The 70,150-nt window shown below is 38.5% G+C and overlaps 7 protein-coding genes across 10 annotated transcripts; 3 read left to right on the forward strand and 4 right to left on the reverse strand.

The window, feature by feature from the left end:
* Positions 1-597: 597 nt before the first annotated feature.
* On the forward strand, positions 598-2,686 carry LOC116255522 (transcription factor bHLH87-like). The gene is made up of 2 exons (XM_031631375.2): positions 598-1,135; positions 1,297-2,686. The coding sequence occupies exon 2, from the start codon at positions 1,314-1,316 to the stop codon at positions 2,535-2,537; it is 1,224 nt and encodes a 407-aa protein (XP_031487235.1). The 5' UTR covers positions 598-1,135; positions 1,297-1,313; the 3' UTR covers positions 2,538-2,686.
* Positions 2,687-12,943: 10,257 nt separating this feature from the next.
* LOC116255658 (protein HEADING DATE 3B-like) lies at positions 12,944-20,768 on the forward strand. Its single transcript, XM_031631549.2, has 4 exons — positions 12,944-13,440; positions 14,290-15,326; positions 19,388-19,439; positions 19,519-20,768. Exons 1-4 carry the CDS (start codon positions 13,213-13,215, stop codon positions 20,566-20,568), a joined length of 2,367 nt encoding a protein of 788 aa, XP_031487409.1. The 5' UTR covers positions 12,944-13,212; the 3' UTR covers positions 20,569-20,768.
* Positions 20,769-22,773: 2,005 nt separating this feature from the next.
* LOC116255659 (serine acetyltransferase 5-like) lies at positions 22,774-24,051 on the forward strand. The gene has a single exon (XM_031631550.2). The coding sequence runs from the start codon at positions 22,818-22,820 to the stop codon at positions 23,736-23,738; it is 921 nt and encodes a 306-aa protein (XP_031487410.1). The 5' UTR covers positions 22,774-22,817; the 3' UTR covers positions 23,739-24,051.
* Positions 24,052-27,123: 3,072 nt separating this feature from the next.
* Positions 27,124-35,134, reverse strand: LOC116256788 (DEAD-box ATP-dependent RNA helicase 10). 3 transcript variants are annotated; one of them, XM_031633274.2, is made up of 15 exons: positions 34,973-35,134; positions 34,841-34,897; positions 34,118-34,259; positions 33,629-33,761; positions 33,138-33,207; positions 32,673-32,735; positions 32,136-32,210; positions 31,752-31,871; positions 30,098-30,139; positions 29,936-30,010; positions 29,637-29,783; positions 29,411-29,548; positions 28,083-28,194; positions 27,904-27,992; positions 27,124-27,518 (listed from the first exon to the last, which is right to left on the reverse strand). In XM_031633274.2, exons 3-15 carry the CDS (start codon positions 34,248-34,250, stop codon positions 27,408-27,410), a joined length of 1,308 nt encoding a protein of 435 aa, XP_031489134.1. In that variant the 5' UTR covers positions 34,251-34,259; positions 34,841-34,897; positions 34,973-35,134; the 3' UTR covers positions 27,124-27,407. The 3 variants fall into 3 exon arrangements, with proteins under 3 accessions (XP_031489134.1, XP_031489133.1, XP_049934440.1); XM_031633273.2 differs by lacking the exon at positions 34,841-34,897 and having other exon boundaries at positions 34,973-35,105; XM_050078483.1 differs by lacking the exon at positions 34,973-35,134 and having other exon boundaries at positions 34,825-34,861.
* A 9,599-nt stretch (positions 35,135-44,733) lies between these two features.
* LOC116255513 (protein FATTY ACID EXPORT 1, chloroplastic) lies at positions 44,734-53,581 on the reverse strand. 2 transcript variants are annotated; one of them, XM_031631363.2, is made up of 10 exons: positions 53,387-53,581; positions 52,880-53,215; positions 49,684-49,777; positions 48,888-49,048; positions 48,225-48,375; positions 47,117-47,284; positions 45,717-45,763; positions 45,608-45,648; positions 45,421-45,527; positions 44,734-45,031 (listed from the first exon to the last, which is right to left on the reverse strand). In XM_031631363.2, exons 1-9 carry the CDS (start codon positions 53,564-53,566, stop codon positions 45,434-45,436), a joined length of 1,272 nt encoding a protein of 423 aa, XP_031487223.2. In that variant the 5' UTR covers positions 53,567-53,581; the 3' UTR covers positions 44,734-45,031; positions 45,421-45,433. The 2 variants fall into 2 exon arrangements, with proteins under 2 accessions (XP_031487223.2, XP_049934097.1); XM_050078140.1 differs by lacking the exons at positions 52,880-53,215; positions 53,387-53,581 and adding an exon at positions 49,906-50,059.
* A 1,336-nt stretch (positions 53,582-54,917) lies between these two features.
* Positions 54,918-57,474, reverse strand: LOC116255944 (uncharacterized). The gene is made up of 7 exons (XM_031632037.1): positions 57,346-57,474; positions 57,139-57,225; positions 56,459-56,677; positions 55,876-56,043; positions 55,679-55,732; positions 55,458-55,601; positions 54,918-55,298 (listed from the first exon to the last, which is right to left on the reverse strand). The coding sequence occupies exons 1-7, from the start codon at positions 57,472-57,474 to the stop codon at positions 54,918-54,920; spliced, it is 1,182 nt and encodes a 393-aa protein (XP_031487897.1).
* A 4,452-nt stretch (positions 57,475-61,926) lies between these two features.
* On the reverse strand, positions 61,927-63,980 carry LOC116255945 (uncharacterized). Its single transcript, XM_031632038.1, has 7 exons — positions 63,852-63,980; positions 63,675-63,761; positions 63,254-63,469; positions 62,864-63,031; positions 62,667-62,720; positions 62,436-62,579; positions 61,927-62,307 (listed from the first exon to the last, which is right to left on the reverse strand). Exons 1-7 carry the CDS (start codon positions 63,978-63,980, stop codon positions 61,927-61,929), a joined length of 1,179 nt encoding a protein of 392 aa, XP_031487898.1.
* Between the last annotated feature and the right edge of the window lie 6,170 nt (positions 63,981-70,150).

Here is a 70,150-nt window from a genome sequence, read left to right on the forward strand (position 1 = left end):
GATGGAAATGACAGAGAGCTGAAGCAGTTTCAGCTTTTACATTTAATTTTATCACCTGTTCATTGCAAAGATTAGATATATATTCGTGGGCCATCACTCCAGTACAATCAATGTCTATTTACTGCATTTTTAAAGTCACAGGTAGGCAACGTTCTTATTACAGTGCCTCGACAGATGGTTAATCGTAAAATGAAAGTTGTAGTACTACATAGGCCCCGACAATGGCGGATATATGTACCTTCATATTATTATTAGATGATGATAGTAAAACTGAAGTGGCAGTCTAAAAATTACGAGGAAGTAACTTTTACAGTAACCTCCCTTGTGACTGTAACATGGCAGAGCGCATGGAATGGCGGAAACAACCAAAAGAGGTGCAGGCTTTTTCCCAGATTATTCAAATGCCGCTCATGCCCTTCATCTGTACCTCCCTCTTTTCTCTGGTTTACCAAAATGTACTTTATTCAAGTAACTGCTTTTTTCTCCTTTTTCCTCCGTTAGCATTCAATGTTCTGGTAATCTTTTCTTTGTTCTATTTTACTTGAGAAGCATGAGTTTTCTCAATATCAAGTTCGCATCTTCTAAAAAAGTTCACTCTGTTCGCTTTTTTCTTGGCATGCTTATCGTTACACAGAGAGCGAGCGAGCGAGAGAGAGAGAGAGAGAGAGAGAGAGAGAGAGAGAGAGAGAGAGAGAGATCTAATGGTGAAAATGGTAGCTTCTTTTTCTTGAGTTTTTCCGCTACTCGAGTGGTTGTATCTGTCACTTCTGGTTCAAAAACCTTGGGATCCTTCACTGCTGTCCTGTACTACATCTAAGGACAAACAGTGGTTTTGGGAAACTGACTTACAGCAAATGAATCCATGAGCGCTTATACGAAGGAGAGGTGCAACCAAAATCCAGTACCATCTAGGCACAGTACATTGGTATCTTCCACTCAGTTCTCATTTCTCCATCTCTTCCACTTCATTTAGCTATATATAGCTTCAGTTAAACCCTCGTCAGAAGAATGAAGACCAGTCATCTCCCTGATAAAGATGAAGACCAACCATTAGAAACCTGCATTCTCCCGTGAGTCGATTGCGGTCGGAACATTCAGGATGCTGCAAATTCCTCGGGCTTTAATGCTAAGAGAGGTTCTTTCTTTTACTTTCCTCCTTCCACCCTGTTGCACAAAAAGTTTTTCTACTAATGCTTCAATCGTCCAGTTTTTTGTCTTTCTTCTTCTGGATGCTTTTTTGTTTGCCTCTCATGGGTTCAAACCCCATGCTTTTGTTGGAAATCCATGATATTGCAGGTCGTCTTGAGAACAGTATGGAGGAACTGATGCAGGGGGCAAACCATTCAGGCTCCGGACAGGATCATTTCAATTTGGCAATGGAAGGACTGGTGTGGGAGGGTCCATCTGCAGCTGCAACCCTGTTAAATGCCCTGGGCCTGCCTCCTGCCTTCTGGAGCTCTACGATGGAGAATTCTCGTGAATTCCTGACGGCGTCAGATTCTGTTGCCGGTGATTATCGACCACATGTGGATGTCACCAATAATTCAATGGATTCTGGTGGTGTAGAAGAAAGAATGGTAGATGGAAATGCAGACTTAGCCACCAAATTCGTTTATAATGCAGGATCTAGCTTCAGCATGAGCAACAGAAATCAGGAGGAAGAGCTGAGATTACCACCAAATGTCGGTTGCTTAAGTAGGGCTTCAATTCTTCAAGAACAACCTTTTGATCCTCCCGTTCTGCCCGACCCTCTGAATTGCTTGATCTCTTCGACCAACAGCACCTTGAATGCATCTGTGGAGGATGATGGTATTTCTCTTCAAATTGAGATCATGGATCCGGAAAATTCGGTAATCACGTCCAACATGAAGGGTTCTTGGACTGTAAGCTGGAGCGGCGTCGCCGGTGGGGGCGGTGGTGCAATTTCGTCCGAGTCTACCGAGCAGGACGAGGCAGCTTCTCAATCGTCATGCCACCAAACCAAGAAGAGGAAATCCCCGGAAGGATCTACTTGCTGTTTCAGCCTCGGAGGCGAAAACTACCTTTCTTTCGACGCACTTGGATCGAATTTTCCCGCGGACAGCGGCGGTAGCGGCGGATTCAAGCTCGTCACTGCGAATCCATTAGAACAAAAGAAACCAAAACCAGAGAAGCTTGAGAAATCAAGAAGCATCGACTTCATGAACTCAAATGCTCTCATGATGGGGCCTGATACAGAAACGATTGCTGCCATGAAGGAAATGATATACAGAGCAGCAGCATTAAGGCCGATCAGTGCAGCCACGGAAAACATCGAGAAGCCCAAGAGGAAAAACGTCAGGATCTCAACAGATCCACAGACGGTGGCAGCAAGGCAGAGGAGGGAGAGGATCAGCGACAGAATTAGGATTCTGCAGAGGTTGGTTCCCGGAGGCACCAAGATGGACACTGCAACTATGCTTGACGAAGCTGCAAACTATCTTAGATTTCTCAAGTCCCAAGTATCTGCGCTTCAATCCCTTGGGAGTGCCACAACCAGCATCAATTATCATCAATGACCCATCACCAACAACATTCACCATCCAAGGACCCATAATGCATCTGTACGAAACATAATCGTGGATGTTCTTCAGCGGAAAGAGGGTCTATAATTGCATTCATTATTACTAAGATTGTGAACAGTTAGAAGTGACTTTTTCCTTTTCTACTTGGTCTGCTTCCGCTGCCATTGATGGTACCTGCCATTCTCTATACAGTTCTACTCATCTTTCATCAACTTCAAAATTTTGATTAATCACTGCTCAAAAAGATCTTCTTCACTTCTGTAACTACCTTCATAATCGTACAGTGGCCGCTAATAGTTAATTTGCCGTGTCGATAACTGGAGTTACTGTTTGCTGCCTTCTTCTGCTTCCCTCATCTGTTTCATGGGAAACGTTTGACTGTGCCTTAAACTTTAGTTCACATCTCTTTCCTAAGAAGGCATGGAGGAGGAAAATTCTATGCTAACGTATAAGAAAATAATATTTACCAATATGAACAACATAGGCAACCCCAGAAACATATTCGCGGAGTTATTATCAGTTTATCACGACCAAATTTGGTTTCAGAAACGAATACTTTCTGGGAAACTTCCTACATCTGGTAGCGTTTCTTGGGGCCATGAGATTCTCCAGATAAAATCATGACATGTTCCAAAAACGCGCTTACCTTCGGGACGGCGGTCTTCAATGTTTGGATGTTATTTTAAGAAGCAAATGCAGCAACCGCCATTCTTGACCTTTTCTTAAAAATGGAGAACTGCTCTTGGGGAAGAAGACTCGATCACGCTGATTTAACCCTGCGGGTGCCTGATCTCTAAACAGTTCAAAACTTTGAAGCAAAAGCTCTTTGAAGAACTCCAAAAATCATTGCTTAAGCAAATCATGAAGCTGTGACCAAGTCTTCACGTCCAGCAGCTGATTGGTTAAGTTCCTCCTCAATTATGGCAGCTTCTTGGGTTCATGACATGATCTTGAGCTAAAAAAACAAAGAATTCAAGAAAAAACTAATACCAAAAGACGAAGATTGAAATTGGGTATTGATAGTTTTCAACCACACCACCCAATCTAAAAGATTTTTTTACTTTGATTTCATGTTTATATGATGATAAAAAACATGCTAATTTGAAGTACAAATGGTCCACGGGCATATATTTTTCTGGTGCAATCTCTTTATCGGTTCGTGTACTTTTCCCTTTTTCCTTTTTCTTTTCAATTTTCTGTAAATTCTGCTTCACTTTTACGGCAACTTTGTGAAGGGTGAGGTGCAAATTTTTAAAGCAGAGACATTCCCTTCGTACTTTGCAAATCGCACTACATGGGGCCGAGAGTCCGCTGTCTCTCACTACCCAAACCAGGCGTGCCCTTTCACGCTTAATTCTTTCTCCGACTATGATTTGGGAGCCAAGCATTTGTGGTTTCCAAATTAAGGAGTTCAACTCTTTGGTATGCCTAGTTCAATTTTGAAAAATTTTGCCATTAATTAAATTATTATGATGCGATGTTGATTTATGATGACTTTAGCAACGATTTATAGTTTTTTTAACTATAAATTTGAAATTTATCCATTTGACAACTATTTAGACATATGGGAGTATTGTGCAGTATCTCTCTCTCTCTCTCTCTCTCTCTCTCTCTCTCTCTATATATATATATATATATATATATATATATATATATATATATATATATATATATATATATATATAAAATGAGTGTGATGCTTCTGGTTATCTAAAGTTTCTCAGCCATTTAATCAAAACTATATTGATAATTGAAAGGAAAGCAAAAACAAAAAAATGTGAATTAATATTAAATGATTAAACTACTTATCATTTTTTTTGTTTTTTTTATGTTTTATCACATTGAATGAGAAGGTCCTACTTAAATAGTTTGCTAACTATATATATATATATATATATATTTTGACTATCTATAATCACCCAACCATTTAACCAGAACCGTTCATAGTTAAGAGAAAAAGTTTAAAAAAAAGATGAGAATTAATGTTAGAAGACGAAAATATTCATAATTATTTTTCTTCTTGTTTTTCTCTTAAACTATAGAGTGACTCTCAACAATCATATTACCTTCAATATATATATAATTCAATATATATATATATAGAGAGAGAGAGAAAGAGAGAGAGAGATTATATGAAAGGAGAGACATCTAACATTATGGTTGATAGGTTTAAAAGTTCATAGAGGGACCACCGAGTATATACGTGTCACATGTCATGAAAAAGAAAAATTTATTTCAGTGTTTCTTCTCTTGGATTTTTAAAGGTAATTCTCACAAAGTTTTTCACTCCCTTTGCATTTTTTTCCTTTTCTTTTTTACATTATAGCTTGTTATTATACACTTGGCATCAGAGGTGGAGCCAGCTAGGTTTCAATTTCCCCAAGCGACAATGCATTAAATAAAATTTTTAAATTTTTTTACAGGGATTAATTATACTTTTGCCAAAAAATTCTACATCGCGGAAGCTAAAATTTTTAAATATTTAAAAATTATTTTTCAAAACATAGGGGGACCATGGTCTCTGCTGGACCGCTGGTCCTCGAGTCACCCTGTTTAGCATTGATTCAACTTTGTAGATAAATAATTCAAGTTTCAAGGGTGCCACATGTCAATTTTAAATATTTTTATTTTTAAACATTTAATTATTTTTATTTTTTTTATTTTTTTTTCAAAAATGGGATTTTAATATTTTTTTTTGCCAATTGATGAATCAGCCAATTTACTGAAATTTGGTAATGGGTATAAAATTAAAAAAGAAGGGATGGGTTCGACGTTAGAATGCCATTGACTCTTGAAACAAGTTAAAAGCTTAGTCAAACTGAACACATGCCAGGAATCAGGAGCATTATTTTATTGAAAAAAAAAGTACTTTTGAACTTAAAACGACAACAAAGAAAACTATAAACTTTTCACTGTTTCGTTTTTTTTTTCTTTGGTGCTTTTTGACAAACAAGAAAAGCATTTTAAAATGTAAACTCTCATGCATCCTAAAACTAAAGTACTTTTGTATGGACAATAAAAATAACAGTCAACCATGAGAATCGAATTGACGATCTAGTTCTACCAACAACCAACTTACAATCCCTAAATATATTTAGATGCCTTAACTTCATATTTTTCTAGTTTTGATGTGGTTATCTTGTCCTCAGGTAGGGCAGAGCCACATGGGCTCTAGTCCATACATATAAATTTTAAAAAATTTTATTTGTTTTTATATAAAAAGTTTAAAAAATAATATTTTAACTTATGTCAAAATTTAGAAACTTTAATCCGACCCTTCTCATGAAATTTTTTAGGCTTTGCTTCTGTCCACAAGACAAGCTTTTTATTCTCTTACAAAAAGTTTTAGCCTACCCACTTGATTGATCAGGCTCAACTCATCAATCATCAATGAGTTTTACATGTCCCAAAAAAAAAAGAGCTTAGTGGAGGGTCTGGATACTAATTGAAATAATTTGGATCTGATATCTGATTAAACTGCTTCAAAAAAAAAAACAAAAAACAAATATATAAACAGTTTAGCATTCGGATTTGGATTTAAAAAATGACATCTAATTGGATTTGAGTTCAAATTTCACTTTAAATAAATATTCGATGGAATTTGGATATAGATGTCGATCTATATTCAATTTCAACCAAATATCTCACATTTACTATCCATACATTTCGAAAGTTGGTCCTTAACATATCATAATGTGGTTTGGATTTGATTGTGTATTTAATAGTTGGATTCAGATTCGGATGTGAAACTAAAAGACAGATTCAGATCTAACATAGACTTTTCATTGTTCATATTTGAATCGAATTGCAAATTGGAATATGTGAACATCCAAAATATACATGGTTCGAATCTAATCCATTGACATCCTTGAGCTTTCGAGCTTTATCACCAAAAAAAAACTTGAGAATATGTAGATAAAAAAAAAAAAGTTGGTTTTCGAAATTATGGTTCTCAGCCCTTTCTGATGGGAAAACAATTTCCCGCTTTTTATTTTTCCTTCTTTTGTTCCATCTCAAGATTCTCAACTTGTTTCTTTTGCAGGCATAAGTAGTTAGAATTCTTTTCTAAATTTGGAAGACTTTTCTCCTTTCTTTTGTTTGGAAGGAACATGACCATATCTCTTTTTTGGCTCCATGTGGTGAAGCAGCCTTCTTAGAGCCTAAATTTCAGGATATGATGTCCAATAAAACTTTAATAACAATGAAACTGCTTTTGTTCTTTAGTTGAATACCTCCTCTTATTTTCTAAAAATGGGAGATGATTGCATCTCTTCCTGGTTGGACATGAGCTTGGAACATCACTCAAAGGGGCTTTCTCTTTTTTGGGGTTGCGACAAAGGAAGACATTTTCCGACCGAGAAAACGGTGCCACCGGGTCATAATTTGAGGGTGGGCGAACTTGTGGGATTTGTATTGTTCCTTAATCGTGGGTTAATTAGTGATGTTTACAAGTAATCTTGCCCCCTCCACATGGATTGCGACAGAGGAAAACATTTTCCGACCAAAAACGGTGCCGCCAGGTCATAATTTGAGGGTGGGTGAACTTGTGAGATTTGTATTATTCCTTAATGGTGGGTTAATTTGTGATGTTTACAAGTAACCTTGCCCCCTCCACATGGATTGTGACAGAGGAAAACATTTTCCGACCAAAAACAGCGCCACCAGGTCATAATTTGAAGGTGGGTGAACTTGTGGAATTTGTATTGTTCCTTAATGGTGGGTTAATTCGTGATGTTTACAAGTAATATTGCCCCCTCAACACGGATTAAGACAAAGGAAACATTTTTCGATGGAAGACGACACCGCCAGGTCATAATTTGAGAATAGGCGAACTTGTGAGATTTGTATTGTTCCTTAATGGCAGGTTAATTCGTGATGTTTACAAGTAATGTTGCCCCTCAACATGGATTACGACAAAGGAAAACACTTTCCGACAGAAAACGGCACCGGGTATAATTTGAGGGTGGGTAAACTTGTGGGATTTGTATAGTTCCTTAATGGCGGGTTAATTCAGAATGTTTACAAGTAATCTTGCCCCCTCAACATGGATTGCGACAAAGGGAAACTTTTTCCAATGGAAAACGGCGCCGCCAGGTCTTAATTTGAGGGTGGGTGAACTTGTGGGATTTGTATTGTTCCTTAATGGTGGGTTAATTCGTGATGTTTACAAGTAAATCTTGCCCCCTTCAAAATGGATTGTTTTTGTTCCATCATATTTCTTAATAAGCAGTGGCGGAACTAAAAATTTTTGGCCAAAAAGCACTAATACAAGGTAATCAAATTTTGGACGCTCCGAAATACTTTAGACCCTTTAGATATATTGTAACATGGTTGAAGAGTGCCAATATATAAACAAGCAAAGAGTTATGACACACTAATATGTAAATAAGTAATTTGTGCATGTCTGTGTGGGCAATTGCCCACCTAAACAACCTTTCATGATAAAAATGATGTAAATATCTTATTTGTTGCCAACATCTAACATCTTGGACGAAAACGTCTGATACATTCACCTTCCCTGTTACAATCTTGGGGGTCTAACAAAAAGTTTTCAGAAAATAATTTATTCTTAATTTAGTTTGATGGGGACTTTCTCTTGACACCCTCCATGGTTTTTTGAATCAGAAGTGTATGTGTAACGTGTCTCAAGTAGCACTTTTCTCCTTTGCCAGTCAAACACGGTGTTTAGTTACTGGCATTTACAATGGTGTATTAAGTGCGGTTCCCATCTTGAAATAAGAGAGTCCGCGTAACATCAGCCACGCCTTGTAACAACCAAGACAAACATTCAAACTCTATTAAGTTGCCTTCATACTTGGAGAGCACAATTTTGTGGATCTGAATCCGAGCCTTAACTTTAGATCCAACAGTTGCATGGGTTCAGTCTGGATTTGCAGTTGGATGAGCCAATAAATATGATCTGTAGGTCTAGATTCGGTATCTAACTGAATTGCATAAAAAAAGTAGGATATGAGACAAATCTTGTCATCTGATTAAGGATTCAAATCGAATTCAAATATAAGAAATGACATTTTCAGATTCAAATTTAAGTAAACATTAACTTGGTTTGTATATAGATCTGGATCAGACATGGTTTTAAATAAATATCTTATACACAATGACTATAATATGGTTTAGATTCGGCTTAAGAACTGGATTCAGATGTTAGTCTAAAAAATTGAATTCCGAACATATTCAGACTTGAATTTGAAACTTTGGATTTTGGATATAGTATAGATTTTTCTCCGTCAGAGTTAGAATGTAAATTCGAATATGAATGTACAGATATCCCCGAAAAAGGAGACAATGGTGAAATATATATCAGATTCGAATTCGATCTTGGCATCTCTACCCATTCATAATGGAAAGATGTAAATTATGAGCACTGATCATTCGCACTAAACTAAGAATCCATTGGGAGCAATGGTGAAACCCCTTAGGCATAACTTCAAGTAAATGACCAAAATGCCCTTAAAATAAAAAGGAGATAAAAGGAGGAAGGTAAGGCGGCACAAATGCCCCTCACATGACCATGTGGCCGCCATGTGAGGGGTAGCTCAGCGGTCGGCTCCTGTTTCTACTGTATGGTTTTTGGGTTTAGGGTTTACGGGTTTTAAGTATGTCAAAATTATTCTAATCGAATTTAAATGTGCTAAGTAGTGTTGAACGAATTAAATTAGTCCTATGGCATTTTGAATAAGGGAACAATTCATCGGGACAAATGGCCACCTGCATCTCATTCCAGCATCCCCTAAATTCTGGGATGCAAATTAAGGTTCAGATCAAGGGCAGATAAGTATATTAGTGGTTGGGTTGGAGTCATTTTCTATAAAACCAAGATGACAAGGTCCTCATACCAGATCCAACCAATCATACCATAATCTCTCCCCCCCACCCTCTCTCTTTTTCTCTCTCTCTCTCTAACCACTTGTTTTGGTCTTGTCATTTCATAGAGCAGCAGTGGAGATAGAGATTTTTTATTAAAGGCCACTACTATTATAAATTTTGAATTTTAAGTGAATATATATATATATATGTAATAATGGTGTATGTATTATAATGGTCGTGTTTCAAAAATATGATACGATATACCACCTGCACCGTATAGTTATGATACAGGCACCATTCCGTACGATACAGTTACAATACATTATGATACAATTGTGATACCTCAAAAGACAGTTATCATATATTACGATACGTTAATTTTTTATTGATTTTTTATAATTTTTATAATTTTTTTTATTTTTTGATTATTCTTTTAAAAAAATATGATATAATTATTATGCATTACGACGGTTTACGATATAACGTATCTTAAAGCCAGACCAATACGGGTTATGATACACTTTTTACAACATTGATATATAAGCTTGTTTAAACAATTGCCTACACCAACCTATAGGTCGAGAAAGTACATCAAAAAGTGTGGACATATCAAAAGAATCATAGGGAAAGAGACTCAATTTGATCATGTTGGTTTTCAAAAGATGCTTGTTTGTTATCAAATGGTGGATGTGCACAACTGCTTTCCTTTTCTTCTCACCCGTGGGGTTCAGGACTCCTTTAAGATCATGAGAATTGAAGTAATGGCCGAACTTTCTTCCCCCCTTGGAACCAACTTAGTCGAATATGATAGTTTCCAATGTTTATTAAACATGCAAGGCTAATGGAATCACAAATTTGATACGAAGAGGGCACCGGTTTTATTATCCATGCAAGATCCCTGGAGAGAGATAGAGAGAGAAAGGTCCATGATCCAATCCTGGAGAGAAAGAAAGATTCAACTCAGATACAAAGAGAGAGAGGTCCATGATCCAATCCATGAAAGATCAAGGGAGATGATGCAACTTATAACCACAAGATGGAGTGCAGCTCACTACCTAGGCTAGCGACGGCGACGGCGACGGCGAGGGGCTGAGGATCCTTTTCCGGCCTTTCAGTTGCTTATGGCACACAAGTTGCAGCTTCTTGGTGCGGTTGACGGGCAGGTTCAGGAAGTACTGCAGCCGGTGCAGGCAAAAGCGAGGGAGATCAAGCAGGCTCCGGCAGGCCGTCCTGCTCGGCACCTTCCCTTTCTCGGCGAACTGATAGTACTCCGAGGCATGGAAGCTCAGATTCTCCACACAGTCGACCACCGGCCTGAAATGCCGAGGGAAACGCTCCAAATCAGGCTCCTGGATCCTCGGCCCATCCCATGGCCACGGGAAACCCCACGCCCATGCTTGGGCCTGCTGCGCCAGCACCAGTGGAGCCAACACCAACCACGCCAACACCGCTGCCCGGCTGCTGCCCTTCATCTTCTCCATGCAAGTTACTTTCTCCAGACTCCCTGTGTACATACATATATGTAGGCTTTGGGCTGTGCCGTTCATATGCAGGAGCTACAACGTAAACTGATCTTCAGAATTATGGAGGTAAAGCTTTCATGGTGTCAAATGGTGCGTTTAGTTCTTGCAGGTTTCAATTGAGAACGTGAAACCAAGCCGATTCATTGAATATGGCATTTACATTCCAATTAGTTTAACGGCAAAAGGTCTAGTGTCAGTTTCAAGATTTCATTAAAAGTATTCATAAGTTGTTGTTAAAAGTGCCAGGAACTGTCCTCGATTGCGTTCTAGTAATAAATTTTTAATTTTTAATCATCTAACAAATTATATATATATATATATATAAAAAGCCTTGCCCCAAGAAAACAAACAATAAAACGGAACATGCATATAAGAAAATTAACTTTTTCATATGATAGGTGTTCGTTTCCAGTTTAGTTTCATGCTTTTTTGTGAGATTCAATTTGATATTGTGCTAATTGATGCTCATATTTATCGGCAGTTTGAGGTCAACCATGAATTCGCTAAATGGACATGAATCGACTGTTTCATCTCAGACTTCGCTAATATGCAAGGTAACAATAATGTAAAACATTTCTTTTGTTGAAAAGACGCCATTGGCGGCATGAAGAACATTTTGTTATTGTTTTATGAATCTTACTAAATATATTAATGAACTACTTGTCCAAGTATATCCTGAATTTGTTCCAATATTTGTAGCAGATTCATAAAAAAAAGTTACAAGCAAAAATGCTTCGATAATGATATACCATAGAAAAGTTGGTTGATAAAGAGTTCAAGCTTCTTTTATATATGTTAACTTGAACATAAACTATTCCTTTTTAAATCTAGGGGCAGTCGGTCCGCCCACTTGATTTGATAGGTTAATTTTGTGACATTTACATTTGAAAAAGTTCAAATATTTTAACATTATTCCATACATTCTTTTATTCAAAACTAAGTAAAATAAAATCCGAACCGAAAGCTGCTGAAAAACCCTTTGATTTGAGCGTATTTCTATATAAATGAAGGAAGAGGGGAAGAAAAAAAACTAACTTCAATTCAATGACTAGAGCATTTGATAATAAAGTTAATAAGTTTTTGAATCAAACCAGCTAAACTTGCCAATTCGGCAAAACATATATTCATTAAAAAACATAAATGAAAAAATGTAAAAGAAGTGACTAAAAAATTATTCATATTTGAAAAATAATAAAAAATGACACGTGACGCTTCTATATCAGCCGCTAAATCAAATTGGTTCCCTGCTAATTCCATTAAAATCGAGGCCAATTTTTATAACATTAATAACAATTTGGGGAGACCTAGCATCTCCTAAGAAATATCAGAGCTCGCAAATTATTTTTTAAAATAATTTCAAAATAAAACATCACCATCACGGCAGGAGTAGAGCCATGGGATCACCTATTTATTTTTTAAATTTTGTATTTAAATTTAAATTTTTTTATTTATATAAAGATTTGAAAAATTATATTTTTGGTCTTTGTTAAATATTCAAAATATAAAAAAAAACCTTAAATAGAGTTTCGTCTTAAAGTTTTTTGTCATAAAAAAATTGAAATGATTTGTATGAAAACCAAAATTAAGAGTACGTAGATCTATATAAAAATCTTCTGCGGTTGAATAGAATCTTGGAGTATTATGACTAAAAAGACTGTAAGGAATACAGTCTATGGTCAGGAAAATAAAAAACAATTATTATATATATATATATATTTATATACTCTTTCTCTTTCTAAAAACTGGGGGCCGCAACCCTCTGTCTTAGGATCACTTTTTTTTTTTTAAGTAGGGCACGTTACAAAGAACACCTAACTCTTGCGATCCTCTCTCTAGATGAGTTCACCAATGGGGACTGAGATTTAGGAGACAATCGTTTCCCTCTCGAGGGGCCGTTGATCATGGAGATCGGACGCTGCTGCTTCGGTATCTATCTCTTTCTCTCTCTAAATCCACCTGCCAACGTAGGTGGCGGGAAGGGAGGCCCCAGCTTGCACGCTTTTTGAGCGACGTGTAAGGGATGAGTTTCCAACTTGGCATTTGCGAAACCGCCTTCACCCAAATCCCTTGTGCCCTTCTCTCTCTCTTTCTATCTTTCCGAGTTCCCTTACTGGTCGCTCCTCCCTTCTTTCTCTCTCTCTCCTCCCCCTTAGATATTATGCCTCTTTTTTCTCTCACTTAGATATTCTCTCTCTCTCTCTCTCCCTCTCCACCACATCCTCCGTTGCCTTTTGGGCAGTGAGCTTCTCCAGAGATGGGTTGTGTTGTTTGGATTCCTCTGGTGTAGAAGAAGAAGAAGAAGAAGAAGAAGAAGAAGAATGAAGGGTGGGAAAGAAGACGGGGAGAAATTAATGGGTCCTCTCTTCCCTCGTCTGCACGTCAATGACACTGCGGATAAGGGAGGGCCGAGGGCTCCCCCCAGGAACAAAATGGCTCTCTACGAGCAGCTCAGCATCCCCTCCCAGAGGTACGGCTCATCCGCCTCATCGGCGCCCGTCCCTCTTCACAACAACGGGGCTCTGTTCTCTCCTGCGGCCTCCAGCCAGGTGAATCGCATCCTTAAGCAACCCACGTCTTTCCATTTCGGTTGGTCCTTTCTTATGATGCTTTGTTCTGATGGAAACCTCATGGTGTCTCTTTCTTCTGCTAAAGCTGAAGTTGGTTGGTGGTGGGATTCGTACCTTTTGGGATATAACCATCGCGAATTTTGGGGAAACGCGAATATTTGAGAAAATTTGACCTCCAGACTTCGTTTTTCTTATCGTGGTGAAATTTTATGATGGTATAGCGTTGTTCGGTCAGTTTGCTCATTAGGAGTTTTGGGGAAAGTATGCGTGATGTTAATACTTTCATGGTTCGCCTATTGTTGCAAATTGGTGCGGTAGCTATTTTATTTATAGGAATTTAAGGGGCAATTAGGCATACTTTTAACCTTCTTGTATGTTTGGTTGTTCTAATTCTGTGAGGTGGAATGTGTTATCACCTATTTTTATTTCTTTAATTATTTTTATGGAGAACGTGGAAAAATTTGTTCATATTTATCAATATCTGTCACCATGGTTGCTTTTGCTGCTCATGTATCATTAATTTAGAATTGGAGTAAACCATGGTCATATTATGCTGTGTGTCTGTTTTCAATAATTTTCCTCCTGAGAGCTTAGTCAATTGCTTAATTATGAGGATGATCTGATGGCAATAATGCTCAGTTTAGGAAATCTGATGAAATAATGAGAAGCCCCTTAATCAGTTGATAGGAACATTTTGGTTATCCCCATGTATGCATAGTCTATTTCCATGATTCACTTTGAGGACTTTTCAGATACTCTCTTGTTTTTCTGCCTTTGTAGTTTTGATCTTGATGCTTTCCATAACATCTGGTTTTGGCATCTTTGCAGGGCTGTGGTCATGATAGGACTCTTTTTCAATCATTTTATGCCCAAAAAGCACCATCCTATTCAACAGACAAGGTTAACTCACGCTCTTCTGATGGAGTAAGTGGTAATGCAGCGTCTGTCAGTTTGGAACCAAAGTTTGTGAAGAACATGAGCTTTAAGGCATCAAATGTTGGCCGTGCATCCTCCGCAGTGGAACACACTTCATTTCACCGGCATGATGCCTCCAACAAAAGGGACTTAGGTGGGAGAAAAGACAGAGATGATGATGATTTCATGGTTCCCACATTAGCTGACCCTGGGACTGTAACTAAGGAGAAAGTGGATCTGACTCTTCCTCCTGCATATTCAGGTCATTGCGCTGCTACTGAAAGCAGCAATCCTCCAAAGCACATAGCTAATAGTTGCAGTTGTGCAACGGAAATGCAGAAATCTGAAGATAAATCTGGAAAAAAATCAAATAACTTGAGCAAAAAGTTAATATCTTCTGGCGATCCTGCTGATTATGCAAACTGTCCAGCTGAAGGGAAACAAAATGGATCTGGGCTTGCTGTACATTCCATTGAGAAGATTGCATCAACTCCACTTGCAGAAGTAATACTTTCAGAACGGCCTAGATATGTGAAATGCTCACTTAGTCGAGACCGTCTATGTGGTCCTTCAAATGGTGTAGGATCAATGTGTAATGAACCAGGCTCTTGTCCAGACTCTAGGTGTGAACGACCATTGGGTGACAATGGTTGCAGTAATGAAGCCTCAACCAAGGCCAGAAGCAAGACTGATATTGATATGTCTGAAAGAGGAGGCTTCTTGAAGATAAGAAATGAACACCCATCTAGTGAATCACCTGCTAATAGCAATGAAAGTCCTAGTGAAAATAAAACAAGTGGTAAAGTGCAACCAGGTGATAAAGATAGAAATGATGATGCATCTGAAACATCCATGCTGGACACAGTGTCAGGCCTGGAAATATCTCCTGATGACATTGTAGGGGTCATCGGTCCAAAGCAATTCTGGAAAGCAAGAAGAGCAATGGTAAAGTGAGTATCCATCTTCTACCAACTTGCAGTTTCAGTTGAATCTGACTACAGTCTCAACCTCTGGCTCATTTTCAAAGTATCTGAATTAATTAAATTATTTTTTTTTGACACATCGGTAGAGCTAACTTTTCTATAAACAGTTGCTTTCACATGTATGAGGGTCTCAAGTTCATGCATGTAGATGGCTTTCCAGAGTCTAAACGTGAAAATTTTATCTTGAGTGATTTGGTGTTATCCTAAAGACTTAAACATGTCCTACCACACAAATATCAAAAAATTTCAAAAGGGTCGGTCATGCAACCTTGTACACTATTCTGCTATTTATGTGGTATTCATGCTTATCTCAGTTTCTATCTGTTACGGTTTCATCAAATTTCTGGAAATCATTGTTTCTTGTATATAAACTTATGACTACAATTAGTGCATGAGCTGGTATACTGATTTGCTCTTTTCCTGTAGTTACCTTGTGTTCATGTTGTTAATGGATTTGATGATCACAATGTCCATAATTTGCCTTGTGGGCTTCTTAGTGGATCCTTCTCTGAGTTGTATCATATTATATGATCTAGTCAGACTGGAGAATGTATCTATCAACCTTATCTACCATGACCCTTCAGACCAGTTAGGTTGAGTAAGTGATACAGTCTGATGTAATTGGAAGCGATACACTTTCCTTTGTAGCACTTAAATGAGCTTATTTTCATTTGTTCAAATCTAATCCTGGCTGCTGGACCAATAATATTAGTTATGTGTGTGTGTGTGTGTGTGTGTGTGTGTGTGCATGCATATCTGCAAATGCATGTTGTTGTGTATTTGTGGTTCTTAGACCCCAAATCTTCATTACACGATTGCATTATAATATCCTGGTTTTTGGCTTTTTTGAAAATGATAATACATCCTATTATGTTCTGACTTGGTCCAATCTTGAATCCAGTTTTTGGTCTTCTTGCTAAGGTAGACAGCCTTGTACGCTCTTCATTTACAATGTCTCGCAGTAATCCTTGACTAATATGGAAAAACCTGCCTACTACTACCGGTCATGTTCAGCTGTATTTATCACTTAAAACTTAAAAGTATCTATTTGTCATTGTAAAGGATCAAGTACATCTGTAACAATTAATTATTTCAAAGTCTGCTGCCACTATGCTAAAGTGTGTGGGTTGGTAATGTTCTTCTTGGTCCTAATGGAACAGAATGCAGCCTATGGGTATTAACGTTTGAAGTTTTTCTCTCAATAAACGTAGGTGACTCCATGTATTAAAATGATCCCCAGATGCCTTTCAAATGAAGGCACCCATTATAGCGCATTCTTTCTGTTTCCTTTTGTTGTTTGTGGATAAATCTTCTTTATAAGTCCTGTTGGATCCTTGGCGGACTAAAGCCATGTACTTAGGAAATCAAGCTACATGAATTGTTTAGTGCTGGGTTGGTTGATAGGCAACACAAGAATGTGAAGGGAAGCTGCTTTGCAAGAGCAAATGAAATGCGTAATGTAGGTATTGAGTGGTGTAAGGCTACTTCACTGCAAAAGGATATACTAAAAAAGAAGATGGGTTAGATTCAATAAAATATTGAGCCAGGTTATATGCATAGAGCAATATGGATGGTTTGATCTCTTTTTGACACTCTTAGCAAGTTTTCCAGTTATATGTCAAGAATGTATGCCTGCATAGATTTCATGAAGGGGGTTCCTGTGGACTATCTTTTTAGCTGTCCTAAACTGCCACATACAGTCTTGATCATAGAGAAGGCATGCCAAACTGGGATCTAATGATTTGGCTTGAGATTTTGGCCAGATTCTTCATTTGTTTATATTTCTCCTTGAAAGGCTAAGTGCATATTAGTGTCCAACGGTTGTAATACCCCAAGAACAGCTACTTTCTTGTTTTTGTAGGCAAGATGTCTAGAATTGGAAGTTCAGAAAGTCGGTTATAGGTTCCCAATGAAGGATTTTGGTATGTCAGTTCTACAGGAACATCAGTCGCTCCTCATTTATTACTTTATATGGTGCCAAATGAATTCTCTGGAGTCAGTTTTTGTTCCTTCAATAATAATGCTGGAAGGTGGCCATTCTATATCATGTTACTTACTTGTAGTGTTTATTTTCTTTTCTCTTGCTCTTTCTTCCTGGGGCAAGCAATTTTTTGAGATGGAAATTTAGTTACAGACTGGTTGCTGCATCTATTTAGGCAGGTATATCTATCTGGAATTAATCCATCATTGAGCATCAATGTGCAGTCAAGATGAGCTTGAGGAGAAGAAAGTTGCTTCTGCATGGACAAGAAATAATAAAAAAAAAAGCGAAAAAAAGTCGGGTAGAGTCAAGAATGAGGTTGAGGAGTAAAAAGTTGCTTTTGCATGGACAAGAAATTAAAAGAGGAAAAGGAAATAAGATTGAGTAGGTAAGAAAATTATTCTTCTGCCATTGAAATATTAAGTGATGAATATGTGATGAATGATGAACAACAATATTAAGTGTCACGAGACTCTGCTGAAGGCTGTGGGAGTGCAAAATAGGTTATGCAACTGTTACGGTCTCATTGGGGTCAATGATCTATTGCTAGTAGAGCCTGATTAGGTGACAGGAAGCGGTTCTTATTGAGGAATGGAGAACTAGCTGGTGAGAGACGCACAACGAGTACTATGAGTTCCATGGTTAGAAGCGTAGGTTTTGGATTTTGATGCCAGCATCATTTGCAAGAAATATGGGGCCTGATATCTGGATTCTTTCCTTTAACTGGATCATCCACAAGTTCATTCTACTGAAAAAGCTTTAAATATAGGTGTTGTATGGTTCTGTATTAGTTGAGAATTACTGTCTTTGAGATTAATGGCTGAACTTCTGCAGCTGAATTTTTCTGTATCCTTGTACGAAAGGTGAGGTACATGGAAGACAATTACTTTTCCAGATCAGAAACTAAAGTAGTGGATGGCTTGTTAGCGCTAAAGATGATCTAAAAGTTCATCCTAGATGTACCATCTACCTTGGATGGAGCAGGAGCACTTCTATGTAGATTTGTATGTTTTCCTTGTCAGTAGGCTGCTGTGGCTTGTTATTCCCTTATTGCACATAAGAGGGGTTCTCTGTAGTGCTCTATCAGGATTTTTTGATTTGTTTGTTTTATTTGTGGTGTTGTTCTTATAAGTGAAGCTTCCCTATTGCATGCTTTTGGTTTGACTGTTTAGGACAGGTAAGGGATGTTCCACAGGAACCCCTTCATGAAAATCTGTGCAGGCAAACGTTCTTGGCATATAATAGGAAAAGTTTGCTATAAGTGTTAACAAGTGATCAAACTATAACCTGGCTCAAGATTTCATTGAACCCCATTTTCTTTTTGAGTAGAGCCTTTTCCAATGGATTAGCCTTACACCACTCAATATCTACATTAAGCCTTTCATTTGCTGTTCAGTTTTTTGAAGATTTCTTTTTTAATTTCTTTTGTGGTTCTTACAAACGAAGATCTGGTAAACAAGCTTCCCAATTGCATTTCGTTGAAAGGCTTTTGGTTTGACTACACCCTTTAACACAGTGATTAGAGTTGGTCTATTCCTTGCGTAAAGGCGGATTGAAGGAAAATAGAACACAAATTGAATGAAAGAAAATAAAGGCAAGGGAATTAACAAAGGAAAATTAGGACAATAATTCTTGATCTCTTCAATAATGTCTTGAAAGAACTCACATGCCCTTAAATAGGGCTTGTAAACAATTTGGATCTTTTGGATCCAAGACGGACCAAATAGAAGGTCCAGCCACAATGAAAACAACTAAAATAATTCCAAAATGAATCTATCTAAAGATCAACTCCACTCATATCAGCTCTTCGTCACCTTTTAAGCAGCACTTGCTAACTTCTCTGTTGTAATGCCATGTGAAACTTGTTTCTTGTGTGCTTCCAGCTTTTGTGGAACAGACGAACTTTCCCATAATTCTGTCTGATATTTATACTCTGTGAACATCTTTTTGGTTTCCTGTGTTATTAACCTTTTGATCTTCCTTTGGTGGTGGGACAGTAACTACCAACTGCAGACCTGATCTAATCTGTTTCCATATTCTGTGACAGCCAACAGAGGCTCTTTTCTGTTCAAGTGTTTGAATTGCATAGGTTAATAAAGGTCAATTTCTTAACCTTCCTTCCCATTTTCTTTTTTTGTTGGAAACGACATCATCCCTAGCTACATTTTCTATGAGCAGGTTCAGAAATTATTTGCTGGGTCTCCACACTTGTTACTGGAGGATGAATTGTACTTGACAATTCCATCAAAAAAGGCAGCAGATAGTAAAATTCTTTCTGATTTGAATTCAAAACCACAACCACCAATTGTCAAACAGAACGAAGTGCCTCCAGAAGTTAGCGAGACTGCCAAGTTTCCAACTGCAGGGAAACCAGTTTCATCTGTTGGTGATGGCATTACGAAAAAAGAACTTACTAATCAAGCATCGAGCAATGGACATTGTAATGGTCCGCAGGACCCAGCGGCTGCTGATGGCAGAAATACAGCTTGGTGCTTTCCTCCAATGGGTACTCAGTGGCTAGTCCCTGTTATGTCTCCTTCGGAGGGGCTTATCTACAAGCCTATTGCAGGCCCATGTCCTCCTGCTGGTGGACTTATGTCTCCGGTTTATAGTACTTGTACCCCTTTAGGTCTTCCTGTCATCGGTGACTTAAATAATTCGGCTTATGTGCTCCCACCGTCCCAACAGGGTGGCATTGCAATTTTACCACCAGGTGCACAAGGCTACTTTCCACCATACGGCGTTGATGTTGTTAACCCAATGCTTTCTGGTAGGATGCCTTGTGAACAAGCTAATGCCCCCCCTGGTAACCTGTCACATAGTCAAGCCGAGCAGTCCTCAGCTGCAGAGGCTAACATGAACATGCATTCTCGAGGCTCCTGCAACATGTCCAGCCGAAAGGGCGATGCATTCTCCTGTCACAATGTAAAATTCCAGGCCCGCAAGGAGAGCGAATTCCAAGGGAGTTCTGCAAGCACTCCAAGCATCCGTTTTGAGAAGATGAAGGAGGCAGCAGGTCAGGCATCTGAGGGACGGGATTCTGTACAGCTTCTTCCCCAAACTCCAGCGGCAGTGGACAATCTGGATAGGAGGGGACATGCAGAGAGTGGCGAGCATCATAGTAGAGTGATCAAAGTCGTGCCACATAATCCTTTGACCGCATCAGAGTCTGCAGCAAGAATATTTCGGTCAATTCAGAAGGAGCGGCAACGGTATGACTCGTTGTAACAATTAGCATTTCTTAAAGGGTAAACTGTTTTGTTATTTCGTCGAAGTCTCAAACCTATCCTTTCGCAGGATCCTGTCAATACTTGTAAGCTAGTGTAATATTGTGTGTAATTGTTTTGTTTGCCTTGGCATAAATTATGTAACTGGATGTTTGTCATAAGATATACAGATGGAAAGCATTTCTGTGGTACTGAATCAAATTTTGGGAGTGCAGGAATTAGATAGAAAATTGGGTTTTATCAAGGCATGCCAGCAAGAAGCCTATTCTCTTGATCTACGTTTGTTGCTTCTTGCTAAACGTTTTGCAAATTTGTGCTAGTTATTTGTGATACTTGCTTTTGTTCAGCATGTTACATGGGCCTGGACAAGGAATGGGCTCTGTGAATACTTGGATCAAGCCTTATGAAAATCATTATTTGTTGGCATATCCACTTTTATCAGTGTGGCAGTGGCAAAGGGCTAAGCCTTGAGACGAGGTAGCAAAGGACTGAGACTTGAGACAAGGTCATCACAACTCCAGTAGCAATGGACTGAGCCTAGACACAAGGTCATCACAACTCCCTTGCAATCTTCTCTGTGGATGCAGCCGACAATTGTGGAATCCTGCCGGAGGATTGTGCTTTGGGCTGACAACTTAACTGAGATATCCGGAGAACGGCTGCTGGGGATTCAGCCCCCCTTCATTTACTAAGACAAAAAAAACGGGGAGATATTTACATGACAAAAAACAGGGACCACCAGATGTGATCATTGCAAAAGGTTCCTGGAAAGGGTTCCAACCTTCGAGCAGCTGGCTCCAAAATTTACATCCATTAAGACCTTCAGTTACTGAAAGCGGATCATGGACCTCAGGCGTAGGCCACCCGCATCTCACCTAGGTCACGAAGGAGCACTGAACCCCGAGGGTAGAGGTGCGGGGCTTCAGTCTCATGGAGGTATATCTCCTCTGGTACTGGCAAGAATGATGATCCTTCTACTTTGCCTAAGAGGTATATCTCCATATGAAATGTGGAAGCAGTTCTTCCAACATTTAAGTAACGTCTTACTCTTATATTTTCTGCTGCTCCACCATAGCAAGCCCTCAGATATTGTGGCTGGCTGAAAGTTCTGAAGCCCAAAAGCTGAGACAACTTTCCCCCAAATATGTTCAACTTTGCTTCAGCTGAAGGTCAGGTGGGAAAGTTTCCCCCCTGCCAGTCTCACATAAGTAGCATTGCTAAGCCAACCGATACCCTATGCTTTGCATTCTGGCATCAATGGATAGGCGACCTTCCATAAACTCCCTCCAAACTGAGATCTCAGAATCCAAACCAAATACTGTAGATTTTGCATGATCAGAAACACAAAAAATGAAGCCTCTCTTGGTGTCTTCGACCAAAAAATTATGTTCTTTTGAAGTCTCATTCATAAATATTTTATCACCAATAATAAATCTTTGTCGTACATTGGGTATCAACAACTTACAGCTGTAGTATGAGTTGACAAAACAAACGAGAAAAATGAAAAAAAATAACGAAATTCAGTATATAAAGTACATATCTCAAACAATTTATGTTCTAGAAAGATGGATTCAGGCTCCCAAGTTGTAACTTCTAGCAAAACAGTTTTTGCTTAAGCCAAACTTGCAGCTGTCACCTTATAAATGATTCGGAGATGAGCATCTCTTGCTAAAAATGTGCTTCTTGAGCAATAGTAAAATGGACGGCTCATCCAACACCAAAACTAAAAACCACGCGTTCAAAATTCTTTGTTGGAAAAATCACTTTCATTAGTAACATTGTTGTAAGAAAGAAAACTCATGCTATATATATATATATATAATGGAATCGAAATCAGCAAACTGCTAGCTGTTGTGGGAGGGCTAAACGCTTTGCAGTTTGCACTGTCACTAAAGGTCTTTTAACCATAAGAGCATTACCAACAGTTTACTATAGTTTTACCGACAGGTTAAAAATTTTTAACCATTCAAAAACATCACGCAGTCCGGCAGCGACAGCATTTTTTTTCTTTTTGTTGCCGATCTAAGAAAGATCAAAGACTGATATTGTTTCTCGTTCTAGTATTTACCCTTCTCTCTCTCTCTCTCTCTCTCTCTCTCTCTCTTTCTCTCTCTCTCTCTCTCTCTCTCTCTATATATATATATATATATATATATATATATATATATATATATATATATATATATATATATATATGGTTGTCCAGTCAGAAACATTTCTACGTTTCCAAAGAGAGACAGGTTGAGGGTAATGATGCATCCGGAAGAAGAAGCATCTTCCTTGATGTCAAACAGGTTATCTAACAACCGCCTTCCGTCTGCCGAAGCCGATGATGCGGTGAACAGGTCGGAGGAGACATGGCTGTGGGAACAAGTGAAGCAGGAGACCAAGCAGGACGCGCAAGCAGAGCCTGCCGTGGCCAGCTTCCTCTTCTCCACCGTCCTCTCCCACCCATCACTCATGCACTGTCTTGCCTTCCACCTGGGCAACAAGCTCTCATCCTCCACCTTACTCCCCACTCTCCTGTACAACCTCTTCTTCGAGTCCTTCACCAACGCCGACGTCCGGCGTGCCGTCGTCGCAGACCTCAAGGCCGTCCGTCTCCGCGACCCCTCCTGCCGCTCCTACTCCCACTGCCTCCTCTACTACAAGGGCTTCCTCGCTCTCCAAGCTCACCGCGTCACGCGCCGCCTTTGGCTCCAGGACCGCCCTTCTCTCGCGCTCTCCCTCCAGTCCCGAATTTCCGACGTCTTCGCCGTGGACATACACCCCGGTGCCTGCATCGGCTCGGGAGTGCTACTCGATCACGCCACCGGAATCGTAATCGGAGAAACTACCGTCATCGGAAACAATGTGTCACTGCTGCACCATGTCACGCTTGGCGGGACCGGTAAGCAGGCTGGTGACAGGCATCCGAAGGTTGGCGACGGAGTCCTGATCGGTGCGGCAGCCACCCTAGTCGGAAATGTCAAGATCGGAGAGGGGGCCAAGATCGGCCCTGGCTCGGTGGTGCTGACCGACGTGCCGGCCTGGACTACTGCAATCGGGAACCCGGCTAGGGTGGTCGGAGGAAAAGGAAACCCGGTCGCGCACAGTGATGCTCCTGGGGAGAGCATGGATCACACTTCCTTCGTTGTCCAATGGTCAGAGTCCAGAGACCAGGTGATCTAAAACATGATCAGTTCTTTCATGGTGCTGTTCTCGTAAGTCTTGGTCGATCGACCGGTGCTTGCTGGAGGTTTTCTTATTTTCAAAGTTTCCTTTGATCCGAAAAAAGGAAAATCATGAACTTGGTAGCGATTCAAGTGATGCCAGAAGCAGAATACTTAAATCTGGTTTGTGTTTTGGTTCCTTCTTTTAGTCTAACTTCCTCAATCCAGAGGAAGCAGACAGGTTATGATTTTGCTGTTTCTGTTGTGTAAACATAATCAATTGTCGTGATGACACAGAAGATATGTTAATGATAATGACATGTTTTCTCTGACGTCTGATGTGATGTTTGTACAATTATGGGTGAGCAAAACTTCGTGGTAAACCACTTTGTTAATGTCATCAAGTTGGAGATGTCATGAGTTTTAAATCACATACGAGCTTGCATTCCTTTTGATAAAGCAAAATCATTCTTGTACTGGTGAAGTTATGCGCATTTCAACTATGTTAGGTGCCTATGAAAAACTTTAGTAATTTCAATTATTTTCTTATCACCAGCGTTATGGCAATGAAAGTGCAAGAAAATTGCTTGGTGTAGGCACTGGTAGGTTGAAACGTTTCAGGGCTTTATATTTATAAAGTTGGAGAATGGATGGAAAAGTGAGGTAATTTGAGTTGCTGGAAGTCGTATCAATTAAATAATATATCTTTCAAATTTAATTAATTGCGCATTGCACCTATACTGATCATGGTACTGGATTTAAAAGACATTTTATCTTATAATAACGGTAACCTGTGATTATCACCAAGTAATAGGATCTTATGAGCTCTTGAAACCCATCAGTTCATGTGCCCTTCCATGAGTCTGAATCCTTATCCCTGATGGGGAACAGAAACCTCATGGGATGTTACACAAGCTGCTAGGTGAGCCAGGTAGTTTTCTGCAAATTAGAACTCGGTTGTTTTTTTTGTTTTAGGTTTCTAGCTAGAGTCCATTCAGCTAATGGGGTTCTATCTGGATCTCTGTGATCTGTATGAGGAATAAATCCAAAAGTTAAAATTCTTAACCATCTATCAGGTTTCAATCGACCTTCTTTCTCGTTTCAGCTAATGATCTAATTTAATGTTAAAATTCTAATGCTCTAGGTCCTTAGCAATATTGCATGTTCAGGCTCAATACTAGTAAAGTGCTAAGGCGTCCCACGTCACAACAAGAACAACAAGTTCTCTTTTCCTAAAAATATTAGCACCTTTTGTTGGATTGTGGAGTCCGATCCCAATTTGATGGGCTGCCCACTGTTTTATATCCAAATACTGTGGTTTGGGTATCCAGAGGTATTGTTGTATTTCACCGCTATTACCCTATTGCGTAAGGCTTTTGTAGTTAAAGGTGAACCCTCTCTCGATATATATATATATATATATACTTTTGGAACAGTGAAGCTAGTGTACCATGTGGTGGATGTAGGACTAAGTCTTTTGAACCACATAAATCTTTTTGTTTTATGGGGTTTATTTTCTACTCCTCACTCTAGAGAGTGTTAGGAGTCCTGTTCTTTTCAACTTCTACCGGAACATCATCCTTCTAAATAGTGGTAGATCCAAAAATTTTGGCAAGCAGGCACAAAACTCTCTCTCTCTCAGTCTCTCTCTCTCTCACACACACACACACATACACAAACAATTATATAAACAAGTTGGTGCACGGCACACTACTCGTTAAATTGGCAGCCAATAATTTCGTAGCTTTCTGGAGAAACTTCAAGAGATTACATTGCAATTTCCCCAAGTTGTGTGATATCGACGTTTGAACTTTTATTTTCTTTAATGATTAAAGAAACAAGATGGGAACCCGCAACTACTGCATCATTTGCACGGGAAACAAAAAGAAATTCTACGATGGTGAACTCCTGACCTGAAGTCCACTCAGCAGGGATGTCCGTTTTGGGATTAGGTGAACCCTATTATGCCACTGAACAATTTTCATTGAGCAAAAAAACATTGCAGAACGTACTAGCACTCATGGTTGTCTCGACCAGAAACTTGGGGGTTTTCCTTCCTCTTCTTTCAATTTTATAGGTACAGATAGTATGACGGATAACCACGCAATTAGTTCCTAATCAATCTGAAGATGAAATATAGTACTGATGTATATGGCACCATTATGAAGAACATATATGTTAGTATTATGATAAACAGTTTGATAGCTTCATATTTATTATCCTTTTTCCATTTTAAGGCGTCCCGGAGAGGGAGTTGTAGACTAGCTAATCCCGTGAATTCAATCTGCAGCCATGGTGTCTGAAATTATAGAAATCCAACAAAATTGATGTGGTTTGATAAAGATTCAGGTTCTTCAACTTTAAATTTTTTAAAGTTCATTAAAACTTGGAGGGTCATGAAATTCAAACCACGCATCGAATTTCGACAAATTTGTTTTTCGAACCTAGTTATTTGAGCCTTTCAAGTTCATTTGCAGAGCCAAATTTCAAACGAAGGAAAAAAATCTGGCCAAAGTGTTGGGCACCAAATGGCAAAAAAGAATAGAGGGATGATTTCATTCGTATATATGGAAATTAGGTCCTGATAATTCTCATTAAATGTTTAAGCTATTATAATTCAGTTTCCTTATATATATATATATATATATATATATATATATATATATATATATATATATATATATATATATATTTGTTAATTGAAGATCATACTTTCTTATAAAGAATGAAATTATGGCTAATCTCTTGATGCATCATAAACCTTGTTTCGCTGCTTACGCCTTAAAAGTGATGTGACTCAAAACCATATCAACACGCGTCGCCTGTTCAATAAACTGTGCAGATTACATCTATCAAATTCTGACCATATGGTCATGCAACTGAATGTTTGCAACAGAGTGCACACATGGAGAATGTCATCTTCTTGTCTCTCGACAGTAGTTACTCGGTCTTGAAATTGATGAACCTCCATGACAAAAAAGTTCCTCAGTCTTGGAAATTGGTGGACCTCCATGACAAAAAAGTTCCTCAGTCTTGGAAATTGGTGAACCTCCATGACGAAAAAAACTTCGGCAAAGGCCAGCTACACCGGCGACATTAGTCGTATTAACACTGAATGCATTTAAAAAAAGATCTCTAGGATTCTTCATGACGTACACAGTACCAGTTGCTTTAGTTTCAAGTGCCATTTGAATTTTTTAGACATCAAACTTATTATCGCTGCACTAGGTTGAGGGGCAGGAGTCAACTAACTTGGAAACTTATTTTTCAAGTTGGTGCAGAAAAGACGTGACACTTGGTAGCTACTCAATGCTCTCAGTATAGCATGTAACTTGTTTGGAAATTGCTTTATGGCTACAATAGAATTGAAGCTTCTTACAGTTTCAAGTTTTAACTAATCAAAAGGAACATAAAGCAAAAGGCAAATTACATAAGTTGTTTGTTGCAATCATTCCCCTCGTTTACACATTAGAGTTGGCCTTGTTTTTGCTACATCGATAATTCACCAAGTAGGTAAAAATGATATCCTGGGAACCATGTTGCCCGCTTCGCAACTTGGTTTACAGTTTAGACAGAAAAAGTTGGTGCAATCACCTAATTAAATCGATCCTTCAATTTACATCTGAAGGTAAAGTAACTCTTTCTTTCTCTACAACTTCCCGTGCTAGATCAAAAAATACTGCAGCTGTCACCTTCTCTTTGATTTTGCAGATTTCTTCAAAGAAGCGAGATGTCTGTCTTCTTCATCATCATCATCACCCCCGCTTCTTCTCCTCTTTCCAGCTGTTTCTTTAATTTTCTGCACCATCCAGAAGATATAAAATTCCGATGCTGCTGAAAGAATGCTATTCCAGTTGATACTGTTTAGAGAAGCAACCATTGCAATGCAACTTGCTAAAAATGATCCAAAAAAGAGAAGAACATTTCATTGCTTTATTCAATCTAAAATATTGAAGAGCTATTTGATCTGAATACTGAGCTGCGTAACCATTCGTGGGAAGACAAGACCACTAGGAAGTGGAGCTTTGATTATGTTGAACCTTGGAGTCCAGACTGACAACAAAGTGTTGCAATACCAACTTATTGATGTCGACAACAGAGCAGTTAATAAGAATGAACCTTATTCATGACAAAGGATGTGGTTACTGAAAGGTAAAAGCTTTAGAAAATAACACAAAAAATACCATCTGAGAAATTCGTTTGGCCTCTGAAACACGTTCTAGTAGTAGCAACACTTCTTCTTCTTCAGCAGCATACTCAGGCAGTTTCTTGCCTAAAAGAGACAAGAAGTAACAAACTAAGAATAACAATGGCAGGAGGGAATCATATTGAACTTTTCTAATCTTCGTTACTGCTTAAGTACCAATTAGCTTTTCTATCTGCAGATACCATTCCACTTCATACTGGTCTACTAGCGAAATGGCAATTCCAGTTCTACCTGCACGAGCGGTTCTGCCTACTCGATGAATATAATCCTGGACATTCAACTCATATTGTCAGTAAGTGAACATATAAAATGACTAGAGGCAGAAGCACATAAAGACTACAACCGATTGAAGCATCAGAAAAATAGGTACAACTAAATATCATCTATAACAAAAAATTATGAGCAGAAAGAACTTATCCTTGATTCTTTAAAAACTATACAAAATAATCAGAAAATAAGCAGTCCGATGCATGCAAGAAAGGGATTTGCTTGCATATGCTAGAATAGTTGGTGAAGACACAGCAACACAAATTGCTTGGAACTTTTTTTTTTAAGAACGCAAACATCTAGACGTCACAAATTTACATAAATGAAAGAAAATTTGACAGTTTAACTAATAAGTAATAAGCTACTAATTAAGAAATAGTAAGACTATAGAGTTTCAACACCGGAAAAACAAAAGAACATAGAAAGGAAAGTATAGAAGGTTTTGTTAGAGTCTAGGCAAAGGGAAAAGTATATGAGAGCCAGAAGGACAAGTAGGAAATAGGGAAAAGTACAACTGCGCTTAGCACCATAAGCTCCACCCTCCTTTGCGTATGAAAACTTTGGTACTTCTTCTAGTCAGCAGTATATCAGGTATCCAAACTATCCATGATATGGTTACACTCCATATCATTTAAAACCTACGTTATAGAAGAAATGTACAAAAGAAATCACTTGTACATCATAAAATTGGCATTTCAAGAATTAGTCAGCCAAAAATCAAGGGGTATCTGCCTGCAAGTGCAGAATCAGTTCTCAATGTGAGAGGCAAAAGTTAGATTCAGTCATGAAGTCTGCATATTTCACATTTCAATCACTTTCACACCATATCAACATCTCTGAAAACAAAGGCCAGGGAAAAAATTCCACCCATCAGGAAGCATGAAGCCCTCAGCCTTGTTGAAAATCACTCAGTCAGCTAGAACTTAGTAGGCGAGAAATAGCACCATCCTTCCGTAATAAAGTCGGGCCTTTCAGAACACAAGAATCAGAAGGACGAACAACTAGTAACTCATGATCTATATATTTTGCCTTACCAAATGGCATTATCATCTTTTTATCCCAACAAATAGGTTCTTCTCATCATATTATATAATTATAATTGTTCCTACTTCAAGAGATAGAAAGGAAAAAATGAACATGGAAATAATTGAACATGAATGAAATCAAGGGGACATGCGGCACCATAAAAAAGATGTTGAGTCATCGACCAAGCTAACCTTAGAATTAGATGGGATGTTATAATTGATCACCATATCAACTGAAGGAATATCAAGTCCTCGGCTTGCAACATCTGTGCAAATGAGGATGTTACATTCTCCTGCTTTAAATTTGTTCAGAGCTCCCAACCTTTTTGGCTGCCAAAGATTTCAGATGCTGATGTTATAAGAAAATAAGAGCCCTATCTATCATGAAGATAATTTCCAGGCATTAGACAAAACCAACCTGGCTCATCTGTCCACTGATAGGGATAGCCTTCAGTCCAAGGTTGCGCAGGATCAAGGACAGCAGTCGAGTTGATTCACAAGTACGAGTGAAAACCATTGATGTGCTGCCAGTCATCTCAGTAAGAATATATACAAGATACGCATCCTGGTGCAAAGATTATTTTGACAAGATAACGAGAACAAGTTTAGTTTGCTTCACAAATCAAGATAGTATAAAAAAGAGATCACTGGGCACTACAAATTATCCATAAGAATGCTCCAATCACATAGTGAAACAAAAGAGAAAAGTCGAGAAACCTTGTATTTTGCAGGTACTAAGCGGTATTGTTGTTTAAGGGTATCGACAGTAGAATACTTGGAAGATGCTTCAACCTAAAGCAAAGAGTTGGGCAAACAATTAAGAACAAACAACAGTGTGGAAATCAATATTCCAAACATTGAGATAAGATGGATTCTTACCTTTACAGGGTTCTTCAGGCATGCTCTCTGGAGCTTGCCCACCTAAATGATCCAATACAAGTTGTTCAGAAAAACAATTACCTCAGAAAAGAAAAACAGAATCTGCAGTATTTCCCATTATTACATGCACATTTACTTTTCTCAATCAGTCATCATAAGAAAGAGCAAAAACAGCCTTACGCAAGCCAGGCCTGCAAACAACTTAGACACTCTATGAACATGGAAGGTCCAACATAAAATTATATTATTTGTTAAGGGCAAAAAAAAAGCACTTGTTGCAGGTCTTCATGCTTGAATTCATGTCAAATACACATCAGAAAGATGACATCAATCATTGACATTAATCACCATAAGATCAATATATAATTTTACCTCATGTAACAAAGCCTGTTTGATAACTAGGAAAAAGTTTTGCATTTGGCAAAGCTGCAAAAGTTTTATCATTTGCTGGATTTTACTAAATTTTGGCAAAAAAAATTATCCTTCACTGACAACAGATAAAGTTTTTCGCAAGGTAGCAATAGTGCCCTGCCTTAGCATTTTCATTTTTATGAATTCTCAAAAAGAAAAATTACTAGAATAATCAAACTTGAAAGAAATTTTTGCTTCTTTTTTCCTATCAATCAAACAAGTCAAAAAGTTTGACATGCAAAAGTTGTCTGTTAAGGTTGCACGGCCTTTCAAGGACCTTCCACTATTTTGGATTCATGGTTCCCAAGCAACTGGCTTTCTTATAGTTATAGGTACTCGTTTCTTGATCGGCCGGTCTTACTTCTCATTATGACGAGCTCAGAACAGCCAATCGATCAATTGTCTTGATAGTTCAAAGTGGATTTTACTCCCGAGTGAATCGACATCGTATAGGTCTACAAGTTCTAGACCAGTAGCTAAATCAGCATTTTACATGAATTGCCCTGGCTATTGAACTAAGGATGGGGAAACATTTCATTAGGTTTGGTTAGTCTTCCAATAAGAAAGTAAGGGAAAAGCTTAATGGACTTCCTGTATGTTACAGTCGTACTTAGCTTAGAAAGGTCATAGGATCCTTTAGGGGCCCCTTCAAGTTTTGCCACAAGCAGAACTTTTATCTTGAATCAGGCAGCTCCTAAAATAACCCCATGTGCAATCAACACTTCCTCCAAATAAATAATGAGACTCTACTAACCAACAGAAGCAAACAACCACATGTACATGGCTGTTTGAACTTTGATCCCCATTGAAATTCTATAGATGCAAGACCTCTTCGGTTGGATCCATTTTGGAATACTTAATTTTTGGTTCCATAGATGGTACTTCCCTCACAAAATTAAATTACACATTCAAAATATGTCTCTCTCATTGCAAGAGAAAATGAACTCCTATGCTCAGATGGCAGAACCAGACATTTTTTTTACAATATATAAAATTTGTTTTCCAATATTTCAGGGGAGGACCACCTCCCTATGGCTTTCATTCTAAGAAACTCAACAAAGCAGTAAAAAGAGGTATTTGGCACAATAAAAAATATTAAGACCTGCATTGGATGCTCAGTTTGTGTTGATCAAACAAAGAAAAACATCAATTGTTAGGTGTTTGTGTCGAGAAATCAAACTAAGAGTCTACTAAAAAATTAGTACTTGAGGAGGGAAGAGTTGTAGAAAAAAAACACAAGAACCTTCTTTGTCATTGTAGCTGAATATAAGTATGTTTTTCTCTCCTTGGGGATATTGTTGAGTATTTCATCAATTTCCTTTTCAAAATCCATATTCAGCAACCTGTCAGCCTCATCCAAGACCTGTAGAAGAAACGTAACCAGTTGGTTAAGATGCAAACACCTCTCTCTCACACACAGATAACACATACAGGCGCATAAAAAAAAAATACATGTATGCAACACACTTCAATTTCATGTGCACACATGCTCTCTCTCTCTCTCTCTTCCTCCGTGGATGTGGAGCCAGAGAAAGCAACTGAATATTGAAATTTCGAAATAAACTATTTCCAAAAGTGCAAAAAAACCTGCTTCTCTCCTCTAAAAGACGCAAGGAAAAACCAATACCAGGTATTTCAGTGTCCGAAGGCTGAAACCTTTTGTACTCTTAAGATGATCCACCAAACGCCCAGGAGTGGCTACCTACACAGAGATCATGGGAAACTGTAAGATTTTTCATATGTAACATAAATGCCTAGTAACGTTCTCTTAAAGGCCAAAAGCCTTTCAGTTCAACTTATCACAATATCAGTAAACAAAGAAATTTTCAATAAACACACCATTTTCCAACCATAATAGATAGCAAGCTATATCACATGTAGAGAACTACAGGACATATATAATAATGATGACAAGATATGAGTTGCTACTATGCCCTATATCTATTACATCACCTCATGGTTCTCAAATTTTTTACAAAACATTGTATCTGGAAGCCACCTGAAACCTATCCAGCCTATGTAATCGAACAACTATTGCTCGTAATCTAGAACTTTACTGAGGTTGTGCAAAGTTGCGATCAAAGCTAGATTCAAACATTCAGTTATATTCCATTAAATATTATAAAAATAAAAATGTGATGTAATGAAATGACAAAAGGAATACCAAAACATGAGGCCTTTTCCCAAGTGAAATTGCTTGAGCATTCATATCAACACCTCCAACAATCTGCAGAAAACAGTTTAAGAGGAATTATTAACAATCAGCCAATAAAATCCCACTACTACTTAGAAACTGATTGTCTTTTAAAAAATGGAGAAAGCTACATGAATCCATCCTTGACAGGTTAATGCTGACTAGAGGCTTACATACAACTACTTTTCATGAATCGTGCTCAAGTGCCCTATAGTGTCTAAATCCTAGCTGAAACCTAAGCGATATGACCATGGCAGCAAACTTGAATGCCCCTCAACTTTAACAGAGTTTATGTTATTCATAAAAGAGTAGCAATTGATGTCAGACTAGGATAGAGTTCATGGTGGACTTTCATATAATAGAATTCAAAACATGAAATCTGTCATGAATACTTAATATCCATGAAAGTCATCAACAGCAAATGAAAGAACTTACTGATATGCATCTTAAACCAATGCCCGATCCTAGAGCTTGAAATTGTTCACAAATTTGAATTGCCAATTCCCTGATACAAGCAGAACACACCAAGAAAGGGAAAATATCAAACTGGTTTATGGAAGCATCACTGGCACAAATGTCACTTTTATGCTTTGTGAAAGATTGTCAAAAGTAACATTGCAACAATAAAGCAAAAACAGAAGTATATAATTACATAGCTTACCACAAATTTCAATACATCTGAGATACTGAAAAGAATTGAATTACCATGATAGCATAACACATAATATTTATTACCATATTTCATTCCTTCTCATACTTTAACAATTTGGTGCCACTTCTTTGTTTTTTTAATTTTTATTTGTTTTAGACTTTAGTGTGGGGCTGGCACCATCCAAAACTAAATGAGGTTGGGCATTGTCAAGCTCTTAACGACACAAATAAGTGAATAACTAACTGAAGCAACTATAACAAGTGACAGATCATACCTTGTTGGGGAAAGCACGCAAGCAAAAAATGCTTCTGGTTGCCCTTTGCATTCCAGAAGTGCTTGCAGAATGGGAATAGCAAAAGCTCCAGTTTTGCCTGAACCTGTTTCTGCAAGCCCAATAATGTCTCTACCTGCAGTTACAGAATTTGTGCAAACGAGGTAAATTCTCAGCAGCCCAAGTCTAGACGGGTTAGTGCATGCTTGAAGAAAGATTGCACATAAATCTCCCATCATTTGCATTCATCCCAAGTAAGATCCACAAGTACATATATTAGAAGAAAGAAAACCCAGTTAACGGTAAGATGAACGATTAAAATCTCGAACAATGACCAGCCTGCATTTGTTGAGAGCAATGTTCTAAATAAACTCTACAACAAGTAGTCTTCTAGTTACTATCTCACATAACAGTGTGCAGATATGCACACCTTTGGTCAAAGGCTCCAAGCAAACACAATATGAAAAAACATCCATTGGAAAGGAGAGAGACCTTCAAGAGCATGTGGAATCGACTGCGCTTGAATCTTTGAGGGGACTTTCCACCCCAAATTTTCACATGCAGCTAGTAGTTCCTCACATACACCTAACCCCTTAAAAGTTAAATCTCCAGTCTCACTTTCCATCTTCAAATCCTGCAGCACCAAACCTAGAGTAATTCAGCACCAAGCATCAGCAAACCATGCGATAGTACTCTAAGAAGCATATAATATGCAGAGATTTATACAGTTCTTGGCTTATACCATTAGGTCCCAAAAAATAGTCAGAAATCTGTCTTCGAAGAATCTTTCGAAAAACAGGCAATTGAAGTAAAACAAAATTTTAATAGCCCAAAAAACCACCACAGTCATCAACCAAAAAACAACAAAGAGAAAGGGAGGGGGAGAATACCACTGACTATTTCAAATTAACATGCTTACTGAAATTTCCATGATTAGCAAAATTATCACTATAGTAAAATCACAAGGTGGGAGTCTGAAGATTCTTCAATATAGTTCACAGTTGGATTTTGAAGGCTGCTTAATCTAAAATTAAACCCTGAAGTGCTACTAACCTTTTTTATTAATAATTTTTACACACATACAATCGCAAAAAACAGAACAAATAGAGTGACAATGAAGTCACAGATGTAGGACGTGGGCAATCCCGCTGCCCGCAGTTTAAAACAACTAAAGAAAACTTCATATGAGGAACTCCTACACTCAGCGAAAGTTGCCTTTTTTAACAATCGGCAGCCGCTGGCACTGGCGACGGCGAACAAAAAGCGCCAACTCTGGAAAAGAAAGAAAGAAAACTGAAGAGTGAGGAGGAGGATGAGAGAAAGAAAGAGAGAGATAGAGTGACTGACGCAGCGATCGACCGGTGGACAGCGAGACTCTCGGCAGACAGGCCGACGCCGGGCGGGCACGGCTTTTCGTCGAGGCAGCAGCCACAACTCGTGGGAGGGCACAGAGGGTGGTGAAGGGAAGGGCGAGGGTATAAGGTGCGAGGGTTTCTCCGGGGTGGCGGGTGTGTTCCATCATCTGAATTTATCGAATTCGGAACCCGCGGATCATTTGTCCCACGCGTTCCAGGGTCCAGCATTTGATCCGCTGAGCCGTTCGAGTACGCAGGTGTTACTGTTTCGAGTCGTCCCTCCAATTTAGTCACGCGACCTCCAATGGATGGGATACAATATCCATCCAATCACCCGCCCAGTTTCAGATTTACTTAGCCAGATTTGGTAAATGACATTTGAAATTTAATCACTAATCCAACTCTTATTCGATATCCAGTTTTATTTCAAGTCTAAGGTAAATATTTGGCCGAAATTCGGTAAATACTTGACTCGATTACATGTAAATTTCACATGGTTTTTGGGCTATTAGTTTTTAAAATGAGGTCCAATTCAAATTTAATCCAAATTTAATTGCAGAAAGTGCCGTTACTTGAATTCCTTAATAAAGGCTGAATTCAACCCGAATCAAAAGTCAAAACCCTCTACGGCTTTACTATCTACTAATGAGCAAAGTCAAGCTCAAATTTTACAAGCAGAATGTGGGCTGAACAGTGGGATCAAAAGGTCCCACCTTTTGAACTACATTTGCAAGATTTAGTTTCATGAGTCTGAAAACTTACCAACATACAGTGCACTGAGTTATGCAATGTATGTATAAAAAGACATGTACATGAAATATATGCATATTAGATTAGTATACAAATAATCAATAAGCACTGAGCAGCCACTTTCATATGAAGCTATCTACATCTTCCAATTGGGTTGAAAGTGATGCGAATTTAGTTTAATGATTTGGATAACTTCTAGCATACATCAGAGTTTCCTTTTGATAGTCACACTGATATCCTTTTCGGTTTCCATTAAACAAGAGTCGTTTCTTTTTTTTTCAGATTCAATTCATGAACACCCACAAAATTCAGTTTCAGACATCTATAATAATTAATAGATCACTTTCACCGTCTCCCATCTTTCGTTCTGAGTTCTGATAGAATTGCCGCTTTGCTTCTTGCGGTTTCTCTTCTTCTAGCTCACGGAGCCCCCTGCAAGGGCTATTATTCTTCCAACAGCCATTTGTCCCGTCAAAGCAATTCATGTTAGCAGCTTTGCAAGGGCACCACCATCTCAGAACAAGGAGAATGAAAATAGATCACCAGTGACACTATCATCCCCATGATTCTGTATTACTGATGAATGGTTCACAATGCAGAGCGAAGACGGCGACCTGATAGACCGTGTTGACATCTACGGACAGCCTTCTCTGCAACATCCATTGACCAACGATCATGCCATTCGGGTCTTCGTTCTGCTCTTCGTTTTCTTTTGCATGTCATTTGTGATTACCAAGAAAACCATCGAGTTTTTTTTGGACGAAAGGCTTGTATATCGAACAATGAAACTCGCTTCAACCGCTGATTGCAGATGAAGCGTGGCTTCAACCCAAAGGGATTCGGAGATGAAGACCAGCATCAGGATAGAATACTCCCCATCTTCTGCGCAAGAGTGGGGGCTGCCCAGATGAGACAATTTCCATCTGAAGGAACTAAACAGACAATCTTGATCCCAAATGGCATTGCCCACGAGGTGCGCAAGAAGGAGCAGGTTGTTTATTGTGCCTGCTGCGTAGCCTAATTATCGGGTCTATGACTCACTCAGATGTGAGAGATAACCAGTATAACATGCAACACATTTCTCTTACTTGAAAATCTTCTTCAGAATTTGTATGTGCATAGTTGCCATGTTCTGGCCGTACAAGACAGTCGGCCACGGGTTCTTGGTTGCTCATGCAGTCATCCATCTACCAACCAACTACAGAGTCGCTGGCTGGGATCAGCTCGGCAATATTGGTTTTACAGCTCAAAGTTGACGCAGGCTACAAGGTACTTCTCCGAGCTCAGGTATTTCTCTCTCTCTCTCTCTCGTGTTTGTGCATCGAGATGAGTTCCACTGGTCTGGTTGAGTCTCTGCCATTCTGCAATTCAGGCATGTATTCCGTTGCAACCCTGCTGGGAGTAAGGCCGTGACTTAATTCAGGCACGTATTCCTGCAATAGTAAGTCATTCTGCAATCCAGGGATGTGTTCATGCGTACTAAATCCCACTAGCCTGGTGGATACATTTGTCCCAAGAAGGAAAGGACAGTTTCCATATCTCGTTATTTGACTTGAGCAGCTTGAGCTTTCCTAATGGTGTTGTCCTCGTAAGGATTGGATAGTTCCTCCTTAACAGAAAAATAGGGCGTCCTATTTTGAATGTAGATTGATGGTTCCCGCCCACCCTCCTCTACATTGCTGAGTTCCCACAATATGATTATCACTTATCAGCATCTTAGAGATCCTTGATCCAGCCCAGTGTGTGTGGATTTTGGAAACTGTAGCACGTTTTATTACTCAAGCAGAGTACTCCATTTGTCGTTCGAGTTTACCTGTTTTTGTCTTTGCATTATACTATGGCAACTGCTTAACAACCAGTGTTTAAGAAGCTTAAGTATGAAAGGTTAAATTTTACCCAGCAGATGAACTCAAACGCTACAATTCTCAGAGAAAATCCTACTTTTTTTTCAAATCCAAATTTCCAAGTAGCTGAAGATACTACTTTGAAGTTTCTCATATGCTGAAAAAATTGGAGGTAGTAAAGCTAAAAAAAGATGAGACCCAGATAAAAAATACTTTTTATTTAGTTTTAGTTGGTAAATTTTCATCTGAATTTGTTCTCTGTTATCAAAATCAAGAGGTTTACAACAATTTATATGGAGATAATTGCACAAAGGTTTTGATCTATTGGGGGGTAGGTTTCAGCGGAGTTAATACTCCCAAAAAATTTAAGTGGGAAGAGAAGGCGCATTGCTGGGAGTTTTTTTTCTGATGCAATTCTTTCAGATGTCCAATGGATCAGGATGCTACAACCTGGATTGTCCTGGCGTCCTCCAAGTAGGCAACACCTAGCCATTGGGTGGAATTCTGTCTCCTCTTTTTAAGTTATCAAGGACCACAGTATGATTTACTTGCTGTGATACACAAGGTGAGGTCTGTCTCTCCTTCATGAAGAGGAAGAAGGCATGGAAGGTAAGTAGCTGCAAATGCCCATGCCTTGGTTTGCTAGAAAATTGACTTTGAGACTTGCTTAAGTTTCACGAACTCCATCCTTCAAGCTTCTGATTTCGTTTTTCTTTTCTCTTGTGGTTGCCAAGACTCTAATCGTATGCAAGGAACAATACAAGTACCTTCATCAATCTTTGGGTTCTTCACAGGCACACTTCTTTTTTCACTTTTCTTCTTCACATGACTTCGGCACCAGCAATTGGAGGGTGAGTGAGCTTACATGGAAATAACATGGGTATCGGCCAACCTTATTATTTTGCCAAATCAGGAACTGTGACAGCCATGTTGGATGTGCAGAAGTTTGAACTGAAGCCCTGGACTAAAGTCTACAGTGGAAATTTCCCAATTGATGCGGTAATGAAAGAAGATCTCCGCAAAGTCGCCTACGTTTCTAATATCATGTACATGAACGGTGATGGCAACATGAGGACAACGGCCATGAAGTTCGCCTTGCCTCCAATCACTACTGCTATGGCTACACATCATGGGAGACATCGCTCACTTCATATGACTACATGTTTTTCTATGGTGGGCTTCGAAATTATGTTCCATCCTGTGAGTGAAAACTGTGAGACTCTTAGAAAACACTGTTGACGAAGTTGTTTTTCCTTTCTGCCATATTAAATGCATGCCCATGGAGAGTTATTTGAAATGGCTCAAAGAAGTGAATTGCACATACATGAGATCGTATGAGATTTCTTCTCGAAGGGGTTTTAACTGAACAAAAAAAAAAAGGCTGCGAATAGAATTCTCTGCTAACCTCCTCAGCCTTTCTCATTACATGAGGCCATCAAGGATGTCTTCCCCTGACGCCATGTCACATGAGAATGATGTCGCCATGAGCATGATAAAAGGCCATGTCAGAGGAGATTATAAGCACAAATCCTGACATTTGCAAGCATGTGTTCTTGCAACACATCTTTTGCTTGGATTCAAGCTTCTGAAGACTTAGTGAATGTCATTCGAGAAATGTGAAAACAGGCACTGCTTAGGTGAAGCCTTACCAGTTACATTGATCTCAAACTAAGAGTTTGTAAAATACAATTCTGAAGAAGTGAAACCATGGAAGAATATCGAAACCATTATCAATGGAAAATATAGAAACCCAGATTATTCCCTTAAGAAGCACATAATCAAAATTGAAAAGAAAAATTTCGAATCTTGTTTTTTGTTTCCAGTACATGATCTCAAATTTAATATGTTAAATTCTGCTACGGTACAATGATTTTCTTTTGAACAAGTCCACATGGGGTGATGATTGTAGAGAATTTTGCTGTACAGGTTCAGTTGACGACAGTCATGGTTCATAGATTAGCATCTGTTGCTAAAGGTTGAAAATCTGCCTTGAGCATGCTCCCCAGTCCTGCAGGGTCACGACAATCACAAGTTCTTAACAAGGTTTAAATAGGACTTATACTATCCTTATGCAGTTGTAGCACACAGGCAAAATTTGATCTTCAAAGCACTCAAATAAATTGCATCCATCCTGGATTTTTCTGGAAGCATTGTCTTAAAATTGTTCGACCCACTTTAATTTCCAAAAGCAACTGAATAACTAAATCCAGGCCTCAGAGTTCAGGGTCATTCACACTACCCGACAAAAGAAGTGAACCAAGCCATGAGACGGGTGTTAGTACAAAAATTTATCGGGTTTGATGCTCCCGTTTTAGAAAGGTTTGCTTGACCTACCACTTGTAAGAAGTAAGAACCACCCCAGGAATTATGAAACAGCTTGGGTGTTTGTAAAACCTGTAGGCTCGTTACTCCAAAACTCATTCAACATCCAGCACCGCCCCCAACCCAACTATGTTCTGGCTGCTGCTGCAAGAGGGATAATTATCTTAACTGCAAGCACACCTTCCACTATGTCGCCTGAAAAAACTACATATCAAGCAATTCTAGCAGCATTTTATCTACACGTGCTTCTTTTTAAGAAATAAAAACGCCATAGAGAAAACCACTAGGTCAATTCAAGCGCTTATGCTCCCTCCTTCAAACAGTATAATGTTTCTGTTGAGCATGTGGCAGAGTTTCATTCTTTAATGATATACTAGGCCATTAGTACCTAAATAAATAACACCTCTACAGTATACTCATGAGCTTAACCAGGACTTCATCCATGAACACCTAAGTCTGGCATCAAATATGTTAATGAAGCTAGCAAGAGTCAAGGAGTCTCATGTCATAACAGGTATGGAAACTGCAGATATTGCTGATACCAGCAAGGAAGAGAACCAGGCACCGGTATAACAAAATGTAAACATGTCTTGCAGGAATCATTTGCCATCAAGTCACTCAGTAAGCAGGCAGTTCTTAGAGGGATAATTGCAATTCTCATGATTGTCAATGGAAATATGTCTCTCAGAGTCATTTGGCAAAAAACATAATGCTTCAAATTTCCACTAGGTAGACAGAACATTCAAGTCTGTTTTCATCAATGCTATGCTTTAGCTAATGCCTAATTGCTTTATGTTGTTTATCTATAATTGCAGTCCACATTGTGTTCCAGTTCAACTGCCATTCCTATACCATTTATGATCCACGCTCAATAGCTTTATGCCCTTAAAATAGTTGGCTGAAAGACAACAAAGAAAAGTTTCTTCAGCTTGTGCTTCACATAAATCATGAATCTGAAATAGAGAAATAACATCCCCAGGGTTTTTTTTTTATTTGATACTCGACGTCACAATGTTTGTACAAAATTTACAGACGGGCGCCCATGAATTTCTGAAAAAGCTAAACGTAGGATTTGAGACAAAAGCTACCACTTTCCAGTAACTATGCCAGGACCTGATATTTTCCGTAGTAATGGAACATTTGCACTTCAACGATCTGCAGCTTGTCGGTTGTTGGTTTCAATTAGCTATAAAACAGAGATTCTCCTCCCTGATTCCTAATGTGCGCACAACATACAGCCCAAAGCACCCCAGAAGATAAGTAATCATAAAATATGCAGAAAGTCATGCACCAATGCAGTACATTTTATGACCATCAACACTTTCGATTTTCGAGGTTATGCTAATCCTATACAGCAAGAACCAACTTAGCAACTTGGACATAGTTAGGATATCAAGCATATGAGAATAACTTCAGCTCAAGTTTGATCTCATTACGGAGGAAAGAATATGAAAAGATCAGAGACGGAAAAGCAAATAAATGAGAGTTTATTCTGATGTTGGCCGCGCACCATAGTGATCTACTGTGGCACGTGTAATCTCTGAGGTTAGTCATTTACCTAACCTCAGCAGGTTCAGAGGCATTTCCCACGTATACGAGAGAGAGAGAGAAAGGGAGAGAGAGAGAGAGAGAGAGTACAGACATCAAGTTCTTGACAACCAAATCAGCCAGATTTATATACATGATATGTATGACTCATTTTGTCGGGCTACAACTGCTTACAAATTGATGTAGGGGCATCGAGTTCTTGACAACCAAATTGTTGCGACACCACAACTAGGTACAAAACAATGGACGGGAGACACGGGACATCGAGCTTTTCACAACCAAAATCGGTGAGATTTCTGTATTGGAGATGTACGATTCTTCTTGTCAAACTACAATAGGATACAAAAGGATGAACCTGAACAAGTTTGCCACTTCCCATTTTCTATCTGAACTATAAGTCAACAAGAAGCGGGAGACAGCAACAGAGAGGATGAACGAAGATCTCCGAAGAAGGGCAACCAACACGAAGGGCTAATCCGAACTTGAATCAGAATCTCGATCATCGTCGTCATCGTCGTCTGAGCTAATGTAGAAGTCCGGATGGGGGTAGCAGAAAAACGACCACAAGCACGCAGCCACCCTGCTCAACTGATGCAGCGGCAGGCAGCAGATGATCGTCAGGAGCTCTTCCGTGGAGAGGTTCTGAGGGTTCCACGCCATGAACCGGAAGAAATCTGTCGACCACCTCGCGACATTCACGACGAGGAGCGAATTGAAAACCATCCCGTCGGTACTATTACCTATCGCGAACAGATCATCCAATAAACGAGTGACTCGTCTCCAAAAACATCAAACTCTTCAATTCCTAAACGGATTTCGAGTCAACGGCGAAGGTGCACAAGAAAAGAAAGAAGAACCTTATGATTTCTATTGGGAGGCAGATCTTGGGGTTTTATGGCGGATTTCCATCACCATCTTCTCCATACCAAACTAGGGCAATTCCAGCACTTAGATTGCGCCAAAAAGTGGACCATTTCGACCGATTTTTCCACCGATTGCCGGTGAATAGAAGTAAGATGGAAAGGTAACCATCTGCTCGGGTTCCGAATGGAGAAAGTTCAAGATAAGGTGAAAGCAAGAAATCATGAACCCAAGAATTCAAGATCAATAGAGAACGAAGGAGGTAGGAAGAACACACGAAGAAAGAAATCCGACTCAAATCAGGCGATCCATAGTGGCTAATGACGATATTGACCTCAGACAATTTTGGAAATCTGGATCCTTCGGCAGAGGCGGACGCGGCGAAAGCCTACGGATGAAGCTTCAGATCAGGACCGAATCGTACCTCGGATCCGAACCATAGAACTTCATTTTTCCACTTGCAGAGTTTGCTGATTGGATATGGATTCATTAAATTGATTTTCTAGAATCATATTATTATTTGGATTATAATATATATTATTGGGTTTATAACGTTTCATTATACAGATTTGCATGTAAAAATTTTTTGTTTGTGCCTTTTGAGAACCAACGTTGATGGAAGAGTTTTGGAGTCTTTGACATGTGTGCATTAAGTAAATATGAGTGTTGAAAAAATTTTAAGACGATTAAGAATAGTAAATAAAAAAAAAAACTAGGGATGAAAATGGTTGAGATTCAAGTCCGATCCAGCCTTTATAGTATTCAAATTAATCAAATTCCTTGAGTTTTCAGAACCAAATTCACATCATAAGCCCCAACATCTATATACAACTGAGAAGGATTATTCTTGGATCCAAGGTGCATAACTGATATTCCCTTTTCACCAGATTTAGGTAAACCTATTCAAAATCACATTGGTAATAAGTTATTTCTCATTTATTTGCATGCTTAACAAAAATTACTTCTCAAAATTTCAAACTACTTCACATATAACAGCTTGAAACCTGCAAAATTATTTCATGTACAAGCCATACCATAAGGGCTTGTTCGAGAAGAGCAACAAGCTGATATCGTCTTATGAATCTGTTCCAAACACTGGGTAGATTCATAAAATACTATGTTATAATGTTCAATGAATTAGTCTCAATCTTTTGGGCATAGGACAGTAACAACTTATTATTGCTGCCAAACAAGCCCTAAAGATGGTAATCAGTCATAACATTCATATTTGCTAGCGCATACACCGCAGGATTCTATAATTGGGTAGCAATTGTACTTGTAAAATTTTCTTCTATCATTATCAACACTATCCTCCAGTTCATATTTTCGGTTCTCTTGAATGGTTGCAGAAATCAACATTAACGAGCTCATCATACCATATCTTGGCTGTTTTAGAAAATCTCATTTTTTTAAAAAAGAAAAAGAAAAGAAAAGAGAGAAACATACGAACATGAATAATCAGATCTAGATTCAGTATGCAGGTGCAGAACTGAATTTGTGCCTAAAATCAAACAAGGATGCAACCTGATTACATGTAACAGTTAGCTCTTATGTCTATTGAATCTACATTTGGTTTTAAACATTCAAGTACAGGAAGAACTTAGACAACAGAATAACGGAGTTGAAATAGAATTTGGTGTTCAGGTCATTAACCGGAGACTCTTCGCATTCTCTTTCTACCGCTTAAGTAATAAAATGCATCTTGAATTTTGAAACTCAACCATGTTCGCCTGAAAAGCTGAAACACAACGTTCTTCAGACTCATGCATTCTCAGTTCAACCCCTTGTGAAGAATGCCAACATAAAGATCCAGACCAAATATTAACTGAACTTTATCTGTTTACAGACGTTGTCCTTTATTAAACAAACAAGGTGGTCAAAGCCCCATCAAAGTTTTCTTATTAATATGGGAGCATATCTGGTATTGTAGAAAGCGGTGTCCCATAGAGCGTCGCGTACCATGGAACATTCCGAATTTCCGAGCGTCGGACCAAGGAACAGGGGAGCCCTCGATGCAAACAAAGGGCACCGGCCTTGCTATCCTGGCCTACTCGTACCGTTCTGCATGTACCAGGAACGAGAATGAACATGTTCTTGGGTCACAAGCCTTGCTCTTGTAGTTTCTCATATGCCTTTTAACATTATATGCTTAGTCAAATAAGATATCGCAGTGAAACTTGACAGTTAAAATCAGAAGAGAGCTACGGGCATCCTTTTGCAGTCACCAGAAGCTCCATGTGCCAGTTCCCCTCCCCTATTGTCCTAGCGCTAAAGGACGTTTTTCTTTTTCTTTTTTTTTTCTTTTTTTCTTTTTGATGTGGCATTCGAAACTGTAATTGTATGAAGCCCCTTCAACTTTGTGATTGCTGGTGACAGACCCCAGTTAAAGTAAAAGAGGAAAGAATTGGGTCATGTCACCTACAGCATATATAGTTGCACTCCAGGTGAAGTGGCTTAGGTATTATTGCGAATGCCAGATAGAGAGCATACAAAGACATACAAAAATGAATTTCTGTATGTAGAAAGATTACATGCTTTACTTGGTCCAGTTGGTAATGCTATTATTTTCATACCTAAAGAAAAGCAGCATAGACATCAGGAAGTGCCGAGCCACAATTGTTGTGGAATTCCGGCAGGAGATAAGCAAATGCCAGAATCAGGACATATAAATCAACAGCTTGCCGCAAGAATAACTTAATTTGATGAAGACCTCATGAGCAACTATCCTGCATCACAAATTGCCAAGGTTCAACAAGACCGTGATACAAGTGAAAACAGCAAATTTGATTCAGACATAGAGGAATTTAGGTAGATATTCTCCATCACCAAAAGAGCTCTTTCGATGAGTGGCATTCAATTAAAATGGTTTGACTGCAGATGGAACCTATCGGCCATCGAGAGACCCCTATGACGGCTAAAATTCTGCATGACAGAACACTGCTTTTTCTGGGATGGTACTTCTCTGGGGAATGCATGTGAAACTAGTTCCAACAAAAAGGATCTAGAGAACTTCACGTAACTAGGGACAAGTTTGCTTCATCATACAGAGACCAAGTCAGCAATAACTGCTTGCCATTGCACCATACCAAAGTTTAACCATTGAAAAACCGGATACCTTAAAATGTGTATTAAGACGACATGCTGGTTGCCACCTTCAACTTCTTTGGAGGCGGGTTTCCACCAGACAGCAAGACATACAAGTAAAAGCACAGCATTCCAGCACTGCATTTCAAAGTAAACTTTGGATGTTCCATGACAAAGAATTGGAAAATGGAAAAATAAAAAAAGTTCCTGTGAATTACCTTGTGATAATATAGAGTCCTGTTGGGAAAAGGTTCTTTGTCTGCAACACCATATTCACTTAATAACAAACACAAACTTCAACAAACCAAAAATTGAAGGTAAACTTACCAAAGCATATATCTGAAATTGCTTTACCAAAAGAGCCACCGCCAAAACTGCACCATTCAAGTATGAAGACCATGTCAATATATGCTTCTGAATTTGAATCCCGAACCACAAATTATTTCACAGTAGTGACTTTTTTTTCAGTACAGCATACTGTCTAAAGGTTCAGGCACCAACCACAGCTGAACAAGAATGCGAGTGAGACTATTCACAAAAAACATAGATTAATTGCTTCCTTACGAGACTGATTAGTATGTCATTTTGAAACCGACATGTGCATCACTGGTGAAAAGTAAGATTATAACCCAACTGAGATAAGCTTCTCAAGAAACAAAATTGTTGATAGAGTAAATTACTAAATTATGATAACCTCCAAAAATTTGTCCCATAAACACCATCATAAGATGATCTGGTGCAAAGAACACATGCTAGGAGGAAAAAGATCATGTGTTTGTGGTGTCCAAAAACTCCAAACACATGAACATGGGTTAATGCATGTCCCCATCTGTTGGAAAAGGTGAGGGAACAGAAAGAAAAAGAGCATGTGGTGTCCAAAGATGTTAACATGCTCCTGATTAATGCATGTCCCCATCTGCTGAAACAATGAGGGTATAACAATCATTCAAGTTTGGAATATTTAGAACCGTGTATAGAGCCATGTGAGGGAACAACAAATCTCCACTCCCATTGCTCACATGAAAAATGGTTGAACGATGTGAACACAATGGATTAACACAGTAAGTTTGGCACAAAGACACCAATCTAGAAAAGTTAAAACAGGGTGATATGGACCTGCAGGCACACACACATACAAACACATTCACATGTCCACAGAATATTATAACAAACAGAATATTATAATAATTGTAGCTGAACCTAAAGCAGTAACACAGGAATCCCATTCCAAGTGCAAACTCTCATAAATTATCATAATTAAACACCATTTGATGAATGCAAGCTAAAACAATAACCACAAACATTGATAAACTTTAACGAAAATAGATGCAGGAGAATATACAATAAACAGTCCGCAAAAGGAAATAGATAACATCGATGGCATAAAGCTAACTGTTACCATGAAATGCCTACTGTCTAGGTCCATGTAAGCCTCATATAATGTTGATATAGAATCATATACTCGCTGTTTCTGAATAACACCAATTCCCAGCTGCTACATTTCTTTTCTAGTTTTCAGTGAAGCATGATTTTATAGGTAATGATAAAGAGCTCAGACAGTCTAATAGTTCTTTTATATTTAAATTCCAGTATACTAATGCCAGTGGCCCATTTCTTGCAAGATATAGCATCAGTACACGGATCAAGTTAAGATCCAACAGTAAGCAGTTTACATAGTGATAAGGATGCAAAAAGATCTTTATAATATTTATCGGAACATAAGATACCTGATTGGCCTAGGATAAATGGCAGACATGATTTCCCTTGCCTCCATACTTTCAAACTGTAAGAGCTCAATCCTAATAGAGCACCACCAAAGAACAAACCATTCAGAAGAGTTGCATGATTCCCAGAAAGAAGAAACCCAACTACTCCAGCACCTAATACGACGCCCCCTGCAGCCAAAGAGACTGGATTCAGAATTTATGCTCATAAGTCATGACAAATAAGGTCCTTCTAGGTTGGAGAACAAGATAAGAAAGAAGATTTTTTGGAAAGATCACCAAACTCATTTTGAAAAGATCAATATTCTTCTATATGTATGCATGCTTTTGTACATAAGAACCAGGAAAGAGATAGGCCAAGCAAAGCAAAGGCAACAATGCAAAAAAGCAGTACTGCAGTCTACATAGCCTTCAATGAAAAGAGTGGCAATTCGAGGAGCACATTAGCAGGAAGAATGCATCACCTAGGTTTAAAATGCTCATCAATTTAGTTAGTCTGTTCAGATTTTCTCCCAGTAACCTTTTGCTTGATTCATAAAAATATTGTACTTTTTAATTGATCTTGGCAATTTCATTGTCATGTTCTTTTCTTCGATTGATTTTCCTCTTGGAGATTGACTTAGGCAGACTAGTCTGTCTAGGGGTTCTTACTAAGTTTTGATGAGCTTCTATCCTAGAGTGTGTGTGTCTCTGCTCAAATACTTTCATCTAAATAATTTAAAGTGGAAGAGCAGAATAAACAAAGTATTACAGCCATCAAGACAAACTCTGCATATCCACTACATGCATATAGCTATGCAAACATTACAACACTCAATCACAGTATTATGTAAGTTTCTTTACCTTACTGAAATAAGGACAGAATATGAACACTCATCACACGAAGGGTAAACAGGAAACAGAAAGAAAATGTGAGGAAACAAAGAAGAGAGGCCCCTTGACTCTTTAATTTAATTTTGAAGTGTCAGTAAACATTTCAAAAGCAATAGGCAAACAGAAGAGCTAGTAATTCAAGTCTTTGGTGTGGCAGCATTCTGCTGAAGCTATAACATTGTTTTTTTAGTTAGCATCTAAGCATTTGTTAAATGAATATGAAAATTGAGCAACATACCAAACGGAATTCCGAAGCAGAAATCATGAATTTTTGCTGATCTCTTTTTCCCTTGAGAAAGATCGTCTGCTGGAAGAGTATCATTCTTTTTGTCAGACTCTTCTATAATTTTTGGCTCCTCCATATGGCTGCTTTGGTTATCTATTGAATCCTACAAAAAAAGAAAAAGTTTTTGTCTTGCTGATATATTCCTCCAATACATATCTTAGTTGACAACTAGACCAGAAATGCTTAAAAGTTTCATCGTAAACTATATTCAAACATAATGCTACACACCCTCCGAGTGGTACTCCAAACAACAGTATTGTCAACTACAAAATCGACATTATGTTAGTATCAACTTCAATTTGGTATATATGTTAGAAGGATATGACCATGTTCTTCAATAATGACATTAACATAATATATTCATCTGAAATATTTTTCCATTATTTTCAGCATCATTTAACAGCTTATTAGCACCCAACAAGACACCATTATGACTCTGCTATCCTCTTTTCACTTATATTTTGCATTGACATCAGTTGAATATAGAAGTCGCACTCCTCATTAGGCACCAAATACATGTATGAAGGTTTGTATGCCCAAGACACTGAGCAGATACCTAAGAAATTCTTCATGCAGACAAGTACAACACCATCAAAATAATACTGATCTAAGTACCTGGTTAACAGCATTTGTTCTTCTGTGACACTCCTTAGTAAGAAAACTGGGATGAGCAAAAGATCGCTGACTTTGCTGCCTGATGCTGATCGCTGAAAAGACAAAAGAGCGGTCCATTCTACCTGGACAAAGAGAGAGTCTCTTCTTGCTGGCCAACAACCCTAAGAAAGCAGCAATGGTCATAAACTAAGAGTCACACGAAATGGGAATAGTAATAACGGAGATGAGGATAGTTTCCCATATTGCCATAAGATCTTCCATTTCAACATCAAGGGAGAAAAAACAGTTAATCAGCACAACTCAGTAAATAATAGCAGAAAAAAACTTTCCAGTATTACAGATAGGACAATAAGAACAAAAAAATCGCCAAATGCTCAAGTCGTACATGCAGATCACTCCTCCAATTAGATATGAAACAGAACAAAATGTGCGATACAAGCACCAATAAGCAAAAGATGAGGAGAGGTAGCGAAACACAATGACGACACTCTTATTCGAACATCAAATAATATAAGAAAAGAAAATGAAAGGGAACAACCAGATTGAAGTAAACAAAAATTGGGCATAACAAGAAACAAATCAGACCACTTCAAAGCCAAAAAAAAAGAACAAAAGAAAAAAAAAAAACACTACGATCCACTAGTTAGCTGCAAACAGAAGAAATCCTCGACCACCAAATATTCATGCAAGAACCCCAATTGCACATCATTGCCAAAAGCAGCCGCAATTAAGCCATAACACGATTAGAGTACCACCACGCAGGAAATTTAATCTGCTACAAAAGTACGAACTTTACCGGAATAGTTACAGTTACTAAAGCTGTAAATGGTGCTTCTTTCCCTGCTGAACTGAGCCTTGGCCGTGACACTCCCAACGGACGCCATTACCGCCTTCAGAAACAGACAAGAAAATATGCAAAAACAGGGAAAGAAATACACTTAACAGAAGAACGGGAGAAAGAAAACCACCATTCACAGCTACGAAAATAAAATAAAAATAAAAATAAAAGTTATTTCACCACAAATCAGAGGAGGAACTACAGTTGGATTGCTCTCCTTCCCTGTGCTACTAGGTGAGAACGAGGATCAGTCAACCGTCTCGGGTCGGCTCGTTTGTAAATTGTATACACGTTGCCTCTGGAGTCTTCGGCGACGGTAGGTAGGGTTGTTAACGCGTCAAATTCGGGTCGGGTTATAAGTACACCCCGAATTACCACATTCAGGATTGATTAGACATTACTTATTCATACCAAGAGTTGATTCGAAATGGAAAACAATTCAAAATCAAATTCCAATTATTATGTCTCGGTAAAATTGGTTATTCATTGTATTTTTTAAGAACTTTTCAATATCAATTTGCCTGATCGAATTATTATCAGAGCATTGAACCTGATGACTTCTTAGGATCCAGACCCAATCTATGGATCTGATCTGGAAGGATGTCAAAGTGTCGGATACGGATCGAACATAACCATTATTTTATCCGATCGGTTCAATCTCAAGTATAGAATGTAGAACTGCCAATGCCATGTGCGGGAATCAGATATCTAGCAAGTGAACAAAATTGGATTTGGAGCGGATATAGTTAGATATGGATCAATTTGACTGGAACTAGGGTCAAACTTGATTATACAAAATCATATCCAAAATTTTAGATGCTACAGCAACCCAATTCACATTTAGTTACCAATTTATGATCCCAATCTGTATCTATTCACAATCTTATTTTTCTCATTTTCAATAGCATATATGTGAAAAGCACAGTAATATGAAAATATCTTACTTTATGTAACCTCAATCACAGGCAGAACTAAAGATCCAGATTTAGATTAAGCCACCAACTTTAGTTTTCACCATTTAACTTGCAATTCCATTAACCAAAGAGATGAAACAAAAGAGAACAAATCAGTGGCAGAAACTTTTTCCGTCCGATCGACTAACTGCAGGTCGGGCTCACTCCTTCGCCGGCGAAAAAGATGTGATCTTTCCAGGTGTGATTGTAAGCTTTGTAGACCAGATCGTGGCAACCACCGTTGTCGATTAAGGTATCGCCGGTACGGTGCCGCTTGAAGGCGCCGTCAAAGTTCATATATCTCAGATCTCCGGCGAAGCATGACTTTCCGAAGTTCGGTTGATGGGCGGAACGCCGCTGCCCATCTGAGTTGTCGTATGAGCTCCGCTGGGGACTGTCTCTAACGGCTCCACCGTATAAGGTGCTGCTGGCATAGTAGGTCAACAACTAGAAGGGAGTAGCAGGCCAGTATCCAACCTATTCATCGTTGAATGAATCCCCACAATCCGAGTCCGAGCTGTTGGAATAAGTTTGCGTTCGGCAGCGGATCATGAAATCTTAGCGATCTTTTCTATCTAATGAATGGGGCCTGTTTGATACATTGAAAATATGAAGTTGAAAAGCAGTTTCTAGAAATATCTTTCCAAGAAAAATAGAACGGGAAAGTTGGTGCCTGTTCCACTAACGTTGAGTGTTTGAAGGAGTTGAAAAATGTTTCGAGTAAAGTTATTTCTTAATTTGATGGAATGGGAAGAAAATGAAAACATGAAAACAAACAAGACCTCAAAAAAATATGGTGAAGGTTACAATTTCAGATCCAACAACTTCATGACAAACTAAATGCGTTAAAGCTGAAATGTTACAGTAATGGGAAATTAGGTGAAAAGGGGATAACAATTGGATGTGAAAGATGGGAAAAAAAGAAATGAGAAAACAGAGAGAAAAGAAGCACAGAGATTCTGAAGTTGGAACTAGTTATGACAGATCTATACAAGATGACAAAGAAAATCGACGTCGCAACTGACACAGCCCATACTTTTAACATAGAAACACCATATACGCGTCTTAATGATTTTACAGGAGGAAAAAGTGGAAAATTCAGTTCCCTTACACCTTAAGCATGCCTTCCTGTCATAATCCATATTTAATTCCAACAAAAACCATTCACGTCTGGAAGCCCTTATAGTTTCTAAGTTACACGATTCTACTAGAATCAACTAGTCATCGAAGCACTCGGATGTTGGTTCTGGTGGCAAGTTGCATGGGGGCGTAGTTTCTGAAATAAAGATCAATACAGAATTCTCACAAGAGCCAACACCAATTTGCAGCAGCCAACTTCGGCACTGAATGCAACTGCCAACTAGCACTTTTCTGCAGAAAATAACCGTGACACATCTAGACCAAGGCTGAGCAGCTTAGCTTCCTCCTGCTGCAGGAATTGGCATAGGCTTCGCATCTTCAGCTTTCTCGTGTTCTAGCCAAAGAATCTATCATAAACCTACATTTGTCGAATGAGGGATGAGAGGTAGATCACAAGCATCATATCATTTGTCTTCACAGAGAATGCCTTGATCAACTCATTAACATTCAAATTCGCAAGCAGGTTGAACACATCCTGGGGATTAGTCAGTCAACAAGAGAAAATTTGGTAAGGAAAAGCTTGGTGCAACCAGGCATCAGGACCTGTCTGATTCAGTGGGATGTGAGCACTGAGAATTTAATAAGAAGCTCAAGGAATGCAGAAGCAGCATAGCTGCATAGGGCAAATGATTTGGATGGGCAGTGGGTACATTTGACGAGAAACAACAATTTACTGTTTGCTGGTTGAAACTTGAAATCATCACTCCCACATTTTTTATTTGTTGTTTGATTAAATTCTTTTACATTTCTTATTTGTAGTGATCGATTTAGGTTTCGATCGATAGCAATGGGAGTACCGTGATAAAACTTAACAAAACTGCAGATTGCAACACAAGACAATCCTGTGTACCATGTGGTTCAAACTGAAGATGACGTTAGAAGAGCTCGCCTCAAAAATCAAACCCCCAAAAATCGAAACCCAAGAAACGGAACTATGAAACATTACAAGCCCAAAACAGCAAGGAAGGAAGAAATGTAGAACGGAAAATGGCCAGCGAACTCGAAACCATTCTCAGTAGCAAAACAAAATCAGAAAGCAAGACGACCCAGCGATTTCTTACCTGAAAAACACAAACTACAGATTGGTCGCTCGCGGTTTGGCCGTCGGGGGGAGAGAAATCTGCGAAAGCAGGGGTCGAGGGCAGAGGGGAGCCTCCCAATCTGCGTGGAAGAGCTACTGCGGAAGACAGAGCTGCCGTCCCCTTCTGCCTTCCTCTCGAAACAAGACGGAGAAGGCTAAGGGCATTTTTTCTTCTCCAGAATTTTTTTTCCACCCCCGAGGTTGAATTCAGTCCCTTGTTTGATGGGGAGGACAATTTTTTTAAAATTTTGGAACTACAGTGTATTGCTAATGCATCAACCGGGCCCGAAAGCATCCACTTTCCACCGCCCAAATCCTGCAAAAGATTTGTTCTTCTCAATGTGGTATCTCAGCAACAACGCAAATATACTTTATCGAATTCGAATCAAAACGAAACAACAGGTCTTCAATAAGAAATTATACGATCCAGAGTCATCACTAAGATGAATCAAGAAAGCACAGAAGAATGCCAAGAATGTTAACTCACTTTGTAGATTGCGAATATGAAATAGCTTTGCTGCCCCTTGTAGGTGGAAACAGGCAGAGTCTGACCACGGGCTACGTTGGTGCTGGTTTGAACGAAGCCTCCACACAGAAGGTTTAAACAACGGAGGGGTTCTGCGTGTGGACACAAAAAAAAAAAAGCTAAAGACTCATTGGAAGCCATGCACTGTTATGATCTCATTTTATTAACTTTTTGCTTTCATGTTCTTCTTCTGGGTATCTGCGTTTCATCTGCATCAACATGGCCCTCCATATCAACGGAAAGTGCTCACCGTTAGTGATCTGCGTCTCCAAATCGGGAAGTTAATCTTGAGTGCCACCACTGGTTAGAAAGTATTATCCTGTTCATTTCTTGAGGGATTGAAGATACACTATTTTTCTTGTTTTCCTCTCCTTTCCTCTCTTTTCTTTGGTATCCAAACACATTGTTGTGTCTCGTCTTCTCTCCTTTAAAATTCCTTTCCTCCTTTTCTCCCCATCCAAAACTCGGTCTGAAAGTTTTAGGAGTTTGGGTAATGGAGAAAGTTAGAAGGAAAGAACTGTTCTGTTTATAATTTGAAAGTTTTTGAAAAGTTAGAGAAATATCGGCGTAACAATTTCTCAATCATTAAAATTTAAAAGATTACCTTCCGGATCTTATACCACGAACACTTGAAGCTACTACATGCAGATCTTTTCACACTAATTAAAAATACCCAGAGTTTCATGCTTAAATGATTGCATTATTTGCATATAATGATCAACCATCTTCAAATTAGACTGGTTGAATGCTTGCAATTAGTGTGTGTATATATATATATATATATATATATATATATATAGTGAATCTAGGTGATGTCGCCTCACCCACATGAAGAGAAGCAGCTGGTGTTCTCACATTGCATTAGGGTGCATATATATAAGGTCGGAGCAAGAAATTTTCTTTAGGTGAGGCAGAATAGTATTTTCAAAAATGGTACAGGAGCCGAACAACTTTTCGAAATTTTTATATGTGCCAAGTTAAAATTGTAAAAAAAAATATAAATACAAATTTTCTTTTTTCCAAAACGTGAAGGGGAGAGGAGAGGCCATGCCCAATAGATGGCTGACTTATTTATTGCGTTTTTAACTTATTAAAAAAAAAAAACACTCACACACACATCTTTCGTGACTATGTTTTCAACTTATCATACCAGAGAGCATAGAATTCTAAACAAAAAAGAAAGAAAGCGGTGCATCTATAACAAGACGTCAATGGATGGTCTCCTTTTCCATGTAGAACACGCACGCATATTATAACTTTCCAGGTCCCAAATTTTCTTTTCTTCCATAATCCATCACAAAAGATTATCCTCAAGCAAAAGAAAAATAAAGCATATGGATACTAATTAACAATTTCTGAGTACATGCCAATGAAATGTTGCAGAAACGCCTCCATCGGAGCAGTATATCGGTGCTGCCATAAGCGGCTTATCGACATTGACCCAACTGATCTTTTCTCACTTTTCTTCTCATCAATGGTATAAGAAAGATCCTCATTCGCAGTCAGGACCGTGTCCTTGGCCACCAAAGTAGATGTGATCTTTAAACATGTGTGTTTGGTAGATCAGATCATAGCAGTTGGAATTGGAGATCAGAGCCTCATGATCGGGGAGCCTCTTGAATTTGCCGTCGCCGTTCATGTATCTGATGTCGCCGGCGAAACTGACGGTGCCGTAGTTGTCATCTTTCTTGCTCGGAGGTTCTCCGCTGCCCATCTGAGTTTCGGTGTGAAGTCCTCTAGGGAATGTGTCCGTAACGGATCCACCATAAATGGTAGTGTTGGCCCAGCTGCTCAGGTGGGAGAAGAGTTTGCCCGGCCAATATCCCACTTGCTTGTCGTCGACGGTAAGAATCCAGTTTCCTGTTTTCATGTCCTGCATGCGAGAAAATTTGATTGGCAGTCATCAAATTCGTTCCAAACGAAGTATGAATCCAAATGCTGTCACATGTGTAAGTTAAAAAATCATTGCAACAGACATATATGTCATCTTGTGCAGGAACGCTTTCAGATCCTTTCTGAAACATTCACTTACTTTGAAGATGGCGAATTTCAAGGTGTACTGGTGCTTCTTGTCACCTTTCCTGGAAGTGGCGATCGTTTGCCCAATGGTTATGTCTTCGCCCGTTTGAACGAAGCCTCCACAGTTCAAGTTGTAGCAAGGAGCGGTAGAGGAGCTCTGCCGGTTTACAGATCACGTTATATTTGCATGGTTAAGAAACAGTGATGCACCAGAGATCAGAGATAGAGACTTACATGCCACTGCAGGAAAATTCTGGTTTGGTAGTCACCGAACAACGCCGGATTGACCTGTGAATTTGATTAAAATGGAAGCATATTACATTTCATTCAACAATATTCTTCTTTTCAGTACTTATTTCTTTGATATTATTTAGAAACTTGTGTTATGTAGGAAGTAATTGACTGAAATGAAGTTTGGACTGCTGACTTACCGCCCATCCTGCCCAAAGTGATTCAGTATCTTTGACTCCAGCATTAACGACAATAGCACTAAGGCTCGTCTCGTTTATTGACGCAACATGAGGGTTCCAGACGTTCAGTTCGGCAGATGCTCCAAACACTCCATATCCTTTTGGGAACACCCCTCGCAACCACGCATTCTGCCACGTTCCCATATTCAGTTGTTAATCGAAATTACACTTCAAACTCTCTCTCTCTTTCTCTCTCTCTCTCTCTCTCTCTAGATATATATATATATATATATATATATATATATATAATCATGCCTCTCAGACAGCTGAATGAATATCATCCAAACAGTCGAGGATTTCAGCTTTTACACACATATATATACATAAGTTGAATTCCTCCGTCTATCCAATCTCTCACACATGCAGTTTAATGCAAGCACAGCGTTGTGTATGTGAGAGACTAGAAGACATCCCGATGGAGAGAGGAGAGAGAAATCAACGTTATATATATATATATATATATGACTAAATGTGCCTACAGAAATATGTATATATGTTATAGTTGAAAGGGTACTAGAAAAGTAGTGGAGTAAAATTTACAAACCTCTTGAATTTTTTCGGCAGCATAGTCGATTGGATCGTCATTGGTAATCTTGAGGGATGCATGGGGGAGGGTATGGCCGGGGCGGAGGTTGGGGACGGATCTGAGGATGGGCACCGTGCCTGCCGGGCAGCTTCCGCTCTTGCGCCAATTGGACAAGGACCTATGTGTTCGGGACGAATTTGTCTGTTCTAATCCTTCGGGGACAAAAGAAGGCCTCACCTGCACCCGCCATTCATCTCTTGTCGTTAGAAGAGCAACGGAAGAACTCACCACTCTTTTACTTATAAGGCAGGCCGAACGGTGCACATAAAAAAGCTCGTTCGGTCCGGTCATAGAACAGAAACATATCAGGGATGTCAATTATATCAGATTTGGTCCAAAATAAAAAACTTGGATATGAAAAAAATTTAAATATCCGATTAAGCAATCGGATCACATTCAGATTTAAGAAATGACATTCAATCAGGTTAGGATTCTTATGTACATAAATATCCAATTGGATTATGATTCTGATCAAATTTCAGGTTTGGATTCAGACTCAGGTATTACTTTTCTTTGTTCATTTTCCAATCTGAATATATGAATTTTCAAAAAAAAACAGTAAAGGTTATCTGATGATTCGAGTTGACATCCCTACTTCTTAACATGAGAGAGAGAAAGAGAAAAAAAGAAAGAAAGACCTGAATTTTATGGTCCTTGAGCAAGGGGTTGTCAAAGGCTGGTTGAGCGTATATATCCACACAGTCGATCACATCACCATCCTTACTCTGCAACGCATAAACAGAGAATCAATTAGCACCAGAAAGAATACCAACGAAGCCATCATGGGCAGCTTTATATATATATATATATATATATATATGTATATAAGAGGAGAAGAAACCAACATGGATGGTAAGCACAGGCTGTTTGCTAGGCACAGTGGCTGGCCTCGCCAATTCGTAGGCCTTCCTTCCAAAGGACCTTCCTTCGACCGATGAGCAGAGCAGCAACGCGAGCACAAGGAAAGGAAACATGGTTGCTCAGTGTGAAGAACGATCAACCAACCTACAAGATGCAAGTGAAGATGAACACAGGAGTGCGTTTATATATATAGGTTTTTCCTTTCCTTTTTCTCTTCTGATTACTTTCTGTGACGGACGATTACGATATCCATTTCCCGAAAGCCCAAAGGTGTGGTCTCCTTTTCAGTCTCTCCGTTTTTCTCTCAACCTGGAAAACGTCCATAATTTTGAGAGAGCACCATTAAGTTCAGGAGGAGTGCACTGGCTAAATAAGAGCAGAAAAGATTGTCCCGATCAGTTTGGCTGTGATTTTGGCATAATTGGAAAGATACATGTGATTGGGGAGCGATACCGTATAATTAAAATTATAGGGCTTCTCTTTATGAAACATATTCAGTTACACGAATTCCATTTTGATGTTGCAGAAACAAAGAACTTACTTGAGAAAGCTTTTCTTCAGACTTCTATTCGGTTACTTAACTTTCTGATGCTGCAAATAGAATGCCTTGACTATATGTATTACAAATACTCAAGGGTGAAAATGTAGTTTTTTAGATTACTTTACTAACTTTACTAACCAACAAAGGACTGCCCCTTAAGTTTCACGGTACATTTGTTAGTGTTTGATGGAAGAAGGGAAATATGTATCGTTTTCGCTTCTCTACAAGCTAAACCCTAAACCCTAAACCCTAACCCTAACCCTAAACCCTAAACCCTAAACCACGCTCCCTAACAGGGGGAGGAGCTCTTCACGTCCCTCCCTCTTATGGGCTGTGCGTATTTATATAACCTGCTCCATCCTAAATCTAGAGATATTGGAAAGGTTAGATTGAAAAAATGGGCTTGAGAAATAGCTAAAAAATGACTGCTATTATGAAAGATTTTATATTTTCTTTGGTTAGTTCTTAATACTGTAAGGAACTTACACATGTTGACTAAAAAAACATCATTAGTGAATCATTAGTTAATGCACAAGAGGCAAACGACTTATGTAACTCGATATGTGCTTCAAATCTTTAATTACTTTATAAGAACTAATTGATTCCATTCTGCTTAAATAGAGTGAATTTTAGAAGGAATCTTGAGGTGAAGATTATATTAATAGTAAAGTTGTGTGTGTGTGTGTGTGTGGTTTTTTCCAATGGGGGCAGGCCAGAAGTTCATCTTTCGGGTGCTCAACATTCTTTATTAAGTGTGTTGTCCTGAATCTTTTTCTCATCTACTTAATCCCAAGGAAGTGTATGTTCTTTCTGGTAGGCTGTCTTCCCACTTGGTATGCTTGCATACTGTACATTTACTGTGTCTGGTCCCTCCATTAAAGATACAACCCTCAAAAGGACCTTTCATTTTTCATTTAGGCAACTTTTTTTTATGATATGGACATCGGTCCTTTGCATGGTTTGTAATGCTTCTGGCTTCCCTTACTATGTGGAATCTTTGTTCTAAATCTTTTGGGGACTTTAGGAGTTGTTTGGCAATGAAAACAGTTAGTTGAATTTGTCATATAAATTAGGGCAGATTCATAAAAGTAGGCAACATACTATTTTAAGAATCGGCCCCAACTTTTAAGTAGATTTATAAAATAATAATAATAAACTGTTACTGTTACCAATCAACCCATTAAGATTTCATCTCCCACCTTTAGAGTGGAAGAGATTGAGCCTCCCTACAATGAAAGAGCGGAAGCAATTCAAAATGTCCAAACATCGTACATGTCATGTGTCACGGGCTGTGTACATTCCACCCATTCTCCTTAAATTTTTAGTAATGTCGAATGAATGATTTCTAGTACTAGCGGAGTCAGAAATTTTTTTAGGTGAGAGCACTCATTCAATACCTTTAATTTATTTGGGGCTTTTACATGTGTAATAGTCAAATATGTTAAAAAATTAACATATATATTAAACAAATTTTGTGATGCAGGTGTGGGCAACTGCCCACACCAACCACCATGTGGCTACGCCACTGATTTCTAGGGATGGGAAAAGACTAAACATTTGGTCCAAAACTAAGGGCTGGGGATTCCTTTTACTTTTGGTGCAGACATAAATGGCAGATTCATGGGATACTCTCATGTTTTCTCTGTTGTCAAATGACCTCTTAGAGGCGGTTTGGAAAAAATAATTGTATGTTACTATTCTCAAACGAATTCTATAGCTGTTTGGGAACAACAACAATATGTTATTATTTCATTTATCTACCTTAAAAATTGGGTTTGATTCATGAACCACTTTTTAAAGGACCCAGCAAATCTAATCAATTTTTTGGAATAACATCAAATTACTGTTTCCAAACGGCCCTTTAGGAGTAGTTTCACAATAGAGACACCGCCTCAATGCTTGGAATAAGTTTATCATTTCATGAATCTACTTTAAATATTCGAGCAGATTCGTAAAACAATAGTTGTAACGTTTGATGAACCTGCTCCAGTTGTTGGACAGATTCATGGGACACTTACAATATGTCCAGGCTGCCAAACACCTCTCAATACAAAATTGTGGGTCTAAAAACTGCATGTTTTCCATCCCCTCTTTCAGAAATAACTAAAAATGAAGACTACTATGAAAAATTTTATTTTTTCTTTGGTTAGTTCTTACTACTGTAATGAACTTACACATGTTGACTAAAAAGACATCATTAGTTAATCCACTAGAGGCAAACGACTTAGGTAACTTGATATGTGCGTCAAATCTTTAATTACGTTTATGAGTATAAGAATTAATTGATGTCATTCTGTTTAAATAGAGTGAACAGAAGGAATCTTGAGGGGAAGATTATATTAATAGTATCTCTCTCTCTCTCTCTCTCTCTCTCTCTGGTTTTTTCCAACGGGGGCCGGCCAGAAGTTCAACTTTCGGGTGCTCAACATTCTTCATTAAGTGTGTTGTCTTGAATCTTTTGCTCATCTACTTAATGCCAAAGAAGTGTATGTTCTTTCTGGCAGGCTGTCTTCCCACTTAGTATGCTTGCATATTATACATTTATTGTGCCTGGTCCCTCCATTAAAGATACCACCCTCAAAAGGACCTTTCATTTTCATTTAGGCAACTCGTTTTGATGAAATGGGCATTGATCCTTGGCATGGTTTGTAATGCTTCTGGGATTAGGGTGGCTTCCATTACTGTGTGGAATCTTTGTCCTAAATCTTTTGAGGATTTTAGGAGCTGTATGGCAATGAAAATAGTTTGTTAAATTTGTCACATAAATGAAGACCGATTCACAAAATAGTGTAACAAGCTATTTTAAGAATCAGCCCTAATTTTTAAGTAGATTTATAAACTAATAATAAATTGTTACTGTTTCCAAACAACCCCTTAAGAGTGGAAGAGATTGAGGCTCTCCACAATGAAAGAACGGAAGCAATTCAAAATGTCCAAACATCATACCTTAGGGGCTGTGTATGGTGCAACCCAGTGCACATAACCACCTAAAAGAGGCGTCGAGTGCTTCTTCTTGATTTATTGTGTGGTGTACCACTTGGATTACTGGGAATGACATGGCTTTCTAGTTTTTATGGATCACACCTTGACTTGTAGAAGAGGATTTTTATTTTCATTTTTTTTTTTTGTATTCCGATTATTATTTACCGTTGTTTCTAGATGTTCCGCTTATTGCACCCATTCTCGACTTCTAGGGATGGGAAAAGAGCAAACAGAGGATCATTGAAAGGGCGGAGCTAAAAATTTTTCATAACGAAGTGAAATTAAAGTTTCTAAACTTTGACAAAAACCAAAATACTTAACTGCATGCCTTCTTGAGGGAGGTGCAATTCACTAAGGGGGCATTTCATAGCCTCAGATTAAATATCCTCAGAATTTGACAACCAATATTTAATATTTGACCCTCCTCCTCCGATCTTAAATCCGACCTTTTTTTAATATAATACAAAGAAGTAAAATAAGGGTTTTAGTTATAGTTTTGATTTAACATGAAATTAGTTTGCCCAACCATGAATTTTACCACGAATCTTTTATCACATCAGCAAAACACGTACATCAAATCCATAGTTGCAATATGAAGTAATTAAATGCCTAAAATGTCGGTAATCAAGTAAGTTTACTGATCCATAAGATGTAAAAGAGATTCAATCGGCACTATGTCTCGCGGATTGATATAAACAATAGGGATAAAAAGACATAAATGCCCTTTATAACAGAGAAAATGGAAAAAAACACAACCCTCCCAATAAGGATAAGATCGAAAGAGTCAGAAAGTAACTTTTTAAAGAGTTAAGGATAAAAATGCCCTTACAAAAAACAAAAAACAAACTATGACTACATCAAATAACTAAGTTTCGAAAGGGAAAAGGACATACAACATTATTCTAATATGACCCTCTTATGGATACTCGATAGATTACTATGCGCATGGATTCATGACATATTTAAGTTGATGAGGTCTGACATTAATCAGACTGATCTAGCTTTTCCCCATTTTTTTCTCTCGTTGGTCCAAGAAAGATCCTCATTCGCAGTCGGGACCGTGTCCATGGCCGCCAAAGTAGATGTTATCTTTGAACATGTGGGCTTGGTGGATCAGATCATAGCAGTTGGAGTTGGTGATCAGAGCCTCGTGCTTGGGGAGCCTCTTGAAATCGCCGTCGCCGTTCATGTATTTGATGTCGGCGATGAAGCTGACGGTGCCGTAGTTGTCATCTTTCTTGCTCGGAGGTTCGCCGCTGCCCATCTGAGTCTCTGTGTGAAGTCCATGATAGAATGTGTCCGTAACGGATCCACCATAGATGGCAGTGTCCGCCCAGCTGTTCAGGTGGGTGAAGAGTTTGCCAGGCCAATACCCCACTTGCTTGCCGTTGACGCTGAGAATCCAGTTTCCTGTTTTCATGTCCTGCGATAAAATTTAGTTGGCAGTCATCAAATTCGTTCCAAAGGAAGCTTGAATCCAAATGCTTTCATAAGTATATATGTCATCTTGTGCAGGAGCCCTTTCAGATAATCTTTGAAACATTCACTTACTTTGAAGATGGCGAATTTCAAGGTGTACTGGTGCTTCTTGTCACCTTTCCTGGAAGTGGCGATCGTTTGCCCAATGGTTATGTCTTCGCCCGTTTGAACGAAGCCTCCACAGTTCAAGTTGTAGCAAGGAGCGGTAGAGGAGCTCTGCCGGTTTACAGATCACATCATATTTCAATGGTTTAATAAGCAGTGACGCACCACGAAGGGAGAGAGAGAGAGAGAGAAACTTACATGCCACTGCAGGAAAATTCTAGTTTGGTAGTCACCGAACAACGCCGGATTGACCTGTGAATTTGATTAAAATGGAAGCATATTACATTTCATTCAACAATATTCTTCTTTTCAGTAATTATTTCTTTGATATTATTTAGATACATGTGTTATGTAGGAAGTAATTGACTGAAATTAAATTTGGACTGCTGACTTACCGCCCATCCTGCCCAAAGTGATTCAGCGTCGTTGTCTCCAGCATTGAGGACAATGGTACTCAGGCTTGTCTCGTTTATCGACGTAACTTCAGGATTCCAAACGTTGAGTTCGCCGGAGGCTCCATAAACTGCATATCCTTGTGGGAACACTCCTCGCAACCAAGCATTCTGTTGCACACTCCACATTTCAACACTTAACCTCTATATATATATACATATAATACATTATCTATATATTGAATGATACTTCCACATTTATACGGACATCAGCATGAGATTACTCAATTTGAGGTCTCTGATGTCTACATAAATATGAAGGCTTCATTCAGTTTTCCTCTATATATATATAATATATAATAGTTTTGTATAATGGAGTAAAAGTTTTGGAACCTCTTGAAGCTTCTTGCGAGGTTGGTCGATTGGATCATCACCGGCAGACTTAAGGGATGCGTGGGAGAGGGTAGCCGGGCGGAGGTTGGGGACAGATCTGAGGATGGGCACCGTGCCTGCCGGGCAGCTTCCGCTCTTGCGCCAATTGGACAGGGACCTATGTGTTCGCGACGAATTTGTCTGTTCTAATCCTTCCGGCACAAAAGAAGGCCTCACCTGCACCCGCCATTGATCTCGTGTGGTTAGAAGAGCAACGCATGAACTCGCAACTCTTTTTCTTATAAGACAGACCGGACGGTGCACATAAATGTTCGGTCCTATATATATATATATATATATATATATATATATATATATATATATATATAGAGAGAGAGAGAGAGAGAGAGAGAGAGAGAGAGAGAGAGAGAGAGAGAGAGACCTGAATCTTGTGGTCCTTGAGCAAGGGGTTGTCAAAAGCTGGTTGAGCGTATATGTCCACACAGTCGATCACATCACCATCCTTACTCTGCAACACATAAACAGAGAATCAATTAGCACAAGAAAGAATACCAACAATATATATGTATATATATATGAAAGAGGAGAAGAAACCAACATGGATGGTAAGCACAGGCTTTTTGCTCGGTACAGTGGCGGGCCTCTCCAATTCGTAGGCCTTCCTTGCAAAGGACCTTCCTTCTACCGATGGGCAGACCAGCAACGCGATCACAAGGAAAGCAAACATGGCTGCGGAGTTTGAAGAACAATCGATCTAGACGACGCAAGTGAAAATGAACATAAGAGTGGGTTTATATATATAGGTTGTCTTTTCCATTCTCCTCTTTTGGGTTCTTCCTGAATGGCACATTTTATTGGCCATTTCCTGAAGGTGTGATTTCCCTTTCAATCTCTTCCTACTTCACTCTTAACCAGGAAACATCCATCGTAGGGGCGGCCACCATTAAGTTCAGTAAATGTACACACTGGCTAAATATGAGCGGAAAAGATTGCCATGCCCGCGGTTTGAGGGCCGTGATTTCGACATAAATGAAAAGAGATGCAGATGATTTTGGTAGCTAAGACCGTATATAAAGTTTCTGGAGTAAATTTTGATGCTGAAGATCCGAAGAATCAACTTGGAAAAGTGAAAAGTTTCTTTTCCACGATATATGAACCAGATTTTGTGAGGATTCAAAAGCCAGAGCACCATTCGGTTGGTTTTCTAAACACCTCCAAATCTAATGCCCTGTATGTATGAAAGTCAAGGAGATCCCTAAGATTTTGTGATCTTCTGCCCAATGTTGAACATATTCCAACAGTTCGGACTCGAATCTTGAGGGGAAGTAGTCTCTTAGTGATTTTGCATTTATGTTGTAATTGAATGACTAATTAAGAAAAGTAAAGGAAGAATGAAATCAATGAAGGTCCTTAAGTTCTTTATGAAATGAGGCATGAAAAGGAGCCATTGATAAGAAGTTCTCGTAGTTGTGAAGAAAGCTTAAGGCTGCCAAGATATCAAATCTGATCAGTGATCGATTTTTAAGTTTGTTCGAAGAATTTTAGAGTCATAACAATGTGATGTTGAGACACTGTAACGAGATTTTTGAGCGTGAGCAGTGGCTATCCCATCCAGCAAGTAGCTCTACTACTGAATGTTATTAAAGGAATGAAACATGTCCTTCTCTTTATGGACATCACATTACAAAGTTGGGAAGAACACCAACAGTGAAAGCACTCTGCTGGGATGCAACTAACAGTAAGAGATGAAAGCTAAGAGAGCGAATTTACTAACTTTCAAGTGTAAAGAACGCTTGGGCCGGGCAGAAAACTCTCAAATACGGTTCCAAAGAAAGGAAGACATATAATACATCAATCAAATAATATATTATATAGGTAGAGGGTTATACGGACCCAAACCATGCATAGACCTTCTCAGTAAACTGATTATTATTTAAATCATCTCTATTAACTGACGCTGAATGGCCTCCTTCTTTGGGTCACAGTAGAGCACAGAAGGACAAAGTTGATTATCATGTATGAATCTAAAAATTCAAAAAGAAGACACCGAATATTAAGCCTAAATTAAAAAGAAGGACTTGGAAAATAGCTAAAAAAGCTTGGACTATTCTGAAAAATATTATTTTCCTTTGCTTAGCTTTTACTGCTGTCATAAACTTCCACATTGATTTATATTGAAAAAATGTCACTAATAAAATTATAATACACTAGAAACAAGAGGCGTAGATAACTCGAGATGCGTTTTAGATCTTTGTTTACTTAAAAAATGTAAGAACTTGATAACTTTTCCTTTTAGGCAACAGTGAAGGCTATACGGAAATCTTGAGATGAAGATTTATATTATTGTTAAATCTCTCACTCACTCTCTCCCCTTCTTCTTCCTTCCTCTCTCTCACATACACACATACAGGAAAATTAAGACAGGACTACTTATGATTTGGTTTGATTTGATCTTCCACCTTTTTAGGTTCATGACCAAGTTTGATTCAATATCTAATCATTTATTTGGCTGGGTTAAACTAGTTTGATTGATCGGCGCCGGTGATATGCTACACGGCGCACCAGTCCAGTGTGTCGGTGATGATTTTTGCCGGCATACTGTTCACCAACAATATCACAAAACGTCAGTAAAACCATCAACGACTCACATTTGTCGGTCAGTAATGCTCAAGGTTTTTGTAGTACAGGTTTGACTTGGTTTGCTTTCGATTTTCCTTCCCAACTCTATATGCCATAGCTAGGGAATATTTTCTTGTCCGTCCCTCGCCTTTTGCTTATCCAGCCAAACTTGGGATAACTATAGTTAATAAGTACCAAAATATATATTTTCAAATTTTTTGTATGGATTAAACTAAAATTTTTAAATTTTATAATAAAATTTTGATTTGAGGTGGAGGCCTGGCCCCTGTGCTGCATTGGAAATAGCAGCACTAGGAACAAATTTTGTTCTTGTGAAATAGGGATTTCGAACCAAGGGAATACTTATGAATGATAAAAAATATAATCTATAATTGCTGATTTACTTATTTCTAGAGAGAAATTTCCCAAAATTGATTGACAAACAAGATCTGATCTTTTCTGAAGTTGATTTATGAGCAACAAAACGATTTGACTAAGTGGTGGATCATTGAAGGGTGAATTAATATTCTTAGTTCTATATACTATCGCCAATATGTTATTTAGGGTTATACAAGCGCATGTTTTATAAGTAGTTGAAATATTACATATAAATCATATGTAACCCCTCAAGAGGAAGTCATGTACGCACGCAGTGACGCATGCTGAGAAAGTTGTTCATCGAAGGGTGTCTTCAGATAGACAGTACTAGCTAGAGAGAGATGAACAAACATTACTGGATAAGGTCAGGAATCAAGTTCTTTGATCCATTATGATGGCTACTATACAGTCTTATGCAAATGGTTTAAGAGCAAGGATTACAAATTAAGCACCAACTAATCATCAACTTACTAAACTTGTGAATTTATGTCAGTGGTCATTATGGGTGAGCAAGTAGAGTACTCCATTGTATCATTCAAATGAGAGCCGAATCTTTCATCCAACCTATCGTCTCCTTAGGATACAGGTAATGTTATCGAGGTGCTGCTCCACCACATATTTCATATATATATATATATATATATATATGAATTTCAATCATGTGATCAAATCGGACGGTTGAGACTCATCCCCATCTTTTTCTAGATCTCTCTCTCTCTCTCTCTCTCTCTTCGACGGCCTGCCCTCTTTCCGGTGCTACCTGCCAATGAGGGAGGCCATTCCCATCGCCGACAAGTTGCCACTCACCGTCTGGTGGTTCCATCCGCCCGACGATGGGTGGGATGCCCACCCACCTCCCACCAATAGTGTTCAAATCAAAATGTGAAAAACATCTCCTCTGAATAGCGCCGGCCATAGGCAGCCCTTTCTAATTTCCCGGCCAGAGAGAGAGAGAGAGAGAGAGTCTAAAAGAGAAGCCACAGAGCAAGGAGGAATTCCCTTTCCCTCCATCCAAACAAAGGGTTACAGACGTAGATGAGAAACCTATATTAAATTAATCATTTTTTAATTTAACTGTATTTTAATAATAGGTAAAATTGAACTGCCCATATAACATCAAAATTTTGATGACGTAGATATCTCCCTTTTCATAAAAACAACTTCATATCAAATCAGTTTTTATAAACACATTAAGATGTTTATATTTTATTTAATATATTTTTTAGCAATAATTTAAGGGGTTTAAGGTTTAGTTTTTTTGTCCATGACCAATAGGCATGGGAGCTATCAATTTTCCTATATATATAATAAAAATTAGTATGTAAGAGACTCTTAGCTGTGATACCAATAAAGAATAATTTTGGCCAATGATTTTTTCAATAGATTGATGGTTGAAAGAAAATCAAAGAGAAAAAAATTGTTAATTAATGTTAGATAACTAAAATACTATTATCTTCCTTTTCTTTTCGATTTCCTTGATGTCTCTGCGCTTTGGGAGAAAATAAATAAAACATGTGTGATCCAGGAAAAGGATAAAAAATCATGGCCACCTATTGTGACTATATTTTTATCGTCAAAATAGCTTTAAATGATAAATCAGAAAACACGGGCTTGCTAATAACTTAATATTGCCAAAGAATATAATATCGCGTTATGATATTTTTCCCTTTCTGAAAAGTTTCTTGCTATGTGCACGCAGGAATGCATTTTTCATTTTCTTTATACTTTAAAAACATTCGTAGATTATTTAAAATATTTTTTCAGAAACTATGAGATATGATTGTGATATTATCCTCCAAAATTATGCTAATTTATCAGAGATCCTTGAGATTCATGAATGGTCGCGTACAAGTTGGTACTTAATTTTTTTCATTTTCTTTGCTATAGACTTACTTTGTGTGTGCTTTCATATCCCTTCTGTGATTTGGTTTACTAGTATATGATTAAAGGTTATGTGCACACAACCTACATTAAGATTGAAGAGACATTTTTGTAATTTTTTAGAAAGAAATTATCTTTCTTGTATTTTTATCTTTTTTTATTTTCATTTTTTGTCTTTGCAAAATGTGTTCTTTTTCTATGTGAACTGGTGGTACTTTCATCATTAATCATATTGGCATACAAAAAATCATACTTTCATCATTAACCATATTGGCATACAAAAAAACATATAACCAGGTCCGGTATATGATACTACAATGTTTTTCTCTCTCTCTTGTGTGTGTGTGCATATATATATATATATATATAAACTCTCTCAAATCACACACATATATACACACACTCGCACACACACGTCACAACTGTGTTATTAGCATGAATTTCTAAATGCTACTAATGAGGATTCCACATGTGGAACATGTGAATTCTCTATTCTTAGATGATATAAAAGCAGAAAATAAGTTTTTTAGGGTAATGGTTGTTGGTTGCTAAGAGTGCTGCCCTCATGATATGACTTAAACTTCTCTGAGGGGGTGAGTGTTTGATGAGGCCGGAATTGTGGAATTCCAGAATTAACATTCTCATTTTTTTATGAAATGGAAATTATGTTATCAAACAAAGAATTTTGATTCTGGAACTATAGACTCATTCCTGAATCAAAATTCTATAATTGTGATTCGATCCTAGGAGGTGACATTATGATTCCAGAATTTTAGACTTTTCTCATCTCTTTTGGGCACATGTCATATCAAATCTAAAATTTACTTCTTGTTTTGTCAAACACATTTTCAATTTTATAATCAAAATTCCATACTATCAAATGCAAGGAGAAACTAGAACAGAAATTTTCATCCCAATTCCAGTTTGAGGTGGAATTTTGTTTCTAGAATTGTAATTCTAAAACTAAAATTCGATGTCATCAAACGCCCCCAAACAGGAAGGGCCTGATGTGGAAGAAGCAAATGTTTGTTTATTTAAGATGTTGCTTGGTGGCAATGTGCCCAACACTATCATGTGGAAATATCTTCATGAACTGCAAGTTATTTTGTCATAGCATGTTACTGAGAAAATTCTAGTAGACAATGAATGAAGTTTTCATAAATTTATCTGTTGTATGAGTTGCTGTTGTTTGATTCGCCAAACATTTGTTTCCGTGTTCTCTTTTGAATCTCTTGGTTTCATGGTTGATGAAGTAGGAGAACTACTAATTTGCACTTAGAAAAGATTCCCCTCCTTTCCTGCCTTGTTACCTACTAAGAACATAATGTAACTGCAAGCATCGTTTATGGTTGGCTGAATCATGAAGATCAAAGTTTAATAGCTAACATTGAAGAACATTCTTTTTCTTTTCTAATACTGGAAAAGGATCTAGGGGTTATGTAATCATACTTCCTACTCTTGTAGTGAATAATTGCCAATACAGATGTTTGCATTGTGTGCTCCAAGTTATTTTATTAATTGTTAGGAAAAGTATGACAAGTATAAAAAAAAAATAGACATGCAAAGCGTGAATCCGAAATTAAGGTTAAAAGCAGGGACCTTTCCCCAAAAGTTACAAAGGAGAAGGAAATATGTGGGAAAACAATCCAAAGAACAGAAACCATGCATTAACATGAATGTAGTTGGAGCTGCTCTTGTTTTCTTCCTCTTTACCTTCTTTCTGGATCACATTTTATGATACTGGTGATCAAAACATGTCTTCTTTTCTCCAACTTTTATTTAAACAACTTTTAAAAAACATGAAAAAAACCGGAGGTAAACAAAGACCGAATATAGAGTCAAAAAGATCTGTAAGATAATTTCATTATGAACGTTCTGTTACACAAAATATTTAGGAATCACAAGCCACAATCATTAACAATATTCTTCTCTCCCCATTAACAGGAAGACAGATGAGGGGATGAAGCCACTCTTCTTTTCTTCTTCTTCACTGTCTTTCCTGGTCACATTTGCTATTCA

This window comes from Nymphaea colorata, chromosome 6 (genome assembly GCF_008831285.2).
Source record: "Nymphaea colorata isolate Beijing-Zhang1983 chromosome 6, ASM883128v2, whole genome shotgun sequence".
Classification (NCBI taxonomy): Eukaryota; Viridiplantae; Streptophyta; class Magnoliopsida; order Nymphaeales; family Nymphaeaceae; genus Nymphaea; species Nymphaea colorata.

What these genes read in the sequence shown, in the direction of transcription:
- LOC116255522 (XM_031631375.2), top strand. Translation starts at nt 1,314, where the DNA reads ATGGAGGAACTGATGCAGGGGGCAAACCATTCAGGCTCCGGACAGGAT.
- LOC116255658 (XM_031631549.2), top strand. Translation starts at nt 13,213, where the DNA reads ATGAAGGGTGGGAAAGAAGACGGGGAGAAATTAATGGGTCCTCTCTTC. An exon ending in GCAAGAAGAGCAATGGTAAA is followed by an intron (nt 15,327 to 19,387) that starts GTGAGTATCCAT and finishes ATTCTGTGACAG; the next exon opens with CCAACAGAGGCTCTTTTCTG. An exon ending in AATTGCATAGGTTAATAAAG is followed by an intron (nt 19,440 to 19,518) that starts GTCAATTTCTTA and finishes TTCTATGAGCAG; the next exon opens with GTTCAGAAATTATTTGCTGG.
- LOC116255659 (XM_031631550.2), top strand. Translation starts at nt 22,818, where the DNA reads ATGATGCATCCGGAAGAAGAAGCATCTTCCTTGATGTCAAACAGGTTA.
- LOC116256788 (XM_031633274.2), bottom strand. Translation starts at nt 34,250, where the DNA reads ATGGAAAGTGAGACTGGAGATTTAACTTTTAAGGGGTTAGGTGTATGT. An exon ending in CAGCTACAATGACAAAGAAG is followed by an intron (nt 30,140 to 31,751) that starts GTTCTTGTGTTT and finishes TGGATCATTTAG; the next exon opens with GTGGGCAAGCTCCAGAGAGC. An exon ending in GCAGATAGAAAAGCTAATTG is followed by an intron (nt 27,993 to 28,082) that starts GTACTTAAGCAG and finishes TGTCTCTTTTAG; the next exon opens with GCAAGAAACTGCCTGAGTAT.
- LOC116255513 (XM_031631363.2), bottom strand. Translation starts at nt 53,566, where the DNA reads ATGGCTTCCAATGAGTCTTTAGCTTTTTTTTTTTTGTGTCCACACGCA. An exon ending in CTGTAGTTTGTGTTTTTCAG is followed by an intron (nt 49,778 to 52,879) that starts GTAAGAAATCGC and finishes CTGTTTCTGAAG; the next exon opens with GCGGTAATGGCGTCCGTTGG. An exon ending in GGACTCTATATTATCACAAG is followed by an intron (nt 45,528 to 45,607) that starts GTAATTCACAGG and finishes TTTGAAATGCAG; the next exon opens with TGCTGGAATGCTGTGCTTTT.
- LOC116255944 (XM_031632037.1), bottom strand. Translation starts at nt 57,474, where the DNA reads ATGTTTCCTTTCCTTGTGCTCGCGTTGCTGCTCTGCTCATCGGTCGAA. An exon ending in CACTTTGGGCAGGATGGGCG is followed by an intron (nt 55,733 to 55,875) that starts GTAAGTCAGCAG and finishes TCAAATTCACAG; the next exon opens with GTCAATCCGGCGTTGTTCGG. An exon ending in TGAAATTCGCCATCTTCAAA is followed by an intron (nt 55,299 to 55,457) that starts GTAAGTGAATGT and finishes TCTCGCATGCAG; the next exon opens with GACATGAAAACAGGAAACTG.
- LOC116255945 (XM_031632038.1), bottom strand. Translation starts at nt 63,980, where the DNA reads ATGTTTGCTTTCCTTGTGATCGCGTTGCTGGTCTGCCCATCGGTAGAA. An exon ending in AGCCTGTGCTTACCATCCAT is followed by an intron (nt 63,762 to 63,851) that starts GTTGGTTTCTTC and finishes TATGTGTTGCAG; the next exon opens with AGTAAGGATGGTGATGTGAT. An exon ending in TGAAATTCGCCATCTTCAAA is followed by an intron (nt 62,308 to 62,435) that starts GTAAGTGAATGT and finishes ATTTTATCGCAG; the next exon opens with GACATGAAAACAGGAAACTG.